This window comes from Arachis hypogaea, chromosome 3 (assembly GCF_003086295.3).
Source record: "Arachis hypogaea cultivar Tifrunner chromosome 3, arahy.Tifrunner.gnm2.J5K5, whole genome shotgun sequence".
Lineage (NCBI taxonomy): Eukaryota > Viridiplantae > Streptophyta > Magnoliopsida > Fabales > Fabaceae > Arachis > Arachis hypogaea.
In genome coordinates, this window is record NC_092038.1 from 33498679 (window position 1) to 33568657 (window position 69979).

Genomic DNA, 69979 nt, shown 5'->3' on the forward strand with positions numbered 1-69979 from the left:
AATAGATACTTCAAAGCTGCATGGTCCGAATACACCACTACTATAGTACCAAGTAGATAAGCTCGGAATTTATCCAGAGCAAAAACAATAGCAAGAAACTCTTTCTCAGTAGTAGTATAATTGGACTGGGCAGCGTCTAAAGTTTTAGACGCATAAGCAATAACAAAAGGATCCTTACCTTCACGCTGAGCCAGCGCTACTCCTACTGCATGGTTGGAAGCATCGCACATGATTTCAAATGTCTGGCTCCAGTTTGGTCCTCTCACAATGGGAGCTTGAGTCAGGTTGGTCTTCAGCTTATCGAACGCTTGCTTACAATTCTCATTGAACTCGAACTCAATATCCTTCTGCAGCAATCTGGATAAGAGAAGTGCTACCTTACTGAAATCTTTAATAAAACTCCTGTAAAAACCTGCATGGCCAAGGAACAAACGGACTTCTCTCACGGAGAAGGGGTAAGGTAAACTGGAAATAACATTCACCTTTGCTGGGTCTACAGAAATACCAATATTAGATACAACATGTCCTAATACAATCCCTTGTTTAACCATAAAATGACATTTTTCAAAATTTAATACAAGGTTTGTATTGACACATCTATCTAATACTCTAGATAATCCATCTAAGCAAAGGCTAAAAGAATCACCATAAACGCTAAAATCATCCATAAAAACTTCCATACAGTCCTCAATGAGATCAGAAAAGAGACTCATCATGCACCTCTGAAAGGTAGCTGGTGCATTGCACAAGCCAAAGGGCATTCTCTTGTAAGCATAAGTCCCAAAAGGACATGTAAAAGTAGTCTTTTCCTGATCCTCAGGAGCTATATGAATCTGGAAAGAACCTGTGTAACCATCTAAAAAGCAATAATGTGATTTACCTGACAGGCGATCCAACATTTGATCAATGAATGGAAGAGGGTAGTGATCCTTGCGAGTGGCTTGGTGGAGACGCCTGTAATCAATGCAGACTCTCCAAGCGTTCTGTACTCTGGTCGCTATGAGCTCTCCATGCTCGTTCTTCACTGTAGTGACTCTAGACTTCTTGGGCACCACTTGTACTGGGCTAACCCATTCACTGCCTGAAATGGGATAAATGATACCTGCTTCCAATAGTCTGGTCACTTCCTTTCTGACAATTTCCAAAATAGTGGGATTCAGTCTTCTCTGGGGTTGACGGACAGGTCTTGCACCTTCCTCTAAAAATATTCTGTGCTCACATACTTGAGGGATGATGCCTATGATGTCTGCCAAACTCTACCCAATTGCTTTCTTGTGCTTCCTCAGCACATTAAGTAGCTGCTCTTCCTGTTCAGGAGTGAGATCCTGTGAAATAATAACTGAAAACTTCTGCCCTTCTTCAAGATAAGCGTATTTGAGATGTGAAGGGAGAGGTTTCAACTCAATCTTCTGGTCATGGGCAGACTCTGGATTGTCTGGAGCTTGTGAAAGTTCAGAAGTGTCCTTATTGCCAGTTATCTTAAAGAAAGAAAGGGAAAAAAACAGAGTAGAGCATGATTACGTCAGATGAGTTGACTGGTTCCTCAGCCTGCATTCGGTTAAGGATGTCTGCAACACGCACAGATGCTTTTCCTTTTGTCCTCAGATTTGGTATCACTCCAAAAGAGAACTGCAAAATTAAATAATAAAACACAACAACGAAACAATTTTAAGAAAAAGGACAAGCAGATCGATGATATTATATCAAAAAGGGAATTCTATTTGTATTTGATTATCTCCTATCAGTTTGATGATAATTGTTCTGAGTCCAAAACTTCCCTGCTAACAAATTTGACAACATTATGTATTCAAAACTACAACCTCAAGTTTGTGAATTGCTTTTGCGATATGCCAAAGTGAGCTTGTATCACCATCAACTTGGCACTCCTACCATAGATGAGAAGGCAAACAAGGATAAGTAATTGTTCAAAGCAAATATTAAATGGAAGACAATTTCAAAGATGATAAATTATAACTCATAGGGACAACAATACCAAATTAACTCAATAAATATATCAGGAAGAGCATAAATGGTAATATCCAACAACATACTTTGTAAGTAAGGTCAAGCTCAAATGATAGTACATCCTCATCCATTGGTACAATATACAAGGGATACTCCCTGATTGTAACCATGTTATGTAATTTCTCTTCCTCAAGAACCTGTTCACAAGAAAATATAATTATTTTGTATGGTAGGACAAGTATACTAGTACAACATACTCAAGTTAAGGGAAAACACACTTTCTCACAAACAACAGTGCGGCGGAGAACAAAATAAACATGATATTCTCTTTGTAGTCCTTTCGATTCGTCATGGTGAATATTAGAACATATATGTCGCATCAAATTAGGCTGAGATCGCACGAGGTAGACCACTTTGGTGCAGTCAGTTTGAATGTGGTCAGCTGAAAGATGCCATAATTCAACTCTATGCTCCTATTTCACCAGTTCAACACAACCTCTCAGTATACAATAAAACTATCCAATCATCTAAACAACAAACTACTACTTATAAAAAATTCCAACTATCTTCCATGGGCAAGAATGATTTTTCTGAAATCTAATACAATAAATATGTTCCGTGTAAAAATTGAATAGAAGCAAAAGACATAAAATTTAATTACCTTGAGTAACGAAGTCTGTATGATGAGAGAGAGAGAGAGTCCCCTAGCTTCGGATCGATAACCAAACACTTCTTCCCTCGAATCTAAAACAAGAACGACCACAAGCAATTTACAAAGTCAGTTTGATTTTTGAGTGCCATCACAACGAATTGCACTCAAAACCAAAAAAGGACAAACAAATTGGTGGGAATTGAGAAACACTTACGTTCTTGAGGATGTTGATGAGGATTGTTCCCTGAAATATAACCATATAAATTAAAAATTTAGAATTGTTATCAAATAATACTTTTAAAAGAGGTATACCTGATTGAAATGAGATTGATGGGGGCATTGTCCAGGTTGGGAATCTGAGCCATTGTAATTGGAATGAAATTAGCGGTTCAAAGAGAGTTTCAATTGAAGCGCATCTTACGCTAACGTACACCCGCAGATTAATCACTGATAACGCTACTCAACACTGAGCTACTTTAGCCTGAACTGGAGAGAGCTCCCAGACTGTGAGATCGCGATTGCTCTCAACCGCTCACTTTGCAGGCTGATCGGCTACCGTGTTTCTCTCCCTATGAACAAGCTTGAACAGCAGAAACCATTCTCTCCTTTTCAATTGATGAACTCTTCTCAGCAAGGTATTTATCTTTTCTTCCATAGGATTTGAGTTTGTGATCATTTTTATCCCCGTGTGGACCATGTTAAAATCAGATAACTCAGGTCTAAAAACACATAAATTAAAGTTGAAGGGTATACATTTTTTTATTTTTTTTTGTACTCCATGTTATAGGTTGAGTTGGCAAAAGTAAGTAGCTTTGGTGAAGTTGTTACATTTTATTACAAGATTCTCAGTTCAGGCTAAAGTAGCTCAACAAATAGTATTTTGGGAAATGGTTGGAGGAATGGGCTAGAAGCCCAGACTAAAGAGGCCCAAAATACTACAAACATTTCCAACAAAGACAAGTGCCATGGCATCAAAGTTGATGTCAGTTGAATACCAAAAAAAAAAGCTGATCTCAGTCACCACCATAGCCAGAGAGAGCTCCCAGACTGTGAGATCGCGATTGCTCTCAACCGCTCACTTTGCAGGCTGATCGGCTACCGTGTTTCTCTCCCTATGAACAAGCTTGAACAGCAGAAACCATTCTCTCCTTTTCAATTGATGAACTCTTCTCAGCAAGGTATTTATCTTTTCTTCCATAGGATTTGAGTTTGTGATCATTTTTATCCCCGTGTGGACCATGTTAAAATCAGATAACTCAGGTCTAAAAACACATAAATTAAAGTTGAAGGGTATACATTTTTTTTTATTTTTTTTTGTACTCCATGTTATAGGTTGAGTTGGCAAAAGTAAGTAGCTTTGGTGAAATTGTTACATTTTATTACAAGATTCTCAGTTCAGGCTAAAGTAGCTCAACAAATAGTATTTTGGGAAATGGTTGGAGGAATGGGCTAGAAGCCCAGACTAAAGAGGCCCAAAATACTACAAACATTTCCAACAAAGACAAGTGCCATGGCATCAAAGTTGATGTCAGTTGAATACCAAAAAAAAAAAGCTGATCTCAGTCACCACCATAGCCGGAGAGAGCTCCCAGACTGTGAGATCGCGATTGCTCTCAACCGTTCACTTTGCAGGCTGATCGGCTACCGTGTTTCTCTCCCTATGAACAAGCTTGAACAGCAGAAACCATTCTCTCCTTTTCAATTGATGAACTCTTCTCAGCAAGGTATTTATCTTTTCTTCCATAGGATTTGAGTTTGTGATCATTTTTATCCCCGTGTGGACCATGTTAAAATCAGAAAACTCAGGTCTAAAAACACATAAATTAAAGTTGAAGGGTATACATTTTTTTTATTTTTTTTCTGTACTCCATGTTATAGGTTGAGTTGGCAGAAGTAAGTAGCTTTGGTGAAGTTGTTACATTTTATTACAGGATTCTCAGTTCAGGCTAAAGTAGCTTAGTGTTGAGTAGCGTTATTAGTGATTGATCTGCGGGTGTACGTTAGCGTAAGATGCGCTTCGATTGAAACTCTCTTTGAACCGCTAATTTCATTCCAATTACAATGGCTCAGATTCCCAACCTGGACAATGCCCCCATCAATCTCATTTCAATCAGGTATACCTCTTTTAAAAGTATTATTTGATAACAATTCTAAATTTTTAATTTATATGGTTATATTTCAGGGAACAATCCCAAAAGGAGCTCATCAACATCCTCAAGAATGTAATTGTTTCTCAATTCCCACCAATTTGTTTGTCCTTTTTTGGTTTTGAGTGCAATTCGTTGTGATGGCACTCAAAAATCAAACCGACTTTGTAAATTGCTTGTGGTCGTTCTTGTTTTAGATTCGAGGGAAGAAGTGTTTGGTTATCGATCCGAAGCTAGGGGACTCTCTCTCTCATCATACAGACATCGTTACTCAAGGTAATTAAATTTTCTGTCTTTTGCTTCTATTCAATTTTTACACGGAACATATTTATTGTATTAGATTTCAGAAAAATCATTCTTGTCCATGGAAGATAGTTGGAATTTTTTTATAAGTAGTAGTTTGTTGTTTAGATGATTGGATAGTTTTATTGTATACTGAGAGGTTGTGTTGAACTGGTGAAATAGGAGCATGGAGTTGAATTACGGCATCTTTCAGCTGACCACATTCAAACTGACTATACCAAAGTGGTCTACCTCGTGCGATCTCAGCCTAATTTGATGCGACATATATGTTCTAATATTCACCATGACGAATCGAAAGGACTACAAAGAGAATATCATGTTTATTTTGTTCCCCGCCGCACTGTTGTTTGTGAGAAAGTGTGTTTTCCCTTAACTTGAGTATGTTGTACTAGTATACTTGTCCTACCATACAAAATAATTATATTTTCTTGTGAACAGGTTCTTGAGGAAGAGAAATTACATAACATGGTTACAATCGGGGAGTATCCCTTGTATATTGTACCAATAGATGAGGATGTACTATCATTTGAGCTTGACCTTGCTTACAAAGTATGTTGTTGGATATTACCATTTCTTCTCTTCCTGATAGATCTATTGCATTAATTTGGTATTATTGTCCCTATGAGTTATAATTTATCATCTTTGAAATTGTCTTCGATTTAATATTTGCTTTGAACAATTACTTATCCTTGTTTGCCTTCTCATCTATGGTAGGAGTGCCAAGTTGATGGTGATACAAGCTCGCTTTGGCATATCGCAAAAGCAATTCACAAACCTGAGGTTGTAGTTTTGAATACATAATGTTGTCAAATTTGTTAGCAGGGAAGTTTTGGACTCAGAACAATTATCATCAAACTGATAGGAGATAATCAAATACAAATAGAATTCCCTTTTTGATATAATATCATCGATCTGCTTGTCCTCTTTCTTAAAATTGTTTCGTTGTTGTATTTTAATATTTTATTTTGCAGTTCTCTTTTTTGGAGTGATACCAAATCTGAGGGCAAAAGGAAAAGCATCTGTGCGTGTTGCAGACATCCTTAACCGAATGCAGGCTGAGGAACCAGTCAACTCATCTGACGTAATCATGCTCTACTCTGTTTTTTTCCTTTCTTTCTTCAAGATAACTGGCAACAGTAAAACAGCCAAAAGATACCCCATAAAGAATAAAAATCATACACACAGTGAGAGTTTTCAAAGCTTATTTAAATACGCCGTACAGTCCTCTGATTGTTTGATATTTGTATATAGATGGTTATGTCAGAGATAAACACACTAATCCTTTTAGATAGAGAGGTATGTCCTGCCGTTTCATTTACTGGATACAATTGACATCCTCAAAACTTATCACTGAAATTGGGTGCACAATGAATGTAGGTGGATATGGTTACTCCTTTGTGTTCTCAATTAACATATGAAGGATTACTTGATGAGGCAAGTTAATGCAGAAGCAGCCTACATATTTATGAAAGGATACATATTGCATAGTATATTTTATTGCTTGTTATTTGATGATCGGTCTTTTTTCCTAAGAATATGAGAATATCTCCTAATCAAGTTTGGTCTGCTTAGTATATTCCTTCCTTTCATTTCTTTCTGAATTTTAATATTGTAAGTATGAATACCAAAACTTTCCAATACCTGCTTTAGTTATTTGGATAAGTAGTTTTGGAGCGTTATGTAGCCTTCATGGCTTATTCTGGTGCCATGATTTTGTTTTCAGAAATATATAATTTCAGCATATGGGAAGAGTTGAAATGTGGCTTACCTTTTTTCTATCTTATTGCATTTGTATACTACAGTTTTTGAATATCAAGAATGGTTCTATAGAGCTTGATGCGTCTATTATGGGACTTCAGCAAGAGGGGAAAAAAACTAAAGTTCCACTTAATTCAACGTAGGTTACTTTTCTGACTTCCTCTTTTAGTTTCTACCTTCTATTAATGATGCAATGTTGATGGATGTTAACTCTCTTATCTATGAGGTTTGAGATGCTTTACTTGCATCATACCTGTTATCTTTTATTTACCATTTGCTCTTTATATATCTTAAAATTTGCTTTCCTATCCTGTGTTAGTGACAAGCTCTTCAAGGAGATACGGGATCTCAACTTTGAAGTTGTTATCCAGGTTGATTTTATATTTATCTTGACTAATCTCTCTCTCTCTCTCTCTCTCTCTCTCTCTCTCTCTCTCTCTCTCTCTCTCTCTCTCTCTCTCTCTCTCTCGCACACACACACACAGGAGTGAAAAGTTTATTTAGATAGACCATCTATGGTTCCCTTGTAGTTCTAGTTTCTTAGTTGCTGTCTGCCGTATTGCAGATTTTGCGTCAAAAAGCAACATCCATGAAGCAAGACTACACTAAGATGACGACTACTGTAAGTTGATGTCCTATACTTGGATGCTGCTTTTCCAATTAATTTTGCAAGAAAACAAAAACTATTTCAAAACCAAATTTTTATGTGAAATTATTTATCGAATCGACTGGAATCCTATTGCATACTTTACCTTGGAGATCAAATCCTTCAAGCTGTCCCAGTTGTATGCATGCTCATTAATGCAACCTAAGAATAATAAAATAGTTAACTGCATATGTTCAAGTATTTAAACTTTGAGAAGCCTAAACAAGTTTTTTTAACTATTTATATTAAGATGGATCGCCAAAGGCATTCTAATATATTGCTTTCTATAATATCCAGTCACAATCAGTTTTCGAGTTGAAGGACTTCGTGAAAAAGCTGAACCCATTGCCAGAAATCACTGTAAGAACTTGTTCATTTTGACATTGACTTCATTAACTAGATTCTTAGAGTTATCAAAACATAATATGCTTGAAATTATTTTTCCAGAGACACATAAATCTCGCTCAGCATCTGACAACATTCACATCAAAGCCTTCATTTCTGGGGCAGCTTGATATGGAACATACAATTGTTGAGTCTCAGAGTTATGACATGTGAGTTGATGTTGCATGCAGACGTCCTTAAAGTATTTGGATGGCATTTTATTGTCAATTAATCTGGTCAATGTTTGGAGTTTGCTAACTGGTGATGCATTGTGCTTTAGAGATTTCTGCTTGTACATAGCTTATGTTTTTAAGATGTGAAACTTTAGTTGCTAATTTATGCAGATGCTTTGACTATATTGAAGAGTTGATCCACAAGCAGGAGCCTTTGACGACGGTCCTGCGCCTTCTAATCCTATTTTCCGTTACTAATTCTGGGTTGCCAAAGAAGCATTTTGACTACTTAAGGCAAGCTTGAATGACCATGGACCTTTTCTTCTTTTACTTTCCTTTTCTTACTCTATAGAAACTAGGTTACTTGTAATATTTCTCCATTCTTGCTTGTCTGCATTATACCAAGAAATCTTATTTTGTGGTACTCATTGTTGTCCCATATGTTTGTAACTTCCATTTTTAGGAGAGAATTACTACATAGCTATGGATTTGAGCACATAACAACCCTAAATAATTTAGAGAAAGCTGGGCTCTTTAAAAAGCAGGTATCATGAACTAGTTATTTACTTGCAAGCTCAAATGGGTCTCTGGGATTTTTTAATTTTTTTATTATATTTGTGGACATATTTTTAACTAATGCTCATTTTGCATTTGATCCTCTTAGGAGTCAAGGAGCAACCGGCTTACCATAAAACGTGCTCTGCAGCTTGTGGTTGAAGACACTGATACAGCCAAGTAATTTTCTTCTAGATAATGTGATGCTTGGACACCTTTATTGTGTTTTTCCAATTTTGATTAGGAGGTTGATGCATGTTAGTGTAAAAGTGCTAGAAGCATTTTGACTCTTGCAACAATTGTCCCAGAAGTAATTGTCTTGCAAGTTGTTTTGACTTTACAATAACTACCCCTCAAGTCATGCATATAATGAGATGTGATTTTGATTGGCAATGCAAAACATTTGACACCAATAGTATTTCAAAATTAATCTCTTTTGTTTAAGTTATACAGCCACAGATTAGAAAGTTATGGATTCTTCTTTAGAAATGTGTTAATGAGTATGTATACAACGCAACTAAAATAATTTCTTTTCGCGGTGGGATTTGGGGTAGGGTGGTTGTTAGACATTATGAAATGGTAATAAATATAGAAATAAGCATCTCACTATCACCTCATTAAAGGTTAATTGTTGCAACATTGATGTTCCTAGAGTACGTGCTCTTTTTTTAATTTAATTATTATTTATTTATTTATTACTACTTATTTTTAATTGCTCATCTTTTGTGGCTGCACCACAAGTATTCCTCTGTTATATTCACTTCTCAGTAGCAATTACTGATGGTGTTAATGTTTCAATTTGTCTTAGTGTATATAGTACATGGTATTTCTTGCAAAATCTTTCATGGGATTCATTTACATCATCATTACTTTATTAATAAAATGCTGTTTTGCAATTATCTACTTGTTGCACTCTTGTATCCCTACTAATTTTTAAGTGATTTTCCTTCCATTACAGCCCCAATGATATCTCTTATGTCTTCTCTGGATATGCACCACTTAGCATTCGTTTGATCCAGCATGCCATTCGATCTGGATGGTAAGTTTGAAATTTCAATACTAAAGGCCCTCTTCATAGCTATTATTGAGCATGGAAATTAATTATTTATCTAACATGATCATATATAAAATTTAAAGACAAAAGTTTATAGAGCTGCAAGTTTCATTTATAAGCAAGGTTCCAATGATGTTATTGTTATTATTAGTACATACTACTTTATAGTTGTGCTCTCTGTTGAGTTCCAATATTGTTCAGTTTCTTAACTTATTTCAAATTGGAAGACTATATTGTATTATTATAAATAGCAATTTCCATGCTAATCAAATTATCTTAGCCTTTAGTTCCAGATTTTCATTTAAACACAATACATTTATTCAAAAAGATAATTTGATTGTGAGCTTAGTTTTAAAGCAACTCATGCAATATTAAATGTGATAATTGGTCTCTCAGGCGTCCTGTTGAAGAAATTTTGAAGCTGCTACCTGGACCTCACCTGAAAACAAAGAGGGTTAGTACTTATTAACTTTTCTAAATCATAATATCGGTGCATGCTATAATTGGCCAGCTGAAAATCTTATAACTGTTCCAGCAATATTTCACTTATCCTGTTCATATTAGTCACATCACTTGTATACTCCACTTACCTTAACCTCTCTTTCTATTTATACTTAAAGTTTGGCTTGCTTGGTTGCTTTTACAGGGTGCATTCTCAAATAGCCCATCATTTGACTCTTTATCAGGGGTTTCAACCGGCATAGCCAAGTATGGGTTTACATCAATCTCCATAAATGCAATGCTTGTGCATTGATTTGACACTGCTAAAACATTTAGCAATAATAATATAACTAATAAGGTTCAGATGGATCCTATCTTTTATTCATCCACAATTTATTATTTGTTAAGGGTATCACTTAGCAGCAGAGGTGAGCTTTACTACCTGGGAAAATAAATCCTAAATGCAAGAAAGAATTCAATCGCTTTTCTGCCATTTCCTTTGTTTTTAGTTTACTGAAAGAGATAGCAGTTGGAACTTGGTGGTTCACATTTGAAATAGGAGTTTCAGAAATTGCAAAAGATTTTAGTCTTAAAGGAAGAAGTTTTGTAACTTCTTTGATAACGTTTTTTTTCCCTTCTGACCCGTTAGATATTTCAGAGTACCTGATGGGAGGCGTGCCCTGGTGCTTGTTGTCTTTGTTGGAGGTGTTACCTTTGCAGAGATTTCTGCTCTTCGGTTTCTCTGTTCTCAGGTGTGGCAATCGTTTCTTTTTTCCAATTGCTTTTAACATGCTAACCAATACATTCTTCCTACTATTTAGATCCTGGTTTTGTAAATTTGGCTATTGATCCATAATGTAGCAGGTGAATGGATGTATTTGCTTAGTAAATTTGTGGCTTATCATGTCTTATCTTTTTGATGATGTGTACTAGAGGCATTATCTTTCTAGAATGGTGTATAGTGTGTCACATTAGGTGTGAATCTCTTCTTGTCATGAAATCGCTTGTTTCAAAAGGTTAAACTATTAGGTAGAGATACATAAATCGTCGCATCCAACACTTCTATTTGGTTCCTAAATCAAATTTATAATGTTGATTTTGCAGGAAGGCATGGCATATGATTTAATCATTGCAACGACAAAAATAGTCAATGGACAAACCTTGGTTGAGACATTTATGGAGAAGCTAGGTTGATCAATCATTGCAGTTCTTTTTTTTTCATTTTTTTAACTTTTATTTTTTATAAACTAAATTGTCTTTCCCGGCTTAGGGGGGTGAGATTATGTTTGATGATGCCAAATGAAAGCTATATGCAGCCTAATCGAGTTCTTCTAGAGTGATGCTTAACCAATGTTTATTGATGTTGTAAAATAAGTGAGGCCTGGAATATGAGAGTTGTTTTTATTTAGTTCTACTATCGTATATTTGCCTACTCTTATCTGGTTCTTTAATAGAATCTTGGTGCCTCTTCCATGGCTTAAGATTTCTAGAGATAGTAAAGTGTGATGAATTGTTAATTTAACTACATTTGAGAAGGAACCTTAATTTGTATTCAAAAAAGTTAAAAAAAGAGACCCTACCATTAGCAATGATTACAAGATATTAATCCAAAGTTCGTTAATGAATTGGAGTCCACCCTTGGTGGCTGGCTTTACTTGCAGTTACACTTTCTGCTTTCTAGGATGTTATCATTTAACATTTCCAAAACACTCCCTTCGTGATGTTTAATCATTTTCGTTCCATTATTTGCCACGCTATTGTGGTACCTACAACGTGAAAGTGTCATGGTATATCTTTATAGTAAACATCTTAGTTTAAACATTCGTAATGATATATTTTGTACTCGCTTGTAAAAATATTTGTCTAAAAAACCAAAAAATATACAAAATAAAAAACTGGTATTTCAAAATAACTATTTATTCCGAATAATTAGATCCACTCTTGTAATTTTAATCATTATTAAATTTATTTATTACTTTTCTTATAGGTTTCTAGTTGGTCATTTTTAAACAAATAGTCGAATACAGTAATTTGCAAATATTCATGAATCATCATTTAATAGATATAAACGTGATTTTGAATTTAGAAATCTTGTACAATCGTCACATAACATCTTTTATAGCTAATTTTACAACATTTCTCTTTACAGAAAACTAGAAAAGTACAACCATAACATAATACAAAGTTTCTGCATATTTTGCATGCTCAACTCTATCAGCAATGCAACAGAAATCAAAGTGAAGAAAAAACAATAGAGAATAATACACCATTATACCAGGTGGACATGGCTTACAATATAATATCATCTAAACAATGAAGTTACATTGTCATTAAGCTAAGAACTTTGCACATTCTGATCCCCTTCAATCCGCTGTAAGACTTCTAATATGCTTCTACACAATAGTTTAGTACTTTTGGAAAATGTTGGATTTAAATATTTTCTTTTGAAAAAGATAAACTAATTCCCTCTATTTCAAATTGAAGTTTTCTAAATTGTTGTACTATTTTTTCTAATGATGTTCATATTGAAACTGTTTGATTCAAAATTTCTTCCTAATCTTTGAATTAACCCGCTTTATGCTACATTTTGTTGCATATATATATATATATATATATATATATATATATATATATATATTCTTGTTGTTTGGTAATCTCACGTATTCCTTCAAATCCTTGCGAAATATCATCTTTGTCCAACTGTGAATTTGAGTATTCTTCCATGTCTCGCATAAACCTTTCGTGCCGTTTGTCTTTCTCTTCTCATGTTTCGTATTCCTTATATGCGCTAGTTCTTAGGGACACGATTTGTGCGTACGGAAAGTGAATATGGTCAATCTATGAAGTTATAAGGAGTTGTGGAGTTTTGAAGCAATAAGAGGAAGTGATCATGTTTTATTAAGAGTTCTAATCGAACATTGTGCCTATTTAATTTTAGATTTTGAAATTTGGTTTGCATCAAATTACTTTTATCAACTTTTGCATCATCTAATATATTTTCTTTTATGTTTATGTGATATAATTTTCTTGGAACCTTTAAAATATTCAAAAAGGGATGTGAATATAAATCTTTTCTTCAACTTATATCAATTTTTGAGAACGAAAATTTTTGTAAATTGGATAGAATGTAACATCCCGCATTTTTTAAAATATAATTATAAATAAATTGTGATTTTATTTTATTAAGTTTAAAACTTTATAATTTTAGAATTATTTTATTAGAAATAACTAAATAGATTCGGAGATAACTTTATTTTGAATCAATTAATATTCTTAAGTAATTTTATTATATTGGAATATTTTGTATAATTTTAGTAATTGAAAAATAAGAAAGGATTGTATGATTTAATTTAAGTAACTTTTATCATGAAAAAGTTACGATTTATTTTATTAATTTGATATCTTATCTTATAAATTAATTAATTAAGGGTAATTAAATTAGTTTTATTAATATTTGGAGTTATGTTAATTAATACTCTTGTGTAATTTTATAATTGTTATTTCATATAATTTGAAATTAAGATTTAGTAATGGAAGCAATATATAACTTAATTTAAGAAATTTCTATTATGGATAAATTATGGTTTATTTTATTAGTTTGAGCTCTTAGAGATTAACTTATTAGCTAGGAATGATTAAATTGATTTTATAAATACTTTAAGTTTAAGTAAGTTAATATTTATGTACAATTTTTATTATAATTAGATATTTTGTAAATTAAAATTAAAGTTTCGGTAATAGAAAAATAATAAAAAATTATATCATTTAATTTGAATCATTAAATATTGAGTTTAAACTACATTTTATAAAAATGTGATTAATATACTTATTTTTTTAATTTAAATTAAAAATAATTAATTCAACTTAGCAATATGTTGATAAATAATATTCTTAAATATTTTTAAGAGAGTATATTTGATTTTAAAATTATTCTACTCTTCAATTTTATCAAAATATCTATTCATATCTATCTATAATTTTTTATAAAATTTTAATTTCTAACCCTAATTCCTAAAATTAACTCAGAACCCTAATTTCCCCAGTTCCTAACCCTAACAAATGCATACAAATTGAAGAAAGGGGGAAACAGGGAGAAAGATGGAAGAGAAGGGAGACGGCGCTGGCTGGGGCCTCGCCGCCGTCACCGTCGCTGTCAAGCGTGAAGGGTGGAGAGGAGAGAGCTTGCATCCAAGAGAGAAGAGATGCTGTCTGCCGTCACCGTCGCCGCCCTGGAGCTCGCCGTCGAGCTGCTTCACGGCGCCGTCCCGTCCATGGACCCACAAGCTTGCGTTACTGCCGATCCGTTCACAAGCCGTCGTCGATGGGACAGAATCGCGAAGAGAGAGACACACGAAGAGAAGCCCACGACCAGCCTTGTCGCCGTCAGCGCCGCGGGTTGCCGTCGCCATCCTCGCGAGCTGCCACCGCATCGCCGTTACTGAGCTGCAGCACCGCCGATGTCGCACTCTGCTGCTGCCGCGTCTCGCCAAGCCGCCGCTGGAGGAGGAAGGCCCGCCAGTTTTGTTTCTGCTTATGGGTTTTGGAATCTGAGAAAACGCCACTGCCGTTGTTGTTTGTTGGGTTCAAGATCATTGCTCCCACTGGAATCACGAACCAGAAAGGAGAGGAGGCCGTTTTCTGTTGTCGCTGGTGCTGCCATAGGACGGTTGAAGCCATTTCTGATTATGATTTTGTTATCTGGGTACTGGTCTGATCTTTTCCTTAGGATTGATCCATTTACTTGTTTTGTTTTGTTACTGCTATGGTAGCCATGTTCTGATTTTAATTCTATTTTAGTCCTTGCTTTGTCTTGAATCCCTAGGGCTGAAAATTGCTTTTGATTCCTACTCAATTTAAATCCTCTATTTTACTGCAACCATGGTCAAAGTTGCGAAGGCTGGTATTGTTGCCGTTCTGGTTGTGTGAGAGTTACCGCTGCTGCCCTGACACTAAAAGAGAAGGTATTTGTTACGTTAAAGTATGCGATTGCGACATCGAGGTAGGGGGTTTAAAACGATTTTAATTTAAGAATGCCTACAAGGTTTATTGAATAACTGCAAATAGATTTAATAGCTGTGATTAATTGGTTGATTATGTGAATATTGAATTGTGGCTGAAATTGTGATTGGAATGGTTGAGATTGTGATTTGGAATTGTTGATTGGTGATATTGATTGATTATGTAGATTGGGAATTGTTTGATGACTTATTGTTCAGAATTACTGAATTTTAATGGGTTATGTTGGATTTGTTGCTGTTGAGCTGATATTTGGTATATTGTAATGATAATGAGCTTGGTTGGTGGTTGATTTGGAATTGGTTTTGAGGGGTATTGAAGGGTTGGGTTTTGAATACTAAATGGTTTGCTGAAAATCAGGTTCTCTTGAAAATAAACGGCAACTTTGAAAGTGAATCAGTGACTCTATAGTGACTGAAATGATAAGAATTTAAGTGTTAAGTAAATTATATTAAGTGTAATTGTGAAAACTCAATTTTGAAGGTTTCGTATCAACTAGAGAATTAGTTATGATTTTTCAAAGTTGAATTCTAAAATCTGATTTTCTGCGTAATTTCTATACCGAGTCAGCAACTTTGAAAAACTACAACTAATTCTGTGATTATCGGAATTGCGTGGGACCAAGTCCGGATTAAGCTTGGGAATATAGGGAGCTAGACTGCTGAATTTGAGACTTTTTCATTAAGTTTATGATTTATGGTGAATTTTTGAATTATGGATGTCAAATCTGGTTTTTCTGCAGAACGTTTAACACAGCAGCAACTTGTTTCCTCTATTAGAAATTCTCCAGTTTGCATTTTTAAATGGAACCAATTTTAAATGAAGCTCTGGTTCTAACACTTTAATTTCATAAAAATTTAGAATTGTTAGAGTTGTGGTTTTAAAGATTTGGATTTTTAAAGTAAGATGTATTATGCAGTAAAAGTCAGGTTTTGTTTTCTAAGTCAGTAACTTTGAGACTTTATAATTTTTAATTCTGGAATGATATTGAGATGCAACCAATTGGAGGTGAAAGTTGAGTATGTTTAGTGTAGTTTAAATGTTCAACTATTAAACTCAAATTTGAAGACTCTTGCAGGGTTCTGATTGAAAGGCTTTCATACACCTCAAGTTGTAGTTTAAGAAATTTGTTAATTAATCTGGTGTAAGAGATGAATGACTAGCTTCCGGTTCTTTTACTGCTCTGTTGTTACAGCTCCTTTCAATCCTTAACTGCTTTGTTACATTCTAGCTTTCAGTCCTTTTATGCGAGCATTTGTTGTGGAGCTTCTGTTCACTATTTTTTTGTATTTTTTTAAGTGCTTCTATTATTTTATGGTTTTTGTTACAAATTGATGCTGAAAGCTTGCAAAGAATTTGGCCTAATTTTACTATATTCAAGTATTGTTTGTTAGGTTGGATCAGATAATTAGTGATATTCTGGATTCTATTTTCTCAAATAATATTCTGACTTTATTTACAAAATGCAAATTTAAATTTGGCTTTATTAACAAACTTACAGTGGTTTCTTTTTATTTGGTCAATTTAGACTTCAACTCTAAATCTGATAACTTATTCTTCATTCATATGTGTCTATATTTTGGGTTGTTGTCTATGCTACTATGAGCTTCAATTTAGATCTTTCTTTGTGGTTTCTAATTGAAATGATTGGTTGTACTCTTGGTCTAATATAAGATAAGGTTATCAACACTCATAGGTAGGAAGCTTATTGGGAGGCTTCTAAAAATCTTTTCTTACCATAGTACACTCTAACCCCGACAACAATATAAGAAAACAGAGGAAAAACAGAGGAAAAAAGAATTCGTACCCCTTTTATTTTTCCCCACCTTTCTTAACATGTGTCCTATTATGTTGTCTAAGTTGTGTGTTCTTACTGTTGGTATAAATATTTTGATATTATCCCTTAAAGAGTTATTACATATCTTGGAGATTTGTTAAGTTTAGGTTTATATATTTGATCATTCCTCCAGTATATCAAGTGACTTTTGCAAATAAGTTGAGCTTATCTTTTATCATACAATCCTAATCTTACCATAACTTTGATCTATTATTGTGTTTTGCAGTTGCTCAATGTTCCAAATCCTGCTGTTCTTGACATTCCTGTTTGTGCATTGGGGGGTGGATATTGGAATTATATATTATTATACAGATTGCCTAAAGACTAGGTAATACCATTATGAAAACAAGTTTGTTAGGTACTCATAAAGATTTTTTATGCCTTTGAATGATTAATTTAAATTTTTAATTTAGTCAAAAGAAAAATACCGCAAAAGCATTATGTTATTCTTTTGCATGTTGTCAGATAGGTATATCCATGATGAGGAAGGAAGATGAGAACGATGAGTCTATAAAAGTAATTCGTTTCCGTTGCTGTTTCCATATATTTTTTTTAACTCAAAACAAATAAACAAAGGCCATGCTTTTATATCAGCTGGATTTGATTTTAAGAAAAGGATTTAGGTTTGGAAATATTTGAAACTTTTCTGTGGTCAATTATTTGAGCTGGAACCAACATACGGACTTAAGAAATTTTTGATTAAAGGTTTTTGTTCTGATTTTTTGCAGGAATCTTCATCTCTTAGAAAAATATTGGCCGTGAACTTCAACTTCCTGCACATGGTAAAAGAAATTCAAAAAATATAGTCATATGGATAAGCATACAAATTAGAAGTTTTTAACAATTATTTGAATGGTTTCTACTCATTGCAATATTGTGCAGTTAGTTGGAGATGATTTCTTGATGTTTAATGCAAAACGCATTGAGAGAGTAGTACTAGAGTATGCATGTAACGCTCTTTTTCTTAAGGTAAATGATTTAAATGGACTTTGATGGGGTTCCTTTGTTTAGTTCAAAATTGTTCTCACTTTTTCTTCATAAAATTAATCATATTTCGTTAATAAAGATGTTTGGATATCCAGAGTTTGAAAAAAGTTGCTTCTTTATGCAATACCTTAGTAAGTAGAGTTTACAACTTTTTTACCCATATAACTAACATATGGGAAAAAGAATTAGAGAGTTAAGCAGGTCTTTTGGGGATAGAGGGACTTGAACCCTCACGATTTCTTAAGTCGACGGATTTTCCTCTTCCTATAAATTTCATTGTTGTCGAGATTGACATGTAGAATGGGACTCTATCTTTATTCTCGTCCGATTAATCAGTTCTTCAGAGGATCTATCAGACTAGGATGGAGTGAATAAATTGATCAGTTAATATGAATATTCAATTATTTCTTTAACTTGGAATTGATTTGATTCACATCTTTCATTTGTGATAGACATCTTTAAAACACTGTTGCATGAGCTATTTTTGATAAATTATTTTTTTTTTAATTGCTATTTTGTTATTTTTTTTATTGCTGTTCTTCCTCTGAAGTTAGAAGTAAAATATTTAAAATTAAATAATTAAAAAAATCAACCAGCAATAATCTCAATGAAATGTAGAATAATGATATAACCAACTAAATGATTGGCATTTTCAGAGGCATCCCTTTGCCTTTCCATATAATAGAGGATAGAATAACAATTATAGCTATCTATGACGCACAGGACTTTCTCACATTCTTAGTCTTCTTGAGGCAATATTAATATCTAACAAGCAGACAGATGCAACAGCTTTGTTGTATTTGTTTAGCCACATCTGTTCTTTGTTTGTTTATAGATTTTCTGATATGATGGATATCGTATCACCTGCTTTTAGTATGTTTGCCCTTTTATCTGTACAAATCACTTGCTCCTTTTAACTAAAATACCAAGTGAAGTGCAGAACCAAGGTGGGGAACTATTAATGAAAAATAGCAGGTTCCTACTCAAAATAAGATGAAAATAGGATAAAATGTGAGTGAGTTGAAATCCTACAGTTTGGAGACCTTCTCTCTCAAGCATCAGCATAGACTGCACTTGCAATTGAACTGCAGCATAAAATTGCTTCTCAGCAATGAGCATACGTGCTGGAACCTGCAACTTAGATCTTCAGACTCAAAATCCTCCATGAAAGATAGAGAAGTTTAAACAGATAACAGAAAAGGAAGCAATTAAAACAAAAAGTTTAAAAGAAATCAGGAAGCATGCACAAATGTATACATGCAAGCAGAAAATGCAACCTTGAGATGCATTTCCTCTAGCACCTGAGAAAGACATTATATGAACTGGATTTACGGGGTCGGTCATCCTGAAATTGGGACTCACTTGTCGTAAATATTCACTTGTAGCATACCATATCTCATTGGATTGGCGGGTGAATAGAATTCATAAAAAATACTTATAAAAAAAAGTGATCCATTGAGTCAATACTAAGTATATTTGAATTCTATTGATTATAAACTATCGTTATAACAATATAAGAAAAAAAAATCCCAACATAAATTCTTGGTGCTTCAATACTGGAGAGTTCTAGTCTAGAAGCTCCTTGATGCAGCAATAGACCATGGTTGATCAAATATCTATAGTAGTGCGTTGGTATCACTATGCTAAGAATGAAAATCCATAATAGCATTGATTCACAAGAAGATAATTGTTAGCATTAGCCTAATTTCATCGCCATTCCAAGCACAGTGAGCTTTCACGAGTTATAATGTCACTGTATATAAGTCTAGTTCTATAGCTTCAATGAATTTTAAGGTCATTATGTGCTTCACATCTAAAACTACTACAAAAGTTCTACACATGTACAGATGTAGCACACTGGATATGAAACTGCAAATGCAATTTTGCATACTGTTTATTCTATCCCAAACTGTTAAAAGAGGCAAAAAGTGACTCCAAGTCATAGCAAATATAATTAGAATATTAGAGGAAGCTAGCGTAAGTTCTGACACGATACTGTCTTTTAATCAGCAACAAACAAAGCAATGCAATTGAATCAAGAAATAAAAAAACAGTAAACACTTGGGAAATAAAGGATTGACCTTAGCAATGCCTTCAATTTGATCCAATAAGGAGATTATGTGTCGCAATGTAACTGAGCGATACCATAATTGATGCAATTGTTTATTGCGCGAACTAAGGTGCTTCTTTGCCTCTGCCAAATCTACCTTTAAGACGGAGATACTCTCAGTGGAATCACTGAAAAGCTTCAAGATCTGAAGATAAACAAGATATTTGTTAAATGGAAAATCATAATGAAAGGCCAATCCTAATTCAGCTACTCTATGTAAACAAGAGAGAAGTGGCAAACTCTTAAGAATTCTACAAAGTAACAACTGCCAAAACTACAATAGGAAGTTTGTAGCACAATAAATTGAACAACAATAAGAACAACGAAAACAATAATAACCATCAACCATTTTCCCATTAAGCGGGATGCAAAGTAACTGGGAAATTTAAGGAACTATAATCTGAAGGTGGACCTCCATTAACACCCACAATCAAACTCCCTGAAGTTTCAGTTGTCAAGTACTGGCAGTTTGAACCAATTGTTCCAGGTCAACATAACAATTTTAAAAAGAACCCATGAGAATGAAATATTAAGAAACCTGGGAATAGTTTTGGATAGCTTTGTTGAAGCCACTATGATAGGTTTGTACTACTTCATCCACAACCTCCTCAACAACATCACTTTGCTCCTTCAACAATTGTGCAGCAGCATCACGATCTTTTGACGTCAAAATGTGAACAAAATGAGGTAGTGAATCAAAACGAGCAACAGTCCAACTCTCATCTATTTTAGCGAGTTCACGTCTCAAATACTGCATTTCGGTAGAGCAGAAAGACTCAAATTATCACAAATTAGAGAGATTAACACACGACAAAGAGCAATAGAAAACTAGATATATCAATGAAGGTTTTGGAGCAAACAATCTACAGTTCAAATTATAAGCTAGAAGTAAAAGATAATTTTAGTATAAAATAGCAATGAATCCCTCATGTGATGCATACAACTTTGGTTAATATAACCTGCATAGTGGTAAAAGAAGGCCATTTAATAAAAGTAATCCTATCTGTTGAGCAAAGCTAAGTTGGTTTGAAAAGACCATGAAGAGGTGAGGACTTTGAGAGCCAATCTGAAGCATTAAACGGGAAAAGTGTCAGCGTCTGGTGGTTTTTCTGCTGCTTTATTTTAAAGCAGCAGAGACTTATGATATTATTATATGGGCATATCCTAAACTTGCATCATATATAGCATTTTAGTGTCAAAACCAGTACATCTTAGAGTAGATGTTTAGAACCTCTTAACTACAATTACAAACTTTCAAGGTTCATGATTTTTATAGAGGGGTTTCCTCTCGGAGATGCAGACAGATTGCAAAGCTTGGCCTGTTGATGTATTTTTTTTGTGTGTATCTTAACCTTCCATAAATTGAGGATTTCTTGTCCTCCATGCCTTTTGTAATATCCTTCTGTCCTTGTTTAAGAAAAAGGAAAAAGAAAAAGAAATCAATTTTAAGTTATAATGAGAACAGTTTGCAGTTACAACAGCCTTTTGGCACCAAATGGGGTCAAATATGGGCCTACTTCAGACTAGTGTACTCTGTTGGAACCAAGGATGAAATAGACTGAGGATATAATTATAACATTGGACAGAAGTTGTTCTCCCACCCTTGTAAGGCATGAGCCTTATTCTGGAACATAAACCTAGGTTACTGCACCAAACTGCTCAAAGTTTCCCCATTTCTATTCCAGTAATCTACAAGCACTAGCAGTGAGGCCAAAAGTCCTTAGAATATAAATCAATTGCAGAGAATCCCTCTGAAAAGCAGTGATTAATCATTTTGAATACAAATCTAGATAGTAACAAAGGAAAGCTTACAGCTTTGTCTTCAGGCAAAGGCAAGTCATCAAAAAGTCCCATATTTTGCTTTCAATGTATCCACACACCATAGAAGAGATAAGATTACCTTGTACTAACAAACCCACAGTTCTAACTGCAATGGATGAATACAAGTAATGAACACTCAAACTAATTGGCTGTGATAAACATGAATAATGTGAATAATCCAATTTCACCTAAAATAATGAAAAGAATCTGCTTCAATGGGTGCACTAGGCTTCAAGAAATGAAACTTAGTGTAAACCACAAAATTTGGAACCAAAAAAAGAAGGGGGGGAAGTAAACAGGAAAATAAGGAAGAAGATCAAATGAAGATATAATAGCTATCATAAACTACTTCTGCAAAAGGATTTTCTGAAGCAAAGCACATGGTTTTAAAATCCAACAAAAGATAGTGTTTCAACATAAATAAAACCGATATTCTATTCACTCATAATAAAATGAAGCTGAAAAAAGAATTGTAAAGAAGTAACCAATTATATTGTTTCCGTAATAAGTTAGAACAAAAATAAGTTCAGTTTTACCAAAAAAAAAATTATTTCGGAATATTATCCCCTAATCAACCTCAAAACTCCCAAAAATAATTAAATACTGGTTCAGAACATAGAACAGTTGAGTCTAAGCAGCAAAGCAAACCAAACTTCTTGCTTACGTACACTTATTCCTAATGATTTCCAGATGACAATACCTCCAAATCCAGCTCAAGTAGCAACTAAAACGAGAGTTATTATTTGAACTTCAAATCATAGTTGTAAGAACCGGACCGGACCGGCCGGTTCGACCGGAAAACCGATGAACCGGTGGTTTGGCCGATTCGATTTATAGTTTGGACCGAACACGCAATTAAACCGGCAAGAACCGGACGATTCGTCAAAAACCAGCTAAAACCGGCCAGTTCGATACAAATGCGCGAACCGGCCGGTCCTATGGTGCTCCCAGCATTTCACAGGTCTACGGTGCTCCAGCCGTCCAGCGCCTCATGGTAGGCTCGAACATTACTCCTATGCTCCTTTCCCTCGCAGATCTTTGCTGCAGGACTCGAACTCATGTCTCTCTTGTTGCACTCAACAAGGTATGCAACCAAGCTGCTTTGTCACTTTTATACTTTTTGTGCCAGTTAATATATATATTATATATATATATATACATAATTGAATTGTTTTATATTTATTTAATTTAATTTTAGTTTTATACTCACCTTTTTTTTAATATGTAATTCTTTAGGATTTATACCATTATTAAAATGTTAGTTAATATATTTATTTTAAATTTTTTAAAATATTAAGTTAAGTAGTATGTCTTCGAAGATTTTGACTTAGGATTTAATTAGTAGAGATATATAAGCATCACTATTAAATTTCACATAATAAATTGATAGAGGGACATAACATATCCATGGTTTACTGTCGTGAAGGACCAAATTGATACTTTATTTTTTTCAAGGACTAATTAATCTGAAGTCAAAAATTTCAAGAACTTAATTATCACTTTACTAAATTTTTTACTATTTTATATTTTTTATTCATGTGAAACCGATTTTACCGGTTCAACCAATAATTTATCGGTTGAACCAATAAACCAATGAACCAGTAACCTGACCGGTTTGATCACCGGTCCGGTTCTTACAACTATGCTTCAAATAACCTGGCATCAGCAAAACAAAACAATAAGAAAAGAAATATATAAATAAATAAAACAGTAGATGATTTTGAATTCAACAAAAGAAAAATACGGTTCTAAGTTTGGCACTGAACTATAGTATTAAACATTAAAAACCCCCTATGTCCCCCCTATGTCAGGAAATACCACAATCATCAACCACCAAACCTTTCCTCACTAGGAGGAGGCCCTGGAGCAAGCTCCGTGGATTGTTTCACACAAAGCATAAGCACAATTTTCTTGGTCATTCGGCAAAAGAGAAACTACACTTATTTCCAATGCAATATCCAAAAATTTCTAACAATTAAGTAGTGATCAGAAACAACCACGAGAAGGGATCAACAATAGATTACTGAATTAAATTTTTGCAAATCTTAAAGCACCTAACAATCAAAGCATAATTAAGCATCATTTCTACCGCTGTTCATTACTATACGGTAACTAAACACACACACACACACCATAATCTCCATTCTACGACCGCTAAATAGAACCAGATCCTCGATTTCCTCTCACAGGCGAAGTTCACTAGAACTCTTCAGCAATTTCACTCATACAGAAGCAAAAAAATCTATAAAACTCCATCGAACTCCTCTCTCCACACATATCCTTCCACTTCCTCTCTGTTACAGTTCCTTCATCACTTAGCTAAGCAAAAAAAGGCGTTTACGAGAATTTTGCTTACACTTAATATAATCTTGTTTTATAAAAAACGGAAAATTGATATTTAGCGCATTTATAAATTATAATGTATAGTTAGTGAAGATTTTTTTTAAGTTTTTAATGCTAAAACTAATAACCTTAATAAATATCCTACCAAAGTCTTTTTTATTTTCATGTTTTAACTTTCAAGTCTTTTTCTATTCTAGCCATTATTTAGAGCAATTTATCATTTAACAAATAAAATCCTATCCATCCAATTAATACCTGCATTAAAGAACAATATATTCAAAACGAATTTCAAATTATGAAAATTATGCATCTTCTGGCTAAATTTTTTACATACGGTAATTTTAGTATGAAATAGGAAAATATTTAATTATTTTAATATTTTATACAAGTATAGTAATAGCATAAAATGCCATTGGTATTTTATAATAAAAATATTTTTAGCACCAATTTACATTGGTGGAATATTCTCAAACCAATGGACAAGCTGAAACTATAAACAAAGTCATATTGGCCAGGTTAAAATGTCGAATACAAGAGGCAAAAGAAGCATGGACAGACGAGCTTCCTCAAATCATATGGGTATATCGGACAACTCCTCACTCCACAACAAGGAAGTCATTTTTCTGACTTGCTTACAGAATAGAAGCCATGATTCCCACAGAGATCGCTGAAGAGTCTCCAAGGGTTTTATTCTACAATAAAGGGGCCAATATCCAGCACAAAAGGAAGAGTTCGGCCTCCTCCCAGAAGTTCGAGAACAAGTTCGGATCAAAGAGGAAGCACTAAAGCAAAGGATGGCTCTGAAGTACAATCATAAAGTAATCAAAAGAACCTTTATCACGAACGATCTTATACTGAAGTACAATCATAAAGTAATCAAAAGAACCTTTATCACGAACGATCTTATACTGATACAAAATGACATCAGGATTCAGAAGTCGGGCAACGAAAAGCTAGCTGCGAATTGGAAAGGACCCTATAAGATTGTTGAAGTCTTAGGGAAAGGTTAGTGTATCCGACTTACAAGGGATGGAACTCTCGAGGTCGTGGCACGCGTGTAACTTGAAGAAGTACTACAGTTAGATAGCGCACCTTGTTCCTTGGTATACTCATTTTTCCCGACTTCATAATTTTTTTTCGAGAAGGATTTTTTTGGAAGGGGATTTAACGAGGCACCATAACACGGGCTAAGAGTAGTCAAAATCCTATTAGCCAATTTATGGAAAGGCATTTTTCATTTATCAATGATAAATCCACTTCATTCTTAAAAGTTTCCTATAAAAATGCATTAATTTAAGCTTGACAAACCGCAAAAATCATTATCCGACCTAGAATGGTCGGCAAGTTGAAGCGACGAGGTACAAATTAATATAAGAAGTTATGTAAACAATTTGTAAGATCAACCTCAAAATCAAGGCAGAATAAAAACGAAATGAAAAAGTAACTTGACAAAGTCCGATTACAGGAAGTCGGAACTTACAAAGAAAAGCACTATACTGACCTACTTCACCGACATCATTTAACTTAGCAAAGAAACAATATTAAAAAGTTGTCAAAACACGATTTACAACTAAACGGCTATATAGGCTAAGATATAATTCGACAAAAAATAATTACTGAAAACCTATAATCATGATGAAAATGAAGAAAGGTTTTTTGATAAAAAAAACTAAAATTGTCAAAAAAAAAATACAATTAAAAAAGTGATCGAGGCTACAAGCTATTACAAAAAAAAGTGTTCTTAAAAGACCCACACATTGGGCCATTCAAACTGCTAAAGACGAAATTACAAAGGATTAAGCTGCTCTTCTGTGACAGTATCTTCAGCTTGGGTGGAAGGAGTCGGGTCATACTCAGAAATCGGCACAGCTGCGATGGGGCTAGTCGGAGAAGGAGGGAGCTCACCACTAATGACCTCATTCCCAGAGGGGACCTTGGGATTTTAGGAAATTTGATTGATCTCTGCATCCGAAATTTTCGGGTCGTGCAAATGAACCTCCTCATCATCCTCGGGAGCCAGGACGATCTTCTCGTCTACCACAATATTATCTTGGCTGATTCGGAAAAGGTCTGCCTTAGCAGCAATAACTTGAAACTAGGCCTTTGAATTTGCAAACATTTCATCCATTCCTTCAGCCACATATTCCTCGAGTTCTGCATATTTGTCCCGAACATTAGCCAGCTCATCCACTAGGTCGAGCCTCTCCCCGAAGACATGGGTGTAGCTCTCCTCCGCCTTCATTCTTAAATCCTTTGACATAGCCAAGGCCGTCTCCGCCTGTTTTGCCTTTTCCTGAGCTTTGCCCAAGTCGGACAACAATGTATCACTCTCCTCTTCAGGCTCCTTTTTTGTCTCCTCCAATGAAACCACCTCGACTTGGGTAGCCACCAAGGAACTGTGAGTGGCGCTAAGGGAAGTTTTCTCCAACTCTCTGGTCAATGCTGCACACACGCTTGCTGTTCGAATTCTACCTCGGGCCAGGAGCTGAAGATGGCTTTTGAGGGACACATCATCCATACTAATGTGGCTATGAGGGAGAATATGTTTTTCGCTCCATGCAAGCCCGTCAAAGCCCATGTTGTATATGCTTTCCCACTCTGCAGTCTTTTACCTTTTGGGATTTTGTTCGGAGGAAGAAGGATGAGGACGGGCCACAACACTATCAGTGGCGGAGATAAAGAGAATTGGCCAAAACGGAGGGACGGGTATAACCTTCTGCGAAGCTGACGCGCCCGAGTCTGACTTCGAGGGAGAAGACTGGGCAACAGCGTCACCAGCTTCTTTTAGTTGTATGTCCCGAGCTATAACGTTCTTTCTGGTGGCTCGAAGTGTTTTAATGGCAGCCAACATATGAGCCATTTTTTCTGCAAATAAAGACACATTAGCCGCCAACACAATTTTACAACAAGAATTTATAAGTAAAAGCTATGATGCACGGACATTGACACGGACACGGGACACGACACGACACGGGACACGCCGACACGCAAATTTTAAAATCTTACCTAACACGGGGACACGCATACATCTAAAATATAAAGTATTTTTTAGATAAACCGTAATGATATTTTAATATTTTATTAATATTAAAATATAAATTATTTTTTAAATTATTTTTAATGTCTTATTTTAATTATATCAAGTATTTAAAATATTTTTTGTTTTAATAAATAATAATATATACTATATCTAAATTTATTTTAAGAATATATATTAAGAATAAGACCGGACACGCTGACACGTGATGGTATTTAGGTGTGTCCAAGTGTGTCCGAAGAAGAATTTTTTATTTTTTATTGAGACACGGTTTGGACACAGCAGACACGCGTATTGGACGAGTGTCGGTAAGTGTCGTGTCCAAAATGTGTCCGACACGCAGACACGGCAACTGATCAAAGTGTTCGTGCTTCATAGAATAAAAGAAAGGATGGCTACCTAGTTCGGACTAGAGTTGACTGGGATCCCTAAGAATTTTTTGGTGTCTAAATAGGGAGGCCAGCCCTAATACTCTTGAAATAAGCCAATTACACTCTTTTCGAGCTCATCTAAATCATCTACATTATACTTGGCTATTACTGGTCTCTCTTCCCAATACAATGAAAAAAGGGTTCATCGTTCTTGTCAATGAAGAAAGGTTGGGCATCCTTAACAGTTCGGATTAAAAAAATAATTTTTAAAATAGTGAAAAGACTAGTCAAAATAGAAAAAACTTTCCTCCCCTAAACAGCTCAGAAAGAAACCTAACCTAATTTTTTAGAACTAAAAGGTTTGTTAAGCACAAAGAGATAGAAGAACACTTTCAGGGAAGGTCGGATATCCAATTCCCGACAAAGGAGTTGGTATATTTTCAGAAAAGTCCATGAGTTAGGGTGTAGTTGGGTAGGAGCAACGTTGCAAGTACAGAGGACATTAATCTCAAAGTCAGAAAAAGGAAACCTAACGTCTAGCTTAGTGAAAAGGCAATCATCATAAAAGAAAGGGCATTCCGACCTATCCAATGTTAGAAAACATACCCTCTCCTCGGGATCAGCTACCACTATCTCATAGTTCCGCTCATCTTTTTGGTTTTCATACAATCTATGGTGCCTCTGGAAGATTCCAACATACTTTCTATCAATAACAAGGACAGGAGTAAGAACAGAAATATCTACCCAGGTTAAGTGAGAGGGAACTTTGGTTAATATATTGTAAATTACAGAGCGAGACATTAAGGCTATACTTACAAATGCAACACACAAAGAAAAATCGTCACAACAAGTCGGAAAGTCGGACAATAGTCACAAAGAAGTCAGCTCATTATTAATGACACCAGCAATTAACAACAGTTCTCATAAAATCTCATAAACACAGCGAATCATCATCAAATTCCGAACACAGAAATGATATTGCTTCCAACCAAGTAAAAGTGATACCATTTGAGAATAATACAACCATATCAAAGTCCCTAGCAACAAATCCCAAGTAGTGAACAGTTTTCAACAAGTTTTCAAGAACAAACAAGAAGTGACAATACTAAAGGAAATACAAAACCCCATCACCAACATCATTTTAAATGACCATTCAAAATCTAAGGCAAATACAAGTACCCAGAGCAATTGTAATAGAACGAAAATGGATAAAAACACCAACCTTAATGAAATGCAGAAGTAAAGAGGCACGTCAAATAGCAAGAAACACGAACGTTTTTCTTTGAAAAAGCAAAACGAAAACTTTCAAAGGGTTCAAGATGAAGAAATATTGACCTAGAATGCAGTATAAAGCAAAGAACAAAGGAAGAAGAGTGAAGGGGGGTTTTTTGATGAAGGAAACGAGGCAAGGTGAGCGTTTTCAGTAACAGAAAAGAAAAAAGAGGAAAGAGATTAACTTTTTATGAACAAGGGGCAAAAAAGACATTTTGCACCCCTCTTTAAAGCCACGTGCGGATTTTCAGAAAACTACCAGGTAACATTCGCCATGTTATTAAAGTGGCAACGTTTCAAAATTTTGAAACATCTCGAGTACCCAACCTCTTGAAGGCGGCATACCCAACAATGGAGACTGGAGCCACAAATACTTGGATCCGACCTTATGAAATCTCAAACTTAAGTAGGGGTACAGTTCATACCTTGACCCAAATGCAGTCCAGGCCCATTAAGGATAAAAGCCCCTCAAGGGTAGCCTCTTCCACTCACCCGACCTTCTAAGAGGCTGAATGCGTTAAGGAGGTTCAGTTCCACTTATCTAAATAAGTAAGTGCCTCTCCAAATCTCTCATACTATTTCTATCTCTCCTAAAAGATAGATCCAACAAACTCTCAAGATAAAGAGAACGACTGTCCACCAATAAAAGTGGAACTCCTAAAAAAAGGTGATTATCTTTTTACTATAAATACACTGACACCCCTCGGGTATATTCAAGTTTCTATCTACTAAAAACTTGCTTAAAGCCTTTGTTAACTTAAGCATCAGAGTCTTTTGCAGGTACTACCCCTACCTTCTCACGACGAACTCGAACGGCGGCACCTCGGCATTAGAACAAGTTGGACGCTGCCTTAGAAGAAGTCTGGACCTCACGTTCAGACCCAAATTACCGTTTTAGGTAACTCTCAGAAAAATAACTTTCTTATATACTTAATAAATTAATCAATTAATTAACTAATATAATGAATTACAATTAATTGATTAATACAAATTATAATAAATTGTATAATATTTAAATATTTAATTAAATTCATTAGTTAATATTTATTGTAATGAATTGAATTTAATAAGTTAAAAAAATAAATTAAAAGATATTTTAAAAAATATGTTATGTTAGTTTTATCATTAAATATAGAAATATAATATTTATATAATAAAATAGATAAAATAAATAGATAGAATAGATAGAATAGATACCATATTCAGAAGAAATGATATTAAATACTATCTTAGTAACTCCAAAATAAATCGAACCAAGCTTTAGACAAGTTCAACTAGTATTTCAAGCATTCAACCCACAAAATTCTATAGTTGCAGCAGCATCTATTGTAGAGAAAATTAGAAATATATCCCTGCAAAACTGACAACATTCCACAATTCCCACATAATTAGGCGACGTCCTTCATCATTCATCAAGAAAATCTAAATTCCAAGTGAGCTACATAAATGGCATAAATGACATCAACTAAATCTATATTTTTAAATCGTGAAAATTGATACAGCAATAAAAATAATGTTTAGTGATTCTATTAGTATATATAATTTTACTAACTTCCCGAATAAATTTTTATATTAAATAAAAATTTTTAATTAGATATTTACTAATCACTTTTGTGTAAAATAATATGAAATATTGTTGAAGTATTTATTTTTATATTTGATGTAAGATGAGTTATGCAATTAGGATTATAAGTTTTTTTTAAGATAACTATTGATGAGGATTAAATAGAAAATATCTAATATAAAAATACAAAATTTTAAATTATAAATGTATAACTAAAAAATTAATAAAATTATAAAAATTAAGAAAATAATTGAACCTAAATACAATAAAAATTTACAGCCATACAATTTTACATCATTAGAAATAGAAAAACACCAAAAAACCTATTAGATCTAGATTAAATATCTAAATTAGTTCTCAAAAAAATATCATATAAAAAATTTTTGTTTTCTAATAAATTTTTATTTTATAAAAGTTCTTAAGAATTATTTCTGTTGGACATATTAATTTTTTATCGTTTTAAAAATTCGCTAATTTATTCTATAATTATATTTTTAGAGCTAATATCATATAATTAATTTTTTTAGAAACTTACTTATCTAATAATATATATATATATATATATATATATATATATATATATATATATATATATATATATATATATATATATATGATTTAAAATAACAAAGAACTAATAACTTTTAAGAGCTTTTTTTCTTTATTTCTACGGTATCGAATTTAAGAGTAAAAAAATTTACCGGAATGACTAATTTGGATCAATAGATATTTATGCTTGGGAAAGGGCCTTTTATGCTATGCTTGTAAAGACATGGCCGTTTATTTTTGTTTCATTTTGGTTGGAGGAATGGGCTAGAAGCCCAGACTAAAGAGGCCCAAAATATTACAAACATTTCCAACAAAGACAAGTGCCATGGCATCAAAGCTGATGTTAGTTGAATACAAAAAAAAAAAAAAAGCTGATCTCAGTCACCACCATAGTCGGAGAGAGCTCCCAGACTGTGAGATCGCGATTGTTCTCAACCGCTCACTTTGCAGGCTGATCGGCTACCGTGTTTCTCTCCCTATGAACAAGCTTGAACAGCAAGAACCATTCTCTTCTTTTCAATTGATGAACTCTTCTCAGCAAGGTATTTATCTTTTCTTCCATAGGATTTGTGTTTGTGATCATTTTTATCCCCGTGTGGACCAATGTTCTGAAAATCGGACCGGACCGGCCGGTCAAACCGGTTTAACCGAAAACCAGCACTATAAACGGTCCGGTCCATTATCCAAAACCGTTAGAAGAAAAACCGTACAAAAATCGGCGAACCGGCCAAGAATCGGTCGGTTGGACCGGACCGGTATCGACCGGTTCGAATAAAGCGACGCCGTTTTCTATTTGTAAAAAAAAAACGAAACAGATCCGTGAAGGCGTGAAGTGTGAACTAACCCTTATTCCCCCAATTCATTCGTCACTCAGTCACACCCTGGATTGGAGAACTCTGAACTCTGGAGCAAAGGGAACCCTAGCCCTTCTTCGCCGCCGCCGGTCCCAGGTCGTCAACGCCGCCGCCGTCCCCAGGTCCTCAGCGCCGCTGCTTCTTCCTCTTCCCCGTGTCCAGAACCCAGTTGCTCGGCATGTCCTCTTCATCTTCACTGGCTTCTCGGCATGGAACCCAGGTTAGTGGCTTCTCCTCTTCATCTTCACCAAGGTTCTGAAAATCGGTTCGAACCGGACGGTCGAACCGGTCGAACCGCGAACCGCTATCAATTACGGTTCGGACAGAAGGCAAAACCGGCAAATTTAAAAACCGTCGTTGGATCGTTGAACCGGCCGGGAACCGGTCGGTCGTACCGAACCGTGACCCGACCGGTTTTTTAATCTTACCAAAAACGCTGCGTTTCGCTGTGCAGGATGGCAACCCTAAGTTCCCTAACCCCCTTCCTTCTAGTCTCCAGCCTCCACAACGCGAAGCAGCAGTCCAGAGTCCAGATTCTCTCAACCTCATCGAAGCCGCTGGCGCATGTCCGTCCAGCCACCGCCACCGTCCCAACTTCGAGCTTCGAAGGCAACGGCGCAACGTTCGTCCAGCCACCGCCGTTTGAGCTTCGAAAATCGAAGCCACCGTCGCCAGTCTCACCTCTTGCCTCCGTCGTGCAGTCACTTCCCGCCGATGGCAGCTCTATTCCACACGACCACGTCGGCCACCTTCCCCGAATCAAGAATCGTTCGTGCATCGTGCACCCCCATTAGCCCCTTCTGAAGAAAATCAAAGAGAACCCTAGCCCTAGGATCCTTGCCGCCGCCGTCCCCAGGTTCTCGGCGCCTCCACTTCTTCTTCTTCTCGCTGTTCGGAACCCAGGTAGCTTGGTTCGTCATCCCTATCTTCCCTGTCTTCTCTGTTCGTGGCTTGGAGCAGCTCGCCGTTGGGTCGCCGCTTGCTGTCGCCTTGCCTATTGTCGTCGTCTCGTCGGTTTCCATCCGTGTCTCCGTCGAAGGTTAGTGATGGATCTGTTTAATTTTGCTTCTGGTCACCGATGGCTCTGTTAGTCTGTTTAATTTTGCTTCGCATTCGCTCCTTCCTTTTAATTTTGCCATTGCCATGGTTAGTGGTTACTGATGAGTGATGAGTGATGGCTCTGTTTAATTTTGCTTCTGGTTACTGATGGGTCTGTTTAATTTTGCTTCGATCGGCTCCTTCCTTTTAATTTTGTTCTGTTTACTGATGAGTGATGGCTCTGTTTAATTTCTGAATGCTTGGTTCTTCTTGTTCTTTTTAATTTCTGGAATTTTTGTTCAAATTTTTGTGTAATGTTTTATAATGTTGCTGCTTTGTAATTATTGGTTGCTGGGTGCAGGTTTAGAGTCATCACTGTTTTGGAATGTTTATGTACTAATGTTTATTGCTATTTTGTCATTGTTGGTTGCTGGTTGCTAGTTGGAGGTTTAGTGTGATTATTGGTTAATATTTTGTAATGTTTGTTGCTGAATGCTGATTGTTGAGTTCAGATATGGTCTTGTTGCTGAATGCTGTTTGTGCTGAATGCTAAATGTTTGTTGCTGAATGCTGTTACTATTTTTAATTTCGTGAATAATTTATTAATTTTATTGTTCTTAACTTCTGTTCTTGTTAAAAAAATTTGCAATTGGTGATCTTTTGATTTATTGTATGTCTCATGTTTTTAATTTCACTTTGCTTCTAGGCTTTGAAATCAGGTTATGATAACTGTGATGCAATTATTTAGTTGGATAACTGATGTAATTATTGAGTTCTAAGAGATTGAGTTTTTCTATTCTATTATTAGTAAGACATGGATAGCTTAGTATTTTCTATTTCTTTCCCTTACTTCTGAAGTTCATTGTTTCAAAGGTTCAGTATTGGCTTCAACTTTCAAATAGGAATTGGGAGCTGGTGAAGATAATAACATCTTCTGGAACTGAGTCTGTTGTTTCACTGCCTGATAGAAAAGTAAGATATGATCTAGAATTACCACAGTACACAGTGATGTTTGTTCTATCTAGCTGGACTCACTGAGACAACTGAAAAATATTCTTTTAATTTAACCTTTGTTAATCATATCTTGTAAAATTCAGACAAAAGCAGGGCCTATTTTGGTTGCCATAAATCCCTTCAAGAAAGTTTCTTTGTATGGTAATGATTATATTGAAGCCTACAAGCGTAAGAATTAAAAGGGCCTGTTTTGTTTTACTTTTTGACTTAGCTACATTAAGGCAATATTCTCTGTCTTTAACTTGTGCACTGCAATTCAATTCAACTATTTTTAATGAAAGTATAATTATGTTAATTGCCAATATATTTGCTGTAAGTATTTGAGTATTTTGATGATTAATTACATTTAGTTGGTGATATGTTATGGGTTTTAAATTTGAAAGATACCTTAGGATGTTTATTTATAATTTATTTATTATTTTATTAAGGAACGGTTTTTTCGGTTGAACCACGGTTAGACCGGTTGGACCAGTAAACCAGTGAACCAGTGACTAAAACGATTCGATGACCGGTTCGGTTTTCAGAACCTTGATCTTCACTGAGGGCTCGGTCTTCTTGGTTTGAAGTTCCGAAATTGTTGTTCTTCGGTCTTCTTCTTCGGTATTCTTCTTCAATTTTTGTTCCATTTTTCTTCAATTCTTCTTCTTCGGTCTTGGTTTGAAGTTTGGTTCTGAATGTTTTGTAAATTGTAATTTCCTGTTGTTGATAGATCTGTCTTGTACTCTTGAATTTGCTGGTTGCTGATGGTTGAAAATTTACAAATTTGCAAATTTGTATATGGTTTTGAACTTCTGATTGCTCTGTTACTCTGTTAAATCGTGTATTAAAATAAACTTACTCTGTTATATCATTTGTATCAACCAGAACACCTAATACTTACTCTTTTATTCTGTTTTAGTGTTTTCTAATTGCTCAATGGCTCTGATAGTGTTTTACTGGTTCACCAGTTGCAGATGGCTCCTAATTTTTTTGTTCATATTTGCTTATGGTCTGTTGCAAAAATTAGAAATCAAATCATTATTGAAATTTTTTTATTTTTGTTTATCTTTATTGATTTCAGGTTTAGTGTGGTTACTTTATGCTTGTGTTATAATGTTTGTTGCTGGATGAAGTGTGCTTCACTTGGCATGCCTTGTATCTGATGCTGGAATGGTGGAGCTGCTCCTACAATTTAGAGGGAAGATTGCAACTGCAAAATTACTTATTTTAAGGTAGTTCTTCTATCTTTTAGATGATGTACTTTATGCTCTAAAGTGCAACTTGCCAAAGACTGCCCTAAGAGGAGACAAACCCATTCGTCTTCATACTGTGTGTCCTGTATATTATATGCCTTTGAAATTATCTGTCCTAGCTATGAAGATCTACCCCGCCTCTTGTTATATTCTGTTTCTGCACTTGTAGTCACATTTCTTATCTTACTTTATGTGCTAAACATCTAGTTCATGAGAAACTTCATAGAATTAAGGCTAGTGAAACATTGTTATAATTTACTGGATAATGCATGTTTTTCTAAGTAATACATATACATTTGGTACTTTTCAAGTGTTTCAAGTGATAACAACACTCGAGAGCATTATATTTATGCATGTTTTTTTTTATTGTTGGAATCAGCCACTTTCTGAGGTAGTTATTAAGGGAGAGGGCATTTACTCAGTTTCATTATGATTCATTTTGTGTTCATTTTTGAGATATTTGTTTGGTTGAATCAGACATTTTTGTGAATATGATAAACACATGATTTGGTATGTGTATAAAGTATAAACTTTTTTTCGATTTCTTACGGTACATACAATTAAATATCTAAATGACTTATTGCTTGAGTTTTATAGTTTATTTTCTAATGATTTATTAGAATGTTGTTAGTTTATAATATAATGATAACACGTATTCTATTCTAAAACGGTTTTTTCGGTTGAACCACCAGTTAGACCGGTTGAACCAATAAACCAGTGAACCAGTAACTAAAACGGTTTGATGACCGGTCCGATTTTCAGAACCTTGGTGTGGACCATGTTAAAATCAGAAAACTCAGGTCTAAAAACACATAAATTAAAGTTGAAGGGTATACAATTTTTTTTTATTTTTTTTTTCTGTACTCCATGTTATAGGTTGAGTTGGCGGAAGTAAGTAGCTTTGGTGAAGTTGTTACATTTTATTACAGGATTCTCAGTTCAGGCTAAAGTAGTGTTGAGTAGCGTTATCAGTGATTGATCTGCGGGTGTACGTTAGCGTAAGATGCGCTTCGATTGAAACTCTCTTTGAACCGCTAATTTCATTCCAATTACAATGGCTCAGATTCCCAACCTGGACAATGCCCCCATCAATCTCATTTCAATCAGGTATACCTCTTTTAAAAGTATTATTTGATAACAATTCTAAATTTTTAATTTATATGGTTATATTTCAGGGAACAATCCCAAAAGGAGCTCATCAACATCCTCAAGAACGTAATTGTTTCTCAATTCCCACCAATTTGTTTGTCCTTTTTTGGTTTTGAGTGCAATTCGTTGTGATGGCACTCAAAAATCAAACTGACTTTGTAAATTGCTTGTGGTCGTTCTTGTTTTAGATTCGAGGGAAGAAGTGTTTGGTTATCGATCCGAAGCTAGGGGACTCTCTCTCTCTCATCATACAGACATCGTTACTCAAGGTAATCAAATTTTCTATCTTTTGCTTCTATTCAATTTTTACACGGAACATATTTATTGTATTAGATTTCAGAAAAATCATTCTTGCCCATGGAAGATAGTTGGAATTTTTTTATAAGTAGTAGTTTGTTGTTTAGATGATTGGGTAGTTTTATTGTATACTGAGAGGTTGTGTTGAACTGGTGAAATAGGAGCATGGAGTTGAATTACGGCATCTTTCAGCTGACCACATTCAAACTGACTGCACCAAAGTTGTCTACCTCGTGCGATCTCAGCCTAATTTGATGCGACATATATGTTCTAATATTCACCATGACGAATCGAAAGGACTACAAAGAGAATATCATGTTTATTTTGTTCCCCGCCGCACTGTTGTTTGTGAGAAAGTGTGTTTTCCCTTAACTTGAGTATGTTGTACTAGTATACTTGTCCTACCATACAAAATAATTATATTTTCTTGTGAACAGGTTCTTGAGGAAGAGAAATTACATAACATGGTTACAATCGGGGAGTATCCCTTGTATATTGTACCAATGGATGAGGATGTACTATCATTTGAGCTTGACCTTGCTTACAAAGTATGTTGTTGGATATTACCATTTCTGCTCTTCCTGATATATTTATTGAGTTAATTTGGTATTGTTGTCCCTATGAGTTATAATTTATCATCTTTGAAATTGTCTTCCATTTAATATTTGCTTTGAACAATTACTTATCCTTGTTTGCCTTCTCATCTATGGTAGGAGTGCCAAGTTGATGGTGATACAAGCTCGCTTTGGCATATCGCAAAAGCAATTCACAAACTTGAGGTTGTAGTTTTGAATACATAATGTTGTCAAATTTGTTAGCAGGGAAGTTTTGGACTCAGAACAATTATCATCAAACTGATAGGAGATAATCAAATACAAATAGAATTCCCTTTTTGATATAATATCATCGATCTGCTTGTCCTCTTTCTTAAAATTGTGTCGTTGTTGTGTTTTATTATTTTATTTTGCAGTTCTCTTTTGGAGTGATACCAAATCTGAGGGCAAAAGGAAAAGCATCTGTGCGTGTTGCAGACATCCTTAACCGAATGCAGGCTGAGGAACCAGTCAACTCATCTGACGTAATCATGCTCTACTCTGTTTTTTTCCCTTTCTTTCTTCAAGATAACTGGCAACAGTAAAACAGCCAAAAGATACCCCATAAAGAATAAAACTCATACACACAGTGAGAGTTTTCAAAGTTTATTTAAATACGCCGTACAGTCCTCTGATTGTTTGATATTTGTATATAGACGGTTATGCCAGAGATAAACACACTAATCCTTTTAGATAGAGAGGTATGTCCTTCCGTTCCATTTACTGGATACAATTGACATCCTCAAAACTTATCACTGAAATTGGGTGCACAATGAATGCAGGTGGATATGGTTACTCCTTTGTGTTCTCAATTAACATATGAAGGATTACTTGATGAGGCAAGTTAATGCAGAAGCAGCCTACATATTTATGAAAGGATACATATTGCATAGTATATTTTATTGCTTGTTATTTGATGATCGGTCTTTTCTCCTAAGAATATGAGAATATCTCCTAATCAAGTTTGGTCTGCTTAGTATATTCCTTCCCTTCATTTCTTTCTGAATTTTAATATTGTAAGTATGAATACCAAAACTTTCCAATACCTGCTTTAGTTATTTGGATAAGTAGTTTTGGAGCATTATGTAGCCTTCATGGCTTATTCTGGTGCCATGATTTTGTTTTCAGAAATATATAATTTCAGCATATGGAAAGAGTTGAAATGTGGCTTTACCTTTTTTCTATCTTATTGCATTTGTATACTGCAGTTTTTGAATATCAAGAATGGTTCTATAGAGCTTGATGCGTCTATTATGGGACTTCAGCAAGAGGGGAAAAAAACTAAAGTTCCACTTAATTCAACGTAGGTTACTTTTCTGACTTCCTCTTTTAGTTTCTACCTTCTATTAATGATGCAATGTTGATGGATGTTAACTCTCTTATCTATGAGGTTTGAGATGCTTTACTTGCATCATACCTGTTATCTTTTATTTACGATTTGCTCTTTATATATCTTGAAATTTGCTTTCCTGTCCTGTGTTAGTGACAAGCTCTTCAAGGAGATACGGGATCTCAACTTTGAAGTTGTTGTCCAGGTTGATTTTATATTTATCTTGACTAATTTCTCTCTCTCTCTCTCTCACTCTCTCTCTCTCTCTCTCTCTCTCTCACTCTCTCTCTCACTCTCTCTCTCTCTCTCTCTCACACACACACACACACACAGGAGTGAAAAGGTTATTTAGATAGACCATCTATGGTTCCCTTGTAGTTCTAGTTTCTTAGTTGATGTCTGCAGTATTGCAGATTTTGCGTCAAAAAGCTACATCCATGAAGCAAGACTACACTGAGATGACGACTACTGTAAGTTGATGTCCTATACTTGGATGCTGCTTTTCCAATTAATTTTGCAAGAAAACAAAAACTGTTTCAAAACCAAATTTTTATGTGAAATTATTTATCGAATCGACTGGAATCCTATTGCATACTTTACCTTGGAGATCAAATCCTTCAAGCTGTCCCAGTTGTATGCATGCTCATTATTGCAACCTAAGAATAATAAAATAGTTAACTGCATATGTTCAAGTATTTAAACTTTGAGAAGCCTAAACATGTTTTTTTAACTATTTATATTAAGATGGATCGCCAAAGGCATTCTAATATATTGCTTTCCATAATATCCAGTCACAATCAGTTTCCGAGTTGAAGGACTTCGTGAAAAAGCTGAACTCATTGCCAGAAATCACTGTAAGAACTTGTTCATTTTGACATTGACTTCATTAACTAGATTCTTAGAGTTATCAAAACATAATATGCTTGAAATTATTTTTCCAGAGACACATAAATCTCGCTCAGCATCTGACAACATTCACATCAAAGCCTTCATTTCTGGGGCAGCTTGATATGGAACATACAATTGTTGAGTCTCAGAGTTATGACATGTGAGTTGATGTTGCATGCAGACGTCCTTAAAGTATTTGGATGGCATTTTATTGTCAATTAATCTGGTCAATGTTTGGAGTTTGCTAACTGGTGATGCATTGTGCTTTAGAGATTTCTGCTTGTACATAGCTTATGTTTTTAAGATGTGAAACTTTAGTTGCTAATTTATGCAGATGCTTTGACTATATTGAAGAGTTGATCCACAAGCAGGAGCCTTTGACGACGGTCCTGCGCCTTCTAATCCTATTTTCCGTTACTAATTCTGGGTTGCCAAAGAAGCATTTTGACTACTTAAGGCAAGCTTGAATGACCATGGATCTTTTCTTCTTTTACTTTCCTTTTCTTACTCTATAGAAACTAGGTTACTTGTAATATTTCTCCATTCTTGCTTGTCTGCATTATACCAAGAAATCTTATTTTGTGGTACTCATTGTTGTCCCATATGATTGTAACTTCCATTTTTAGGAGAGAACTATTACATAGCTATGGATTTGAGCACATAACAACCCTAAATAATTTAGAGAAAGCTGGGCTCTTTAAAAAGCAGGTATCATGAACTAGTTGTTTACTTGCAAGCTCAAATGGGTCTCTGGGTTTTTTTAATTTTTTTTTATTATATTTGTGGACATATTTTTAACTAATGCTTATTTTGCGTTTGATCCTCTTAGGAGTCAAGGAGCAACTGGCTTACCATAAAACGTGCTCTGCAGCTTGTGGTTGAAGACACTGATACAGCCAAGTAATTTTCTTCTAGATAATGTGATGCTTGGACACCTTTATTGTGTTTTTCCAATTTTGATTAGGAGGTTGATGCATGTTAGTGTAAAAGTGCTAGAAGCATTTTGACTCTTGCAACAATTGTCCCAGAAGTAATTGTCTTGCAAGTTGTTTTGACTTTACAATAACTACCCCTCAAGTCATGCATATAATGAGATGTGGTTTTGATTGGCAATGCAAAACATTTGACACCAATAGTATTTCAAAATTAATCTCTTTTGTTTAGGTTATACAGCCACAGATTAGAAAGTTATGGATTCTTCTTTAGAAATGTGTTAATGAGTATGTATACAACACAACTAAAATAATTTCTTTTAGCGGTGGGATTTGGGGTAGGGCGGTTGTTAGACGTTATGAAATGGTAATAAATACAGAAATAAGCATCTCACTATCACTTCATTAAAGGTTAATTGTTGCAACATTGATGTTTCCAGAGTACGTGCTCTTTTTTTAATTTAATTATTATTTATTTATTTATTACTACTTATTTTTAATTGCTCATCTTTTGTGGCTGCACCACAAGTATTCCTCTGTTATATTCACTTCTCAGTAGCAATTACTGATGGTGTTAATGTTTCAATTTGTCTTAGTGTATATAGTACATGGTATTTCTTGCAAAATCTTTCTTGGGATTCATTTACATCATCATTACTTTATTAATAAAATGCTGTTTTGCAATTATCTACTTGTTGCACTCTTGTATCCCTACTAATTTTTAAGTGATTTCCCTCCCGTTACAGCCCCAATGATATCTCTTATGTCTTCTCTGGATATGCACCACTTAGCATTCGTTTGATCCAGCATGCCATTCGATCTGGATGGTAAGTTTGAAATTTCAATACTAAAGGCCCTCTTCATAGCTATTATTGAGCATGGAAATTAATTATTTATCTAACATGATCATATATAAAATTTAAAGACAAAAGTTTATAGAGCTGCAAGTTTCATTTATAAGCAAGGTTCCAATGATGTTATTGTTATTATTAGTACATACTACTTTATAGTTGTGCTCTCTGTTGAGTTCCAATATTGTTCAGTTTCTTAACTTATTTCAAATTGGAAGACTATATTGTATTATTATAAATAGCAATTTCCATGCTAATCAAATTATCTTAGCCTTTAGTTCCAGATTTTCATTTAAACACAATACATTTATTCAAAAAGATAATTTGATTGTGAGCTTAGTTTTAAAGCAACTCATGCAATATTAAATGTGATAATTGGTCTCTCAGGCGTCCTGTTGAAGAAATTTTGAAGCTGCTACCTGGACCTCACCTGGAAACAAAGAGGGTTAGTACTTATTAACTTTTCTAAATCATAATATCGGTGCATGCTATAATTGGCCAGCTGAAAATCTTATAACTGTTCCAGCAATATTTCACTTATCCTGTTCATATTAGTCACATCACTTGTATACTCCACTTACCTTAACCTCTCTTTCTATTTATACTTAAAGTTTGGCTTGCTTGGTTGCTTTTACAGGGTGCATTCTCAAATAGCCCATCATTTGACTCTTTATCAGGGGTTTCAACCGGCATAGCCAAGTATGGGTTTACATCAATCTCCATAAATGCAATGCTTGTGCATTGATTTGACACTGCTAAAACATTTAGCAATAATAATATAACTAATAAGGTTCAGATGGATCCTATCTTTTATTCATCCACAATTTATTATTTGTTAAGGGTATCACTTAGCAGCAGAGGTGAGCTTTACTACCTGGGAAAATAAATCCTAAATGCAAGAAAGAATTCAATCGCTTTTCTGCCATTTCCTTTGTTTTTAGTTTACTGAAAGAGATAGCAGTTGGAACTTGGTGGTTCACATTTGAAATAGGAGTTTCAGAAATTGCAAAAGATTTTAGTCTTAAAGGAAGAAGTTTTGTAACTTCTTTGATAACGTTTTTTTTCCCTTCTGACCCGTTAGATATTTCAGAGTACCTGATGGGAGGCGTGCCCTGGTGCTTGTTGTCTTTGTTGGAGGTGTTACCTTTGCAGAGATTTCTGCTCTTCGGTTTCTCTGTTCTCAGGTGTGGCAATCGTTTCTTTTTTCCAATTGCTTTTAACATGCTAACCAATACATTCTTCCTACTATTTAGATCCTGGTTTTGTAAATTTGGCTATTGATCCATAATGTAGCAGGTGAATGGATGTATTTGCTTAGTAAATTTGTGGCTTATCATGTCTTATCTTTTTGATGATGTGTACTAGAGGCATTATCTTTCTAGAATGGTGTATAGTGTGTCACATTAGGTGTGAATCTCTTCTTGTCATGAAATCGCTTGTTTCAAAAGGTTAAACTATTAGGTAGAGATACATAAATCGTCGCATCCAACACTTCTATTTGGTTCCTAAATCAAATTTATAATGTTGATTTTGCAGGAAGGCATGGCATATGATTTAATCATTGCAACGACAAAAATAGTCAATGGACAAACCTTGGTTGAGACATTTATGGAGAAGCTAGGTTGATCAATCATTGCAGTTCTTTTTTTTTCATTTTTTTAACTTTTATTTTTTATAAACTAAATTGTCTTTCCCGGCTTAGGGGGTGAGATTATGTTTGATGATGCCAAATGAAAGCTATATGCAGCCTAATCGAGTTCTTCTAGAGTGATGCTTAACCAATGTTTATTGATGTTGTAAAATAAGTGAGGCCTGGAATATGAGAGTTGTTTTTATTTAGTTCTACTATCGTATATTTGCCTACTCTTATCTGGTTCTTTAATAGAATCTTGGTGCCTCTTCCATGGCTTAAGATTTCTAGAGATAGTAAAGTGTGATGAATTGTTAATTTAACTACATTTGAGAAGGAACCTTAATTTGTATTCAAAAAAGTTAAAAAAAGAGACCCTACCATTAGCAATGATTACAAGATATTAATCCAAAGTTCGTTAATGAATTGGAGTCCACCCTTGGTGGCTGGCTTTACTTGCAGTTACACTTTCTGCTTTCTAGGATGTTATCATTTAACATTTCCAAAACACTCCCTTCGTGATGTTTAATCATTTTCGTTCCATTATTTGCCACGCTATTGTGGTACCTACAACGTGAAAGTGTCATGGTATATCTTTATAGTAAACATCTTAGTTTAAACATTCGTAATGATATATTTTGTACTCGCTTGTAAAAATATTTGTCTAAAAAACCAAAAAATATACAAAATAAAAAACTGGTATTTCAAAATAACTATTTATTCCGAATAATTAGATCCACTCATGTAATTTTAATCATTATTAAATTTATTTATTACTTTTCTTATAGGTTTCTAGTTGGTCATTTTTAAACAAATAGTCGAATACAGTAATTTGCAAATATTCATGAATCATCATTTAATAGATATAAACGTGATTTTGAATTTAGAAATCTTGTACAATCGTCACATAACATCTTTTATAGCTAATTTTACAACATTTCTCTTTACAGAAAACTAGAAAAGTACAACCATAACATAATACAAAGTTTCTGCATATTTTGCATGCTCAACTCTATCAGCAATGCAACAGAAATCAAAGTGAAGAAAAAACAATAGAGAATAATACACCATTATACCAGGTGGACATGGCTTACAATATAATATCATCTAAACAATGAAGTTACATTGTCATTAAGCTAAGAACTTTGCACATTCTGATCCCCTTCAATCCGCTGTAAGACTTCTAATATGCTTCTACACAATAGTTTAGTACTTTTGGAAAATGTTGGATTTAAATATTTTCTTTTGAAAAAGATAAACTAATTCCCTCTATTTCAAATTGAAGTTTTCTAAATTGTTGTACTATTTTTTCTAATGATGTTCATATTGAAACTGTTTGATTCAAAATTTCTTCCTAATCTTTGAATTAACCCGCTTTATGCTACATTTTGTTGCATATATATATATATATATATATATATATATATATATATATATATATATATATATATATATATATATATATATATATATATATATTCTTGTTGTTTGGTAATCTCACGTATTCCTTCAAATCCTTGCGAAATATCATCTTTGTCCAACTGTGAACTTGAGTATTCTTCCAATTTCTCGCATAAACCTTTCGTGCCGTTTGTCTTTCTCTTCTCATGTTTCGTATTCCTTATATGCGCTAGTTCTTAGGGACACGATTTGTGCGTACGGAAAGTGAATATGGTCAATCTATGAAGTTATAAGGAGTTGTGGAGTTTTGAAGCAATAAGAGGAAGTGATCATGTTTTATTAAGAGTTCTAAACGAACATTGTGCCTATTTAATTTTAGATTTTGAAATTTGGTTTGCATCAAATTACTTTTATCAATTTTTGCATCATCTAATATATTTTCTTTTATGTTTATGTGATATGATTTTCTTGGAACCTTTAAAATATTCAAAAAGGGATGTGAATATAAATATTTTCTTCAACTTATATGAATTTTCGAGGACGAAAATTTTTGTAAGTTGGATAAAATGTAACATCCCGCAGTTTTTAAAATATAATTATAAATAAATTGTGATTTTATTTTATTAAGTTTAAAACTTTATAATTTTAGAATTATTTTATTAGAAATAACTAAATAGATTCGGAGATAACTTTATTTTGAATCAATTAATATTCTTAAGTAATTTTATTATATTGGAATATTTTGTATAATTTTAGTAATTGAAAAATAAGGAAGGATTGTATGATTTAATTTAAGTAACTTTTATCATGAAAAAGTTACGATTTATTTTATTAATTTGATATCTTATCTTATAAATTAATTAATTAAGGGTAATTAAATTAGTTTTATTAATATTTGGAGTTATGTTAATTAATACTCTTGTGTAATTTTATAATTGTTATTTCATATAATTTGAAATTAAGATTTAGTAATGGAAGCAATATATAACTTAATTTAAGAAATTTCTATTATGGATAAATTATGGTTTATTTTATTAGTTTGAGCTCTTAGAGATTAACTTATTAGCTAGGAATGATTAAATTGATTTTTATAAATACTTTAAGTTTAAGTAAGTTAATATTTATGTACAATTTTTATTATAATTAGATATTTTGTAAATTAAAATTAAAGTTTCGGTAATAGAAAAATAATAAAAAATTATATCATTTAATTTGAATCATTAAATATTGAGTTTAAACTACATTTTATAAAAATGTGATTAATATACTTATTTTTTAATTTAAATTAAAAATAATTAATTCAACTTAGCAATATGTTGATAAATAATATTCTTAAATATTTTTAAGAGAGTATATTTGGTTTTAAAATTATTATTCCTTTCAATTTTATCAAAATATCTATTCATATCTATCCATAATTTTTTATAAAATTTTAATTTCTAACCCTAATTCCTAAAATTAACTCAGAACCCTAATTTCCCCAGTTCCTAACCCTAACAGCCGCAGCCTCACCCTCCTTCATAACAAATGCATACAAATTGAAGAAAGGGGGAAACAGGGAGAAAGATGGAAGAGAAGGGAGACGGCGCTGGCTGGGGCCTCGCCGCCGTCACCGTCGCTGTCAAGCGTGAAGGGTGGAGAGGAGAGAGCTTGCATCCAAGAGAGAAGAGATGCTGTCTGCCGTCACCGTCGCCGCCCTGGAGCTCGCCGTCGAGCTGCTTCACGGCGCCGTCCCGTCCATGGACCCACAAGCTTGCGTTACTGCCGATCCGTTCACAAGCCGTCGTCGATGGGACAGAATCGCGAAGAGAGAGACACACGAAGAGAAGCCCACGACCAGCCTTGTCGCCGTCAGCGCCGCGGGTTGCCGTCGCCATCCTCGCGAGCTGCCACCGCATCGCCGTTACTGAGCTGCAGCACCGCCGATGTCGCACTCTGCTGCTGCCGCGTCTCGCCAAGCCGCCGCTGGAGGAGGAAGGCCCGCCAGTTTTGTTTCTGCTTATGAGTTTTGGAATCTGAGAAAACGCCACTGCCGTTGTTGTTTGTTGGGTTCAAGATCATTGCTCCCACTGGAATCACGAACCGGAAAGGAGAGGAGGCCGTTTTCTGTTGTCGCTGGTGCTGCCATAGGACGGTTGAAGCCATTGCTGATTATGATTTTGTTATCTGGGTACTGGTCTGATCTTTTCCTTAGGATTGATCCATTTACTTGTTTTGTTTTGTTACTGCTATGGTAGCCATGTTCTGATTTTAATTCTATTTTAGTCCTTGCTTTGTCTTGAATCCCTAGGGCTGAAAATTGCTTTTGATTCCTACTCAATTTAAATCCTCTATTTTACTGCAACCATGGTCAAAGTTGCGAAGGCTGGTATTGTTGCCGCTCTGGTTGTGTGAGAGTTACCGCTGCTGCCCTGACACTAAAAGAGAAGGTATTTGTTACGTTAAAGTATGCGATTGCGACATCGAGGTAGGGGGTTTAAAACGATTTTAATTTAAGAATGCCTACAAGGTTTATTGAATAACTGCAAATAGATTTAATAGCTGTGATTAATTGGTTGATTATGTGAATATTGAATTGTGGCTGAAATTGTGATTGGAATGGTTGAGATTGTGATTTGGAATTGTTGATTGGTGATATTGATTGATTATGTAGATTGGGAATTGTTTGATGACTTATTGTTCAGAATTACTGAATTTTAATGGGTTATGTTGGATTTGTTGCTGTTGAGCTGATATTTGGTATATTGTAATGATAATGAGCTTGGTTGGTGGTTGATTTGGAATTGGTTTTGAGGGGTATTGAAGGGTTGGGTTTTGAATACTAAATGGTTTGCTGAAAATCAGGTTCTCTTGAAAATAAACGGCAACTTTGAAAGTGAATCAGTGACTCTATAGTGACTGAAATGATAAGAATTTAAGTGTTAAGTAAATTATATTAAGTGTAATTGTGAAAACTCAATTTTGAAGGTTTCGTATCAACTAGAGAATTAGTTATGATTTTTCAAAGTTGAATTCTAAAATCTGATTTTCTGCGTAATTTCTATACCGAGTCAGCAACTTTGAAAAACTACAACTAATTCTGTGATTATCGGAATTGCGTGGGACCAAGTCCGGATTAAGCTTGGGAATATAGGGAGCTAGACTGCTGAATTTGAGACTTTTTCATTAAGTTTATGATTTATGGTGAATTTTTGAATTATGGATGTCAAATCTGGTTTTTCTGCAGAACGTTTAACACAGCAGCAACTTGTTTCCTCTATTAGAAATTCTCCAGTTTGCATTTTTAAATGGAACCAATTTTAAATGAAGCTCTGGTTCTAACACTTTAATTTCATAAAAATTTAGAATTGTTAGAGTTGTGGTTTTAAAGATTTGGGTTTTTAAAGTAAGATGTATTATGCAGTAAAAGTCAGATTTTGTTTTCTAAGTCAGTAACTTTGAGACTTTATAATTTTTAATTCTGGAATGATATTGAGATGCAACCAATTGGAGGTGAAAGTTGAGTATGTTTAGTATAGTTTAAATGTTCAATTATTAAACTCAAATTTGAAGACTCTTGCAGGGTTCTGATTGAAAGGCTTTCATACACCTCAAGTTGTAGTTTAAGAAATTTGTTAATTAATCTGGTGTAAGAGGGATGAATGACTAGCTTCTGGTTCTTTTACTGCTCTGTTGTTACAGCTCCTTTCAGTCCTTAACTGCTTTGTTACATTCTAGCTTTCAGTCCTTTTATGCGAGCATTTGTTTTGGAGCTTCTGTTCACTATTTTTTTGTATTTTTTTAAGTGCTTCTATTACTTTATGGTTTTTGTTACAAATTGATGCTGAAAGCTTGCAAAGAATTTGGCCTAATTTTACTATATTCAAGTATTGTTTGTTAGGTTGGATCAGATAATTAGTGATATTCTGGATTCTATTTTCTCAAATAATATTCTGACTTTATTTACAAAATGCAAATTTAAATTTGGCTTTAGTAACAAACTTACAGTGGTTTCTTTTTATTTGGTCAATTTAGACTTCAACTCTAAATCTGATAACTTATTCTTCATTCATATGTGTCTATATTTTGGGTTGTGTCTATGCTGCTATGAGCTTCAATTTAGATCTTTCTTTGTGGTTTCTAATTGAAATGATTGGTTGTACTCTTGGTCTAATATAAGATAAGGTTATCAACACTCATAGGTAGGAAGCTTATTGGGAGGCTCCTCAAAATCTTTTCTTACCATGTTACACTCTAACCCCGACAACAATATAAGAAAACAGAGGAAAAACAGAGGAAAAAAGAATTCGTACCCCTTTTATTTTTTCCCCACCTTTCTTAACATGTGTCCTATTATGTTGTCTAAGTTGTGTGTTCTTACTGTTGGTATAAGTATTTTGATCATTCCTCCAGTATATCAAGTGACTTTTGCAAATAAGTTGAGCTTATCTTTTATCATACAATCCTAATCTTACCATAACTTAATCTATTATTGTGTTTTGCAGTTGCTCAATGTTCCAAATCCTGCTGTTCTTGACATTCCTGTTTGTGCATTGGGGGGTGGATATTGGAATTATATATTATTATACAGATTGCCTAAAGACTAGGTAATACCATTATGAAAACAAGTTTGTTAGGTACTCATAAAGATTTTTTATGCCTTTGAATGATTAATTTAAATTTTTAATTTAGTCAAAAGAAAATTACTGCAAAAGCATTATGTTATTCTTTTGCATGTTGTCAGATAGGTATATCCATGATGAGGAAGGAAGTTGAGAACGATGAGTCTATAAAAGTAATTCGTTTCCGTTGCTGTTTCCATATATTTTTTTTAACTCAAAACAAATAAACAAAGGCCATGCTTTTATATCAGCTGGATTTGATTTTAAGAAAAGGATTTAGGTTTCGAAATATTTGAAACTTTTTTGTGGTCAATTATTTGAGCTGGAACCAACATACGGACTTAAGAAATTTATGTTTAAAGGTTTTGTTCTGATTTTTTGCAGGAATCTTCATCTCTTAGAAAAATACCAGTGGTATCTTTTGGCCGTGAACTTCAACTTCCTGCACATAGTAAAAGAAATTCAAAAAATATAGTCATACTGAATAAGCATACAAATTAGAAGTTTTTAACAATTATTTGAATGGTTTCTACTCATTGCAATATTGTGCAGTTAGTTGGAGATGATTTCTTGATGTTTAATGCAAAACGCATTGAGAGAGTAATACTGGAGTATGCATGTAACGCTCTTTTTTAAATGGACTTTGATGGGGTTCCTTTGTTTAGTTCAAAATTGTTCTCACTTTTTCTTCATAAAATTAATCATATTTCGTTAATAAAGATGTTTGGATATCCAGAGTTTGAAAAAAGTTGCTTCTTTATGCAATACATTAGAAGATAGAGTTTACAAGTTTTTTACCCATATTAAAACACTGTTGCATGAGCTATTTTTGATAAATTAATTTTTTTTAATTGCTATTTTGTTATTTTTTTTATTGCTGTTCTTCCTCTGACATGGATTTCTATAGTATTTTACTTATGCATTTGTTTTTGTCAATCTTTAAACGTGCATAAATTTAATTTAATTGTTACGATAATTATAAATACAGAGCAAAGTCCAAAAACAGCCAATTAGACAGAACCCAGAAGTTACTCTTTGCTGTGATGTACGCTGTAAGATTGTAGGAAGAAGTGAAGAACCCAATGTCTACATAAGCAATGAACAAACCACTGCGGCTGCAACGCTTTCCTTCATTCAAACTTCAATTTCATGGTAATAGCTACTACCTCTGTTGATAAGTTCATTTTTTAATTGATTTTTTGCTGCTTTTTCTTTTTGTTCTTCCATTGCCATTAAAAATCACGACATAGAAGCGCAAGTATGAACTTACTGTTTTGTTAAATTTACATATAATCTTTGATGCAATTTCTGATTCTGCTGTAAGTTTGTGACTTAAAAAAATATATATTAAAAGGAGATTAGAACATGAAATTAAGAAAGAAAACAAAGCTCAACAGATTGACCTTTGTTGTTTTTTTTCTTTTCTTTATTTTCCATTGACCTGATTTTTATCAAGTCTATAAAGACCGAGATACATGCAGTTCCAGTCTTATAATAGTGATAATTGCTATGGTGACCAAAGTACATATCGTAATATTCACTTCTAAAGCTCATACATTTTATATACCCCATTGTAATGTAGATCAACCAAGTTGGAATTGTTACAGAGATCATTGAGGTGGTGAAGTAGGCAAAAGAAGTACATTGGGGAGTGGTAACTTTTCATAGATTTGGGAAAACTATAGACTCTTTCATTGTTGCCAATGGAATTAAGTAAATCAGACAGTTAGTATGATCTTCTATAAAATAATTCTTTTGTCTTCATATGTTTATATGTTATGACTTCGTTCAAGTAAATTTTATTGAGAAAAAAGTCTACTATATTTGTAAATTGGTTTCTTGAAACTTATCTTATTACTCTTTAAAGGAATTGCATCTACCGTAGAATATTAATATTTGTTTCTCAGTATCTATTAATTGGACAAAAGTGCTTATGTTTTTATGAATTTTTTTAGACTTTATATTTGATGGGTTGGTAGTGATTTGAGTAAGGTGTATGCAATTCTCACCAAAGCCTTTACTAGATTTTAACATTCTTTTAAGTCTAATGCATTTTCTTTTGATTAAAATCTCAATTGCTGAGATTTTTCTATCATTCATTAAACCTGAAAAATTTATATTCCATAATTTAAAAGAATTGATAAGAACTAGATGAACATGGAGCAGTTTACTTTTTGTTTGCGGCTTAATCATATGATGCTTTCATGAGATGGTTTCATTGTGATTTTAGAGTTTGTATATTGAAAACTTTTAATTAATATGCATGCTCAGGAGAAATCACTTGAACTGTTGTCGGCATCTTAGGTCTCTCGCATACTCTAATTAATTAGTTACTTCAATTGTATCTACTATATCATCATTGATCTTAATTACTTTCTTTTGTCTTGCTCAGGAAACATAATTTCTGCCTTCCTGTTCTTGTCCCCAGTGTAAGTTTGATATATTTTGCCTTCATTCTTAACTATCTCTTTTTATGGGGCCATATTTTTGTCATTTTTATTTGCATCTAATCTTCCTAGAGTAAAAAGGAAACAAGTGTCTTAATTAGGATGAAGCAAAACACTAATTTAGTATTGCTTGTGCTGTTTTATCATTGGGTTTTAAGGTTTAACGGGTTTCATTGATATTTAATTTGATTGCATGGTAATTAGCTAATTTTTGGTACTTAATTACTTTGGTTAGATAAAGATAACTCTCTAATTATTTAAGATTAATTATTAATTTAAGATAAAAATATTCATTTTTCTTTCGTGTTATTTCGATCTGTTTTTGCTTCCCTGGTTGAAGTGTGAAAAATTGTGTCTTGATTTTCGCCTGGATTGTTGCAAGTTGCTATGATATTCCTTCCCTTTTTTATGATGGATTTTCTCTATTTTGTGTTTCAGAGAGATCCAAAATCCTGTGAATCACGTAATCCAATGTGCTCGAAGCCTACACCAGCCTTCAAAAAGTCGCAAAGTAACCCTTCCTTACCTATTTCCTTCATTTCTTTATTCTAATTTTTATCTCATTGAAAGGAGCTGGTTTGTTTCCTATAAAACTATTTGGTGCTCTTGTGAGGTCCATGTTGAGTTTGCAGGTATCATTAACATTTTATTTCATCCCCCCCCCCCCAAAAAAAAAAATATTTGGACACAGGAGTTGAGAGGCAAATTTGGTCTTGTTGCCTTTTTTTTTTTTGCTTCTTCAATTGTGCAGCAGTTTTTGGGTTCAGAGATAAAATACTTTTGGGTAAGTTAAGTAAGACCACTACTTGTTTATTTTTTATATGAATTATTCTTTTGTTTTCTTTTGTGTGGGTTTATAAATTTTACCTTTTTATGATATGTGAAAGTTTATATGTGTGTAAAAATAAGTTAATGTATTTATAGGGTGCAATTGTATTCACTGGTTTATTGTTTTTTTTTCTGGTTTTCTGATTTTATGGTATTTTATCTTCTTGATTATTTACTTTCTAAATACATATTTTGTTTACCTCTCTTATGAAATAAAATTAGTAAGAAACTTATGGTTATTTGTTTCTCTCTTTTATTTATTTCTTTTTTCCTTGTCTGAATATTTTTTTCCCTTCTGTTTTCTTGGGTGTTGAACTAAATAATTAATAAGTGTTGCTGTTCTGTCATTTTTTTTTCACCATTTGCTTCAGATTGGAGCTATTTATCTCTCTATATCTAACTGTTGAATTATGCCTTTTTATGCATTCAATTTCGAAAAACTATTGTTTTAAAACAGTGGAAAATTCTTTAAAAATCTGTATGGTGTAATTTCAACCACTGGGTTCCTTTATTTTATTCTGTTGTTTCTCTAATCTTTTGGTTTTTATCTTCTTGGATACTTATTTTATCAATGTATATTTTGTTTCCCTCTATTCTGACGTGTTATGAGTGATAGGCGTGATGGATGACGATTTGCTTTTGATGGTCCGCTCTGGTTTTGCAGTGGCGGCGGTGCCAGTGCTGGGTATGACTCTTCATTCATATTACTCTGTTTTTTGTTATTTTTCATTTTATTTTTCACCTCTGTGCCTTATTATTTATATATAGATCACGATTTTTATTTGGAACCTGTTTAAAATACTTTCTCACTTTTTAGGAGGTCTTGGTTTTTCTCTTTTTTTTTGTGATTATTATGCTGAAAGTATGCCATTTAAATATTTTCTTTGATTTAGAGAATGTATCTATTCCTGCTGTGAAGAAAACAAAAGAAGTTTACTGAATGAGAAAAATAGTAGGTTTATATTAAGAATTGTTGGATATTAAGTTTGTTTTTCTAATTTCCTTTTGTTGTCACACAAAGGGTACCAGATTGAAACCTTTCTTTTTAGATGTCATCATATGTTGTTACTAGGATTTAGAATGTTGATTTATATAATTGGTTGATAGATATTTAGCATTGCATAAGGGATCAATTCATGTTACTACTTTGTATTGTAATTATGTCAATGTACTCATTTGTACTCATTAAACACCATAAAACGGTACATGGTATTCTTACTGAGTGTGCTAATATAAGTTATGTTACGTATTTATCACATGCCATTACCAAATAGGCAAAAGATGAAATTTATGGGGAGAAGGTAAGGTACATTATTTAGTTGTTCGAATAAATAAATTCTGTTATGTGTTTATCACATGCCATTTAGTTGTTCGAATTGTGTAGTACTTATTTAGTCACATGACATGCTTTCAAATTAAAGACAATTCCTAACCAAAATACATACCATGAATGCCTTTAAGCTAGGGATGTTATTGCAATTGAGTTAAAATTACTGAAATTTTATTTTGTTCGTTTTGATTTTTCATTTGTTTTTTCGAAGTTATTTGTGGAGCTGAAAATACTAAAATATCTCCAATTACATAACGAGTTTCTAAATTTTTTAATTTTATATTCTTTCCATTCCAAGATCTCAAATGTCTTTTTGTTCTTTGTTCTCAGTCTTTTTTTTGTTTCGTCTTCTTTATTTCTTTATTTAATTATACCTAATTCTATGTGAATGATTTCTTTATACCAAGCATCTTCACTATATTGTTATCCGTCTCAAGAGAGCTTTTCGTTTCATTTTCTCCTTATACTATGCATCTTTCATTTGGTTCTGTGGAAAATGTTTGATTTATGAAATGTTTATTTTGCTTGAGTTTAGAGATTTTGGCTTTATTTTTTATATGTTCCACTTTTGTTCTCCGTTCAAGATTGAATTCCTAATCTAAATATATAGATCATATATCAATTTTGTGATAGGGGTATTATTGATATTTTAATTTTCTTAGACCATATTAGTAAAATTAAATTTTATTTTCTAAGATATTCTTAGGAAGGCAATACGGATACACTTCATGTTTATTTTATGCTTGCTTTATTATTATATTTCAATTTATGCCACAAACTAATGATTATAAACTTATAAAATTAATTGTTGATTACGACGACTATATTTTTCATTTTTTATGTTTATTTAATATTTTGTAGTTTTTTAAATTGAATTAATTAATTTTTGAAACACATGATTAGGTATATGTTAAATATTATTTTGGCATAATTATACCAAAAAAAATGATAATTCAAATTTTTAATTGGTATGCCTATAAAAAAATAATCTTAATAGTTAATTAGTTAAAAAAAAACTACATAGTTACTTTTATTTTTATATTACAATAAATGTATTTATTTGTTTATAAATTTAGTTAAAATTTTTCTTAAAAGTTGTCAATTCAAAAAGATAGTAAAAAATACAAATTAATGTTAAATTATTTAAAGACAGGTATTTTTTTAATTTTACAGGAGAACATATGACATATTAAAATAATCTAAATACATAACTAAAATGCGTTACTAATATTTTAGTTTCTATTTACAGTAAAAGTCTGCTTCAAGTCAACTGCATTATTAACTTTAAGTCATGCCTCTTTTAAGAAAATTATTCGAACGATAATATTTTGGTAAGTGTCAAATTGTATAGTGTTTTTTGTTAAAAATAATATAATTAAGATATTGTTTATTTTTTTTAAGTCAATATATATTACCCGTATTTTTTAATAAAATAACAATAATATTTTTTATAAACATAATCAAATAAAAGAATTTAGTAAATAGAGATCTTCCAACCGTGCATGGCACGGGTCTTCTGCTAGTAATATATTATTTATACTTAGTTTAGTACTTTTGGAAAATGTTGGATTTAAATATTTTTTTTGAAAAAGATAAACTAATTCTCTTTATTTTAAATTGAAGTTGTTCCAAATTGTTGTACTATTTTTCCTAATGATGTTCATATTGAAACTGTTTGATTCAAAATTTCTTCTTAATCTTTGAATTAACCCGCATTATGCTACATTTTGTTGCATATATATATATATATATATATATATATATATATATATATATATATATATATATATATATATATATAGTTGTTCGGTAATCTCACGTATTCCTTTAAATCCTTGCGAAATACCATCTTTGTCCAACTGTGAACTTGAGTATTCCAATTTTTTGCATAAACCTTTCGTGCCGTTTGTCTTTCTCTTCTCATGTTTTGTATTCCTTATATGCGCTAGTTCTTAAGGACACGATTTGTGCGTACGGAAAGTGAATATGGTCAATCTATGAAGTTATAAGGAGTTGTGGAGTTTTGAGGCAATAAGAGGAAGTGATCATGCTTTATTAAGAGTTCTAAACGAACATTGTGCCTATTTATTTTTAGATTTTGAAATTTGGTTTGTATCAAATTACTTTTATCAACTTTTGCATCATCTAATATATTTTCTTCTATGTTTATGTGATATGATTTTTTTGGAACATTTAAAATATTCAAAAAGGGATGTGAATATAAATCTTTTCTTCTACTTATATCAATTTTTGAGGGCGAAAATTTTTGTAAGTTGGATAGAATGTAACATTCCGCATTTTTAAAAATATAATTATAAATAAATTGTGATTTTATTTTATTAAGTTTAAAACTTTATAATTTTAGAAATTATTTTATTAGAAATAACTAAATAGATTTAGAGATAATTTTATTTTGAATCAATTAATATTCTTAAGTAATTTTATTATATTGGAATATTTTGTATAATTTTAGTAATTGAAAAATAAGGAAGGATTGTATGATTTAATTTAAGTAGCTTTTATTATGAAAGTTACGATTTATTTTATTAATTTGATATCTTATCTTATAAATTAATTAATTAAGGGTAATTAAATTAGTTTTATTAATATTTGAAGTTATGTTAATTAATACTCTTGTGTAATTTTATAATTGTTATTTCATATAATTTGAAATTAAGATTTAGTAATGGAAGCAATATGTAACTTAATTTAAGAAATTTCTATTATGGATAAATTATGGTTTATTTTATTATTTTGAGCTCTTAGAGATTAACTTATTAGGAATGATTAAATTGATTTTTATAAATACTTTAAGTTTAAGTAAGTTAATATTTATGTACAATTTTTATTATAATTAGATATTTTGTAGATTAAAATTAAAGTTTTGGTAATAGAAAAATAATAAAAAGTTATATCATTTCATTTGAATCATTAAATATTCAGTTTAAACTACATTTTATAAATATGTGATTAATATATATTTTTTTAATTTAAATTAGAAATAATTAATTCAACTTAGCAATATATTGATAAATAATGTTCTTAAATATTTTTAAGAGAGTATATTTGGTTTTAAAATTATTCTACCCTTCAATTTTATCAAAATATCTATTCATATCTATCCATATTCTTTTATAAAATTTTAATTTCTAACCCTAATTCCCAAAATTAACTCAGAACCCTAATTTCCCCAGTTCCTAACTCTAACAGCCGCAGCCTCACCCTCCTTCATAACAAATGCATACAAATTGAAGAAAGGGGGAAACAGGGAGAAAGAGGGAAGAGAAGGGAGACGGCGCTGGCTGGGGCCTCGCCGCTGTCACTGTCGCTGTCAAGCGTGAAGGGTGGAGAAGAGAGAGCTTGCATCCAAGAGAGAAGAGATGCTGTCTGCCGTCACCGTCGCCGCCCTGGAGCTTGCCGTCGAGCTGCTTCACGGCGTCGTCCCGTCCATGGACCCACAAGCTTGCGTTACTGCCGATCCGTTCACAAGCCGTCGTCGATGGGACAGAATCGCGAAGAGAGAGAGACACACGAAGAGAAGCCCACGACCAGCCTTGTCGCCGTCAGCGCCGCGGGTTGCAGTCACCATCCTCGCGAGCTTCCATCGCATCGCCGTTACAGCACCGCCGTTGTTGCACTCTGCTGCTGGTGCGTCTCGCCAAGCCGCCGCTGGAGGAGGAAGGCCCACCAATTTTGTTTCTGCTTATGGGTTTTGGAATCTGAGAAAATGCCAATGCCGTTGTTGTTTGTTGGGTTCAGGATCATTGCTGCCACTGGAATCACGAACCGGAAAGGAGAGGTGGCCGTTTTCCGTTGTCATTGGTGCTGCCATAGGACGGTTGAAGCCATTGCTGATTATGATTTTGATATCTGGGTATTGGTCTGATCTTTTCCTTAGGATTAATCCATTTACTTGTTTTGTTTTGTTACTGCTATGGTAGCCATGTTCTGATTTTAATTCTATTTTAGTCCTTGCTTTATCTTGAATCCCTAGGGTTGAAAATTGCTTTTGATTCCTACTCAATTTAAATCCTCTATTTTACTGCAACCATGGTCAAAGTTGCGAAGGCTGGTATTGTTGCCGTTCTGGTTGTGTGAGAGTTACCACTGTTGCCCTGACACTAAAAGAGAAGGTATTTGTTACGTTAAAGTATGCGATTGCGACATCGAGGTAGGGGGTTCAAAACGATTTTAATTTAAGAATGCCTAGAAGGTTTATTGAATAACTGCAAATAGATTTAATAGCTGTGATTAATTGGTTGATTATGTGAATATTGAATTGTGGCTGAAATTGTGATTGGAATGGTTGAGATTGTGATTTGGAATTGTTGATTGGTGATATTGATTGATTATGTAGATTGGGAATTATTTGATAACTTATTGTTCAGAATTACTAAATTTTAATGGGTTATGTTGGATTTGTTGCTGTTGAGCTGATATTTGGTATATTGTAATGATAATGAGCTTGCCGTAGAAGAGGCCATGTTGGCTCGCCTTCAGGTGTCCTTCTCGGGATAGGGTCATTTAAAGAACGAGGGTCAGCACGACGTATAAAAAAAAAACCTGAAATAAATTAGGAAAAAAATCGGAGGAGTTTGCTAGTGATGAGGCCATTTCGGCTCGCCTTCAGGTGTCCTCCTCGGGATAGGGTCATTTAAAGTACGAGTGTCATCACGACGTAAAAAAAAAAACTTGAAATAAAAGGGAAAAAACCGAAAAAAAATCAGAGGAGCCTGCCGGTGATGAGGCCATTTCGGCTCGACTTTAGGTGTCCTCCTCGGGATAGGGTCATTTAAAGAACGAGGGTAAAAACCGGAAAAAAACCCGAAAAAAATCAGAGGAGCCTGCCGGAGATTAGGCCATTTCGGCTCGCCTTCAGGTGTCCTCCTCAGGATAGGGTCATTTAAAGAACGAGGGTCAGCACAACGTATAAAAAAAAATCACCGAAAAAAAAAGACGGAAAAAAATGGGAGGAGCCTGCCGGAGATGAGGCCATTATGGCTCGCCTTCAGGTGTACCCGCCATTATGGCTCGCCTTCAGGTGTACCCCTCGGGATAGGGTCATTTAAAGAACGAGGGTCAGCACGACGTAAAAAAAAAAAACGAAAAAAACAAAATCGGAGGAGCCTGCCGGAGATGAGGCCATTACGGCTCGCCTTCAGGTGTCCTCCTCGGGATAGGGTCATTTAAAGAACGAGGGTCAGCACGACGTAAAAAAAAAATCCGGGAAAAAAAAATGAAAATAAAAATCGGAGGAGCCTGCCGGAGACGAGGCCATTACGGCTCTCCTTCAGGTGTCCTCCTCGGGATAGGGTCATTTAAAGAACGAGGGTCAGCACGACGTAAAAAAAAAAAATCGGGAAAAAAATCGAAAAAAATGGGAGGAGCCTGCCGGAGATGAGGCCATTACGGCTCGCCTTCAGGTGTCCTCCTCCTCGATATAGGGTCATTTAAAGAACGAGGGTCAGCACGACGTAAAAAAAAAAGAAAAAAAAACATCGGAGGTTCCTGCCGAAGATGAGGCCATTACGGCTCGCTTTAGTTGTCCTCCTCGGGATAGGGTCATTTAAAGAACGAGAGTCAGCACGACGTAAAAAAAAAATCGGGAAAAAAATCGAAAAAATGGGAGGAGCTTGCCGGAGATGAGGCCATTACGGCTCGCCTTAAGGTGTCCTCTTCCTCGATATAGGGTCATTTAAAGAACGAGGGTCAGCACGACGTAAAAAAAAAAGAAAAAAAACATCGGAGGTTCCTGCCGAAGATGAGGCCATTACGGCTCGCTTTAGTTGTCCTCCTCGGGATAGGGTCATTTAAAGAACGAGGGTCAGCACGACGTAAAAAAAAAATCGGAAAAAAATGAGAAAAAAAAATCGGAGGAGCTTGCCGGAGATGAGGACATTACGGCTCGCCTTCAGGTGTCTTCCTCGGGATAGGGTCATTTAAAGAACAAGGGTCAGCACGACGTAAAAAAAAAATCGGAAAAAAAAAACGAAAAAAATGGGAGGAGCCTGCCGGAGATGAGCCCATTACGGCTCGCCTTCAGGTGTCCTCTTCGGGATAGGGTTATTTAAAGAACGCGGGTCAACACGACGTAAAAAAAAATCTGAAAAAAATACGAAAAAAAAGGAGGAGCCTGCCGGAGATGAGGCCGTTACGGCTCGCCTTCAGGTGTCCTCATCGGGATAGGGTCATTTAAAGAACGAGGGATAGCACGACATAAAAAAAAAATCGGGAAAAAAACGAAAAAAACAAAATCGGAGGAGCCTGCCGGAGATGAGGCCATTACCGCTCGCCTTCAGGTGTCCTCCTCGGGATAGGGTCATTTAAAGAACGAGGGTTAGCACGACGTAAAAAGAAAAAAAACGTGGAAAAAAAACGAAAAAAAAATCGGAGGAGCTTGCCGGAGATGAGGCCATTATGGCTCGCCTTCAGGTGTCCTCCTTGGGATAGGGTCATTTAAAGAACGAGGGTCAGCACGACGTAAAAAAAAAAAAAAAAAAAGAAAAAAAAGAAAAAAGAAAAAAGGAAAAAAACATCAGGAAAAAAAACGAAAAAAAATCGGAGGAGCCTTCCGGAGATGAGGCCATTACGGCTCACCTTCAGGTGTCCTCCTCGGGATAGTGTCATTTAAAGAACGAGGGTCAGCACGACGAAAAAAAAACGTTGAATAAACGAAAAAAAATCGGAGGAGCTTGCCGGAGATGTGGCCATTACGGCTCGCCTTCAGGTGTCCTCTTAGGGATAGGGTCATTTAAAGAACGAGCGTCAGCATGACGTAAAAAAAAAGAAAAAAAACATCGGGAAAAAAAAAACGAAAAAAAAAATCTGAGGAGCCTGCCAGAGATGAGGCTATTATGGCTCGCCTTCAGGTGTCCACCTCGGGATAAGGTCATTTAAAGAACGAGGGTCAGCACGACGTAAAAAAAAAAAGGGGGAAAAAAACGAAAAAAATTGGAGGATCCTGCCGGAGATGAGGCCATTACGGCTCGTCTTCTGGTGTCCTCCTCGGGATAGGGTCATTTAAAGAACGAGGGTAAGCACGACGTAAAATAAAAAAAACCGAGAAAAAAATAAAAAATTGGGAGGAGCCTGCCGGAGATGAGGCCATTACGGTTCGCTTTCAGGTGTCCTCCTCGAGATAGGGTCATTTAAAGATCGTGGGTCAGCACGACGTAAAAAAAGAAAAAAAAAGAAAAAAAACATCAGGAAAAAAAATGAAAAAAAATCGGAGGAGTCTTCCGGAGATGAGGCCATTACGACTCGCCTTCAGGTGTCCTCCTCGGGATGGTGTCATTTAAAGAACGAGGGTCAGCACGACGAAAAAAAAAACGGAGAAAAATGAAAAAAAAAAATCGGAGGAGCCTGCCGGAGGTGAGGCCATTACGGCTCGCCTTCAGGTGTCCTCCTCGGGATAGGGTCATTTAAAGAACGAGGGTTAGCACGACGTAAAAAGAAAAAAAAATGTGGAAAAAAAATGAAAAAAAAATCGGAGGAGCTTGCCGGAGATGAGGCCATTACGGCTCGCCTTCAGGTGTCCTCCTTGGGATAGGGTCATTTAAAGAACGAGAGTCAGCATGACGTAAAAAAAATGTGGAAAAAAACAAAAAAAAAATTGGAGGATCCTGCCGGAGATGAGGCCATTAAGGCTCTCCTTCAGGTGTCCTCCTCGGGATAGGGTCATTTAAAGAACGAGGGTCAGCAAGACGTAAAAAAAAATCGGGAAAAAATAAAAAAAAATGGGAGGAGCCTGCCGGAGATGAGGCCATTACGGCTCGCCTTCAGGTGTCCTCCTCGAGATAGGGTCATTTAAAGGACGAGGGTCAGCACGACGTAAAAAAAAAAAGAAAAAAAAGAAAAAGAAAAAAGGAAAAAAACATCAGGAAAAAAAAAAACGAAAAAAAATCGGAGGAGCCTTCCGGAGATGAGGCCATTACGGCTCACCTTCAGGTATCCTCCTCGGGATAGTGTCATTTAAAGAACGAGGGTCAGCACGACGAAAAAAAAAACGTTGAATAAACGAAAAAAAAATCGGAGGAACTTGCCGGAGATGAGGCCATTACGGCTCGCCTTCAGGTGTCCTCCTAGGGATAGGGTCATTTAAAGAACGAGCGTCAGCATGACGTAAAAAAAAAAAAGAAAAAAAAACATCGGGAAAAATAACGAAAAAAAAATCGGAGGAGCCTGCCAGAGATGAGGCTATTATGGCTCGCCTTCAGGTGTCCACCTCGGGATACGGTCATTTAAAGAACGAGGGTCAGCACGACGTAAAAAAAAAGGGGAAAAAAACGAAAAAAAATTGGAGGATCCTGCCGGAGATGAGGCCATTACGGCTCGCCTCCAGGTGTCCTCCTCGGGATAGGGTCATTTAAAGAACGAGGGTAAGCACGACGTAAAAAAAAAACCGAGAAAAAAATAAAAAAAAATGGGCGGAGCCTGCCGGAGATGAGGCCATTACGGTTCGCTTTCAGGTGTCCTCCTCGAGATAGGGTCATTTAAAGAACGAGGGTCAGCACGACGTAAAAAAAAAAAGAAAAAAAAAACATCAGGAAAAAAAACGAAAAAAATCGAAGGAATCTTCCGGAGATGAGGCCATTACGGATCGCCTTCAGGTGTCCTCCTCGGGATGGTGTCATTTAAAGAACGAGGGTCAGCACGACGAAAAAAAAACGGGGAAAAACGAAAAAAAAAATCGGAGGAGCCTGCCGGAGATGAGGCCATTACGGCTCGCCTTCAGGTGTCCTCCTCGGGATAGGGTCATTTAAAGAACGAGGGTTATGACGACGTAAAAAGAAAAAAATGTGGAAAAAAAACGAAAAAAAATCGGAGGAGCTTGCCGGAGATGAGGCCATTACGGCTCGCCTTCAGGTGTCCTCCTTGGGATATGGTCATTTAAAAAACGAGAGTCAGCATGACGTAAAAAAAATGTGGAAAAAAACAAAAAAAAAATTGGAGGATCCTGCCGGAGATGAGGCCATTAAGGCTCGCCTTCAGGTGTCCTCCTCGAGATAGGGTCATTTAAAGAACGATGGTCAGCACGACGTAAAAAAAAATCGGGAAAAAATAAAAAAAATGGGAGGAGCCTGCCAGAGATGAGGCCATTACGGCTCGCCTTCAGGTGTCCTCCTCGAGATAGGGTCATTTAAAGAACGATGGTCAGCACGACGTAAAAAAAAAAAAAAAAAAGAAAAAAAAAGAAAAAAGAAAAAAGGAAAAAAACATCAGGAAAAAAAACGAAAAAAAATCGGAGGTGCCTTTCGGAGATGGGGCCATTACGGCTCACCTTCAGGTTTCCTCCTCTGGATAGTGTCATTTAAAGAACGAGGGTCAGCACGACGAAAAAAAAAACGTTGAATAAACGAAAAAAAATCGGAGGAGCTTGCCGGAGATGTGGCCATTACGGCTCGCCTTCAGGTGTCCTCTTAGGGATAGGGTCATTTAAAGAACGAGCGTCAGCATGACGTAAAAAAAAAAGAAAAAAAACATCGGGAAAAAAAAAACGAAAAAAAAATCGGAGGAGCCTGCCAGAGATGAGGCTATTATGGCTCGCCTTCAGGTGTCCACCTCGGGATAAGGTCATTTAAAGAACGAGGGTCAGCACGACGTAAAAAAAAAAAGGGGGGAAAAAAACGAAAAAAATTGGAGGATCCTGCCGGAGATGAGGCCATTACGGCTCGTCTTCTGGTGTCCTCCTCGGGATAGGGTCATTTAAAGAACGAGGGTAAGCACGACGTAAAATAAAAAAAACCGAGAAAAAAATAAAAAAATTGGGAGGAGCCTGCCGGAGATGAGGCCATTACGGTTCGCTTTCAGGTGTCCTCCTCGAGATAGGGTCATTTAAAGATCGTGGGTCAGCACGACGTAAAAAAAGAAAAAAAAAAGAAAAAAAAACATCAGGAAAAAAAATGAAAAAAAATCGGAGGAGTCTTCCGGAGATGAGGCCATTACGACTCGCCTTCAGGTGTCCTCCTCGGGATGGTGTCATTTAAAGAACGAGGGTCAGCACGACGAAAAAAAAACGGAGAAAAATGAAAAAAAAAAAAAAAATCGGAGGAGCCTGCCGGAGGTGAGGCCATTACGGCTCGCCTTCAGGTGTCCTCCTCGGGATAGGGTCATTTAAAGAACGAGGGTTAGCACGACGTAAAAAGAAAAAAAAATGTGGAAAAAAAATGAAAAAAAAATCGGAGGAGCTTGTCGGAGATGAGGCCATTACGGCTCGCCTTCAGGTGTCCTCCTTGGGATAGGGTCATTTAAAGAACGAGAGTCAGCATGACGTAAAAAAAATGTGGAAAAAAACAAAAAAAAATTGGAGGATCCTGCCGGAGATGAGGCCATTAAGGCTCGCCTTCAGGTGTCCTCCTCGAGATAGGGTCATTTAAAGAACGATGGTCAGCACGACATAAAAAAAAATCGGGAAAAAATAAAAAAAATGGGAGGAGCCTGCCAGAGATGAGGCCATTACGGCTCGCCTTCAGGTGTCCTCCTCGAGATAGGGTCATTTAAAGAACGATGGTCAGCACGACGTAAAAAAAAAAAAAGAAAAAAAAAAAAAGAAAAAAGGAAAAAAACATCAGGAAAAAAAAAGGAAAAAAAATCGGAGGTGCCTTTCGGAGATGGGGCCATTACGGCTCACCTTCAGGTTTCCTCCTCGGGATAGTGTCATTTAAAGAACGAGGGTCAGCACGACGAAAAAAAAACGTTGAATAAACGAAAAAAATCGGAGGAGCTTGCCGGAGATGTGGCCATTACGGCTCGCCTTCAGGTGTCCTCTTAGGGATAGGGTCATTTAAAGAACGAGCGTCAGCATGACGTAAAAAAAAAAGAAAAAAAACATCGGGAAAAAAAAAACGAAAAAAAAATCGGAGGAGCCTGCCAGAGATGAGGCTATTATGGCTCGCCTTCAGGTGTCCACCTCGGGATAAGGTCATTTAAAGAACGAGGGTCAGCACGACGTAAAAAAAAAAAGGGGGAAAAAAACGAAAAAAATTGGAGGATCCTGCCGGAGATGAGGCCATTACGGCTCGTCTTCTGGTGTCCTCCTCGGGATAGGGTCATTTAAAGAACGAGGGTAAGCACGACGTAAAATAAAAAAAACCGAGAAAAAAATAAAAAAATTGGGAGGAGCCTGCCGGAGATGAGGCCATTACGGTTCGCTTTCAGGTGTCCTCCTCGAGATAGGGTCATTTAAAGATCGTGGGTCAGCACGACGTAAAAAAAGAAAAAAAAAGAAAAAAAAACATCAGGAAAAAAAATGAAAAAAAATCGGAGGAGTCTTCCGGAGATGAGGCCATTACGACTCGCCTTCAGGTGTCCTCCTCGGGATGGTGTCATTTAAAGAACGAGGGTCAGCACGACGAAAAAAAAACGGAGAAAAATGAAAAAAAAAAAAAAAATCGGAGGAGCCTGCCGGAGGTGAGGCCATTACGGCTCGCCTTCAGGTGTCCTCCTCGGGATAGGGTCATTTAAAGAACGAGGGTTAGCACGACGTAAAAAGAAAAAAAAATGTGGAAAAAAAATGAAAAAAAAATCGGAGGAGCTTGCCGGAGATGAGGCCATTACGGCTCGCCTTCAGGTGTCCTCCTTGGGATAGGGTCATTTAAAGAACGAGAGTCAGCATGACGTAAAAAAAATGTGGAAAAAAACAAAAAAAAATTGGAGGATCCTGCCGGAGATGAGGCCATTAAGGCTCTCCTTCAGGTGTCCTCCTCGGGATAGGGTCATTTAAAGAACGAGGGTCAGCAAGACGTAAAAAAAAATCGGGAAAAAATAAAAAAAAATGGGAGGAGCCTGCCGGAGATGAGGCCATTACGGCTCGCCTTCAGGTGTCCTCCTCGAGATAGGGTCATTTAAAGGACAAGGGTCAGCACGACGTAAAAAAAAAAGAAAAAAAGAAAAAAGAAAAAAGGAAAAAACATCAGGAAAAAAAAAACGAAAAAAAATCGGAGGAGCCTTCCGGAGATGAGGCCATTACGGCTCACCTTCAGTTATCCTCCTCGGGATAGTGTCATTTAAAGAACGAGGGTCAGCATGACGAAAAAAAACGTTGAATAAACGAAAAAAAATCGGAGGAACTTGCCGGAGATGAGGCCATTACGGCTCGCCTTCAGGTGTCCTCCTAGGGATAGGGTCATTTAAAGAACGAGCGTCAGCATGACGTAAAAAAAAAAGAAAAAAAACATCGGGAAAAATAACGAAAAAAAAATCGGAGGAGCCTGCCAGAGATGAGGCTATTATGGCTCGCCTTCAGGTGTCCACCTCGGGATACGGTCATTTAAAGAACGAGGGTCAGCACGACGTAAAAAAAAAGGGGAAAAAAACGAAAAAAAATTGGAGGATCCTGCCGGAGATGAGGCCATTACGGCTCGCCTCCAGGTGTCCTCCTCGGGATAGGGTCATTTAAAGAACGAGGGTAAGGACGACGTAAAAAAAAAAAATCGAGAAAAAAATAAAAAAAAATGGGCGGAGCCTGCCGGAGATGAGGCCATTACGGTTCGCTTTCAGGTGTCCTCCTCGAGATAGGGTCATTTAAAGAACGAGGGTCAGCACGACGTAAAAAAAAAAAAGAAAAAAAAACATCAGGAAAAAAAACGAAAAAAATCGAAGGAATCTTCCGGAGATGAGGCCATTACGGATCGCCTTCAGGTGTCCTCCTCGGGATGGTGTCATTTAAAGAACGAGGGTCAGCACGACGAAAAAAAAAACGGGAAAAAACGAAAAAAAAAATCGGAGGAGCCTGCCGGAGATGAGGCCATTACGGCTCGCCTTCAGGTGTCCTCCTCGGGATAGGGTCATTTAAAGAACGAGGGTTAGCACGACGTAAAAAGAAAAAAATGTGGAAAAAAAAACGAAAAAAAAATCGGAGGAGCTTGCCGGAGATGAGGCCATTACGGCTCGCCTTCAGGTGTCCTCCTTGGGATATGGTCATTTAAAAAACGAGAGTCAGCATGACGTAAAAAAAATGTGGAAAAAAACAAAAAAAAAATTGGAGGATCCTGCCGGAGATGAGGCCATTAAGGCTCGCCTTCAGGTGTCCTCCTCGAGATAGGGTCATTTAAAGAACGATGGTCAGCACGACGTAAAAAAAAATCGGGAAAAAATAAAAAAAATGGGAGGAGCCTGCCAGAGATGAGGCCATTACGGCTCGCCTTCAGGTGTCCTCCTCGAGATAGGGTCATTTAAAGAACGATGGTCAGCACGACGTAAAAAAAAAAAAAGAAAAAAAAAAAGAAAAAAGGAAAAAAACATCAGGAAAAAAAAAAGGAAAAAAAATCGGAGGTGCCTTTCGGAGATGGGGCCATTACGGCTCACCTTCAGGTTTCCTCCTCGGGATAGTGTCATTTAAAGAACGAGGGTCAGCACGACGAAAAAAAAAACGTTGAATAAACGAAAAAAATCGGAGGAGCTTGCCGGAGATGTGGCCATTACGGCTCGCCTTCAGGTGTCCTCTTAGGGATAGGGTCATTTAAAGAACGAGCGTCAGCATGACGTAAAAAAAAAAGAAAAAAAACATCGGAAAAAAAAAACGAAAAAAAAAATCGGAGGAGCCTGCCAGAGATGAGGCTATTATGGCTCGCCTTCAGGTGTCCACCTCGGGATAAGGTCATTTAAAGAACGAGGGTCAGCACGACGTAAAAAAAAAAAGGGGGAAAAAAACGAAAAAAATTGGAGGATCCTGCCGGAGATGAGGCCATTACGGCTCGTCTTCTGGTGTCCTCCTCGGGATAGGGTCATTTAAAGAACGAGGGTAAGCACGACGTAAAATAAAAAAAACCGAGAAAAAAATAAAAAAATTGGGAGGAGCCTGCCGGAGATGAGGCCATTACGGTTTGCTTTCAGGTGTCCTCCTCGAGATAGGGTCATTTAAGGATCGTGGGTCAGCACGACGTAAAAAAAGAAAAAAAAAGAAAAAAAACATCAGGAAAAAAAATGAAAAAAAATCGGAGGAGTCTTCCGGAGATGAGGCCATTACGACTCGCCTTCAGGTGTCCTCCTCGGGATGGTGTCATTTAAAGAACGAGGGTCAGCACGACGAAAAAAAAAACGGAGAAAAATGAAAAAAAAAATCGGAGGAGCCTGCCGGAGGTGAGGCCATTACGGCTCGCCTTCAGGTGTCCTCCTCGGGATAGGGTCATTTAAAGAACGAGGGTTAGCACGACGTAAAAAGAAAAAAAATGTGGAAAAAAATGAAAAAAAAATCGGAGGAGCTTGCCGGAGATGAGGCCATTACGGCTCGCCTTCAGGTGTCCTCCTTGGGATAGGGTCATTTAAAGAACGAGAGTCAGCATGACGTAAAAAAAATGTGGAAAAAAACAAAAAAAAAATTGGAAGATCCTGCCGGAGATGAGGCCATTAAGGCTCTCCTTCAGGTGTCCTCCTCGGGATAGGGTCATTTAAAGAACGAGGGTCAGCAAGACGTAAAAAAAAATCGGGAAAAAAAAAAATGGGAGGAGCCTGCCGGAGATGAGGCCATTACGGCTCGCCTTCAGGTGTCCTCCTCGAGATAGGGTCATTTAAAGGACGAGGGTCAGCACGACGTAAAAAAAAAAAGAAAAAAAAGAAAAAAGAAAAAAGGAAAAAAACATCAGGAAAAAAAAAACGAAAAAAAATCGGAGGAGCCTTCCGGAGATGAGGCCATTACGGCTCACCTTCAGGTATCCTCCTCGGGATAGTGTCATTTAAAGAACGAGGGTCAGCACGACGAAAAAAAAACGTTGAATAAACGAAAAAAAATCGGAGGAACTTGCCGGAGATGAGGCCATGACGGCTCGCCTTCAGGTGTCCTCCTAGGGATAGGGTCATTTAAAGAACGAGCGTCAGCATGACGTAAAAAAAAAAAAAGAAAAAAACATCGGGAAAAATAACGAAAAAAAAATCGGAGGAGCCTGCCAGAGATGAGGCTATTATGGCTCGCCTTCAGGTGTCCACCTCGGGATACGGTCATTTAAAGAACGAGGGTCAGCACGACGTAAAAAAAAAGGGGAAAAAAACGAAAAAAAATTGGAGGATCCTGCCGGAGATGAGGCCATTACGGCTCGCCTCCAGGTGTCCTCCTCGGGATAGGGTCATTTAAAGAACGAGGGTAAGGACGACGTAAAAAAAAAAACCGAGAAAAAAATAAAAAAAATGGGCGGAGCCTGCCGGAGATGAGGCCATTACGGTTCGCTTTCAGGTGTCCTCCTCGAGATAGGGTCATTCAAAGAACGAGGGTCAGCACGACGTAAAAAAAAAAAAGAAAAAAAACATCAGGAAAAAAAACGAAAAAAATCGAAGGAATCTTCCGGAGATGAGGCCATTACGGATCGCCTTCAGGTGTCCTCCTCGGGATGGTGTCATTTAAAGAACGAGGGTCAGCACGACGAAAAAAAAACGGGGAAAAACGAAAAAAAAAATCAGAGGAGCCTGCCGGAGATGAGGCCATTACGGCTCGCCTTCAGGTGTCCTCCTCGGGATAGGGTCATTTAAAGAACGAGGGTTAGCACGACGTAAAAAGAAAAAAATGTGGAAAAAAAAAACGAAAAAAAAATCGGAGGAGCTTGCCGGAGATGAGGCCATTACGGCTCGCCTTCAGGTGTCCTCCTTGGGATATGGTCATTTAAAAAACGAGAGTCAGCATGACGTAAAAAAAATGTGGAAAAAAACAAAAAAAAAATTGGAGGATCCTGCCGGAGATGAGGCCATTAAGGCTCGCCTTCAGGTGTCCTCCTCGAGATAGGGTCATTTAAAGAACGATGGTCAGCACGACGTAAAAAAAAATATGGAAAAAATAAAAAAAATGGGAGGAGCCTGCCAGAGATGAGGCCATTACGGCTCGCCTTCAGGTGTCCTCCTCGAGATAGGGTCATTTAAAGAACGATGGTCAGCACGACGTAAAAAAAAAAAAAAGAAAAAAAAAGAAAAAAGAAAAAAGGAAAAAAACATCAGGAAAAAAAAAACGAAAAAAAATCGGAGGTGCCTTTCGGAGATGGGGCCATTACGGCTCACCTTCAGGTTTCCTCCTCGGGATAGTGTCATTTAAAGAACGAGGGTCAGCACGACGAAAAAAAAAACGTTGAATAAACGAAAAAAAATCGGAGGAGCTTGCCGGAGATGAGGCCATTACGGCTCGCCTTCCGGTGTCCTCCTAGGGATAGGGTCATTTAAAGAACGAGCGTCAGCATGACGTAAAAAAAAAAAAGAAAAAAACATCGGGAAAAAAAAACGAAAAAAAATGGGAGGAGCCTGCCAGAGATGAGGCTATTATGGCTCGCCTTCAGGTGTCCACCTCGGGATAGGGTCATTTAAAGAACGAGGGTCAGCACGACGTAAAAAAAAAAGGGGAAAAAACGAAAAAAATTTGGAGGATCCTGCCAGAGATGAGGCCATTACGGCTCGCCTTCAGGTGTGCTTCTCGGGATAGGGTCATTTAAAGAACGAGGGTAAGCACGACGTAAATAAAAAAATCGAGAAAAAAATCGAAAAAAATGGGAGGAGCCTGCCGGAGATGAGGCCATTACGGTTCGCTTTCAGGTGTCCTCCTCGAGATAGGGTCATTTAAAGAATGAGGGTCAGCACGACGTAAAAAAAAAAAGAAAAAAAAATCAGG

At 35.4% G+C, this 69979-nt stretch overlaps 5 protein-coding genes and 1 pseudogene across 65 annotated transcripts; 4 read left to right on the forward strand and 2 right to left on the reverse strand.

Annotated features, from left to right (window-relative positions):
* Positions 1-1475: 1475 nt before the first annotated feature.
* LOC112790193 (vacuolar protein-sorting-associated protein 33 homolog) lies at positions 1476-2425 on the reverse strand. The gene is made up of 4 exons (XM_025832468.2): positions 2244-2425; positions 2052-2162; positions 1821-1886; positions 1476-1629 (listed from the first exon to the last, which is right to left on the reverse strand). The coding sequence occupies exons 1-4, from the start codon at positions 2343-2345 to the stop codon at positions 1480-1482; spliced, it is 429 nt and encodes a 142-aa protein (XP_025688253.1). The 5' UTR covers positions 2346-2425; the 3' UTR covers positions 1476-1479.
* Positions 2426-4532: 2107 nt separating this feature from the next.
* LOC112790194 (vacuolar protein-sorting-associated protein 33 homolog) lies at positions 4533-11569 on the forward strand (annotated as a pseudogene).
* Positions 11570-14019: 2450 nt separating this feature from the next.
* Positions 14020-17949, forward strand: LOC140183765 (uncharacterized). Of its 35 annotated transcripts, none has more exons than XR_011879750.1 (6): positions 14084-14780; positions 14876-15039; positions 17158-17259; positions 17397-17447; positions 17660-17713; positions 17814-17949. XR_011879750.1 is itself a non-coding variant. In XM_072232749.1 (4 exons), the coding sequence occupies exons 1-3, from the start codon at positions 14536-14538 to the stop codon at positions 17398-17400; spliced, it is 351 nt and encodes a 116-aa protein (XP_072088850.1). In that variant the 5' UTR covers positions 14085-14535; the 3' UTR covers positions 17401-17447; positions 17660-17949. The 35 variants fall into 35 exon arrangements, 3 of the variants coding, with proteins under 3 accessions (XP_072088850.1, XP_072088849.1, XP_072088848.1); XR_011879746.1 differs by having other exon boundaries at positions 14901-15077; XR_011879736.1 differs by having other exon boundaries at positions 14901-15039; positions 17158-17289.
* Positions 17426-22605, reverse strand: LOC112790199 (exocyst complex component SEC8). 4 transcript variants are annotated; one of them, XM_025832503.3, is made up of 6 exons: positions 22518-22605; positions 21841-21955; positions 20567-20779; positions 20000-20173; positions 18951-19049; positions 17426-17704 (listed from the first exon to the last, which is right to left on the reverse strand). In XM_025832503.3, exons 2-6 carry the CDS (start codon positions 21880-21882, stop codon positions 17666-17668), a joined length of 567 nt encoding a protein of 188 aa, XP_025688288.1. In that variant the 5' UTR covers positions 21883-21955; positions 22518-22605; the 3' UTR covers positions 17426-17665. The 4 variants fall into 4 exon arrangements, with proteins under 4 accessions (XP_025688288.1, XP_025688287.1, XP_025688286.1 ...); XM_025832502.3 differs by lacking the exon at positions 17426-17704 and having other exon boundaries at positions 18547-19049; positions 22550-22605; XM_025832501.2 differs by lacking the exon at positions 17426-17704 and having other exon boundaries at positions 18547-19049.
* Positions 22606-32293: 9688 nt separating this feature from the next.
* LOC112790195 (vacuolar protein-sorting-associated protein 33 homolog) lies at positions 32294-43085 on the forward strand. Of its 19 annotated transcripts, none has more exons than XM_072232751.1 (26): positions 32294-32878; positions 33751-33849; positions 34320-34491; positions 34952-35102; positions 36000-36230; positions 36299-36338; positions 36461-36541; positions 36731-36925; positions 37007-37117; positions 37283-37348; positions 37540-37647; positions 37819-37863; positions 37945-38001; positions 38371-38465; positions 38646-38697; positions 38906-38962; positions 39284-39346; positions 39434-39540; positions 39715-39837; positions 40007-40088; positions 40210-40280; positions 41059-41139; positions 41551-41608; positions 41801-41862; positions 42245-42347; positions 42700-43085. In XM_072232751.1, the coding sequence occupies exons 5-26, from the start codon at positions 36178-36180 to the stop codon at positions 42787-42789; spliced, it is 1800 nt and encodes a 599-aa protein (XP_072088852.1). In that variant the 5' UTR covers positions 32294-32878; positions 33751-33849; positions 34320-34491; positions 34952-35102; positions 36000-36177; the 3' UTR covers positions 42790-43085. The 19 variants fall into 19 exon arrangements, with proteins under 19 accessions (XP_072088852.1, XP_072088860.1, XP_025688257.1 ...); XM_072232759.1 differs by having other exon boundaries at positions 42254-42347; XM_025832472.3 differs by having other exon boundaries at positions 36053-36230.
* A 2557-nt stretch (positions 43086-45642) lies between these two features.
* Positions 45643-57776, forward strand: LOC112790197 (uncharacterized). 6 transcript variants are annotated; one of them, XM_072232771.1, is made up of 12 exons: positions 45643-46364; positions 46485-46623; positions 48679-48780; positions 48918-48968; positions 49180-49209; positions 49784-49947; positions 51188-51224; positions 51681-51753; positions 51934-52026; positions 52687-52755; positions 56595-57274; positions 57395-57776. In XM_072232771.1, exons 4-12 carry the CDS (start codon positions 48930-48932, stop codon positions 57398-57400), a joined length of 1191 nt encoding a protein of 396 aa, XP_072088872.1. In that variant the 5' UTR covers positions 45643-46364; positions 46485-46623; positions 48679-48780; positions 48918-48929; the 3' UTR covers positions 57401-57776. The 6 variants fall into 6 exon arrangements, with proteins under 6 accessions (XP_072088872.1, XP_025688276.1, XP_025688277.1 ...); XM_025832491.3 differs by having other exon boundaries at positions 48679-48810; positions 56595-57448; XM_025832492.3 differs by having other exon boundaries at positions 56595-57448.
* The last annotated feature ends 12203 nt before the right edge of the window (positions 57777-69979 follow it).

Bases quoted from the DNA above. Each gene is read 5' to 3' on its own strand.
- LOC112790193 (XM_025832468.2), bottom strand. From the start codon at position 2,345: ATGCGACATATATGTTCTAATATTCACCATGACGAATCGAAAGGACTA. The intron at 2,163-2,243 runs GTGTGTTTTCCC...TCTTGTGAACAG, and splicing joins GCACTGTTGTTTGTGAGAAA to GTTCTTGAGGAAGAGAAATT. The intron at 1,630-1,820 runs GTTGTAGTTTTG...TTAATTTTGCAG, and splicing joins AAGCAATTCACAAACTTGAG to TTCTCTTTTGGAGTGATACC.
- LOC140183765 (XM_072232747.1), top strand. From the start codon at position 14,536: ATGTCGCACTCTGCTGCTGCCGCGTCTCGCCAAGCCGCCGCTGGAGGA. The intron at 14,781-17,157 runs GTACTGGTCTGA...TGTGTTTTGCAG, and splicing joins ATTATGATTTTGTTATCTGG to TTGCTCAATGTTCCAAATCC. The intron at 17,260-17,659 runs GTAATACCATTA...GATTTTTTGCAG, and splicing joins ACAGATTGCCTAAAGACTAG to GAATCTTCATCTCTTAGAAA.
- LOC112790199 (XM_025832502.3), bottom strand. From the start codon at position 21,882: ATGGGACTTTTTGATGACTTGCCTTTGCCTGAAGACAAAGCT. The intron at 20,780-21,840 runs GTAAGCTTTCCT...ACCGAAATGCAG, and splicing joins CTTTGCCTGAAGACAAAGCT to TATTTGAGACGTGAACTCGC. The intron at 19,050-19,999 runs GTCAATCCTTTA...TCTAAGTTGCAG, and splicing joins AAATTGAAGGCATTGCTAAG to GTTCCAGCACGTATGCTCAT.
- LOC112790195 (XM_072232751.1), top strand. From the start codon at position 36,178: ATGGCTCAGATTCCCAACCTGGACAATGCCCCCATCAATCTCATTTCA. The intron at 37,118-37,282 runs GTATGTTGTTGG...CATCTATGGTAG, and splicing joins AGCTTGACCTTGCTTACAAA to GAGTGCCAAGTTGATGGTGA. The intron at 39,838-40,006 runs GCAAGCTTGAAT...TTCCATTTTTAG, and splicing joins AAGCATTTTGACTACTTAAG to GAGAGAACTATTACATAGCT.
- LOC112790197 (XM_025832491.3), top strand. From the start codon at position 48,930: ATGATGAGGAAGGAAGTTGAGAACGATGAGTCTATAAAA. The intron at 49,948-51,187 runs GTAATAGCTACT...TGTCTTGCTCAG, and splicing joins ATTCAAACTTCAATTTCATG to GAAACATAATTTCTGCCTTC. The intron at 52,756-56,594 runs GTATGACTCTTC...TAATTTCCCCAG, and splicing joins GGCGGCGGTGCCAGTGCTGG to TTCCTAACTCTAACAGCCGC.